A 72,089-nucleotide genomic window follows, 5' to 3' on the forward strand; every position below is an offset into this window, starting at 1 on the left:
GCTACTTTTATCCTTCCTGATTTTGGGGGACTTTTTTCCTTTTCTGAAAAGCACACCAAGAGAGTGCTTGCATTTCTCCTCCATTCTCTGGGTTTTCCCACTCCTGCCAGCACATTTCTTTTCATTGGCATGGATGAGAGTGCGTCCACTTTTCTCAGCACATTTCTTTTCACACGATTACGACAATTTCATGTTCCTCCACTTTGTCCTTCAAGCAGCTCCTACAAATGGTTTCACTTTTACACTGCTTCTCCTTTCAAGTCACTTTTCCGTGTGCTTTCCCTCCATAGTTTGGTCACTTGTTTGTCCACTTTCACCCACTTCCACGTTGCTCTTTTTCGGTTTGCTCCCTTCAAAAACTACCCATGCTGCTTCCCCCATCCCATGTTTCTGAATTGATTTCCCCATATGTCTGTATTTCTACATCTGCCCTTTGTGTTGCACCCTACTCTCTTGTTCCTTCCACTCCCTAAGTGAGTTCACCGTCTGTGTTGCTACTTCCGACCTGCGTTCTTTCTCCCACCTGCTTGCGTTTCTTTTTTCGTTAGGCAATTCAACAAAGACCCATACACATAGAGGTAAAGGTGGGCAGTTATTTGCGGAGTTTTAGAACTCCGCACTCCTTTGGGAGTGCAAATCTTTCAAAAACTCTTCACTCAGAGCAGAGTTTCCCGGTGCCAGCCACTTAGGAGGAGTGAGTAGACTTACCTCCCTAATGGCGTGGCTGTCCCAGTGTCCACAGCAGTGCAACCCGGCCAGCAGTCTCCTAGCCGCCACTGCCTTCCTGCTGCTGGGCTGGCTGGCTGCAGTTCAGAGTCGACTTGTGACTCTGCTTAGAAGTCTGAGCCTTGCCCTCCACTGCTCTGGCTCATGGAAATTCAATTAAGGCGGGAGCCTCAGCCACCTTAGTGCAGCAGCTAAGCTAACCCATCCCCAACTCAGACAGAAAGAACTGCAATGCACATGGCGCATGGCGTGAAGGCATGCCTGTCCCGATGAAATCCCATGATAGGGTCAGGAATGCCTTCACTCAATATGCCATGCGCACTGCAATTCTTGCGGTCTGAGATGGAGTGGGTTAACATAACTGCTGCACTAAGGTGGCTGAGGCTCCCACCTTAATTGAATTTCCTTGAGCCAGAGCAGTGGAGGGCAAGGCTCAGGCTTCTAAGTGGAGTCACAACTGTAGCCAGCCCAGCACTGCAGCAGGAGCAGGAGCAGGAAGGCAGTAGCGGCTAGGAGACTGCTGGTCGGGCTGCACTGCCTTGGACAGCCGGCACTGCCATACCCACCCACCAAGGAGGATGCTCAGCCTCAGGTAAGGTCAAGCCTTACTATGTGGGGCTAGGTGGGATTTGGGGGTGGTATTGGGCTGGGGGGTCAATGATGGTGCAAGGCGTTACTCCACCAGGGTATGAACTCCGTGGAATTTCACAGAGTTTTCCAATATCTCAGTGAAATTCCACAGAGTACAACTCCACAAGCGCGACCAGTTTTACATAGAGGACCATTTTTACAAGCCCCCTGTGCCACTGGTGCGTCGCTTTTTTTGAAGCACTGGTGACGCAGTGAGGTGCTCTATATTTACAAGGCCACGTAAAGCCAACCTGGGAGGCATTTTGTGGCCTTGTAAATACAGCCCACTTTTCACGCAGCACTTTGCGTGAAATGGGCATGCCATTGGTGTGACTGTTGGGGTTCCCACACAACTCCCATGGATTCTGCAGTGTCCCAAATTTACCACATTTGCCATTGAACATCTATGGGAGAGTTAATCTTGTGAAAATGACGATCCTCCCTAAAATAACTTTCCTCTTTAATACAATCCCGCTACGATTCAATCATAGGGATATTGCTAGCCTTCAAGGGAAGATGTGATCCTTTATATTGGCAGCAAAAACACCCAGGATAGCCTGGAAGAAATTGAGGAGAGGTTTGAAGATAGGTGGTTTGGCTTTACCCGATTTATTTTTATACTGTCATGCCTTCCACCTTAAGAATTTTAGGATATTGGCCAATAAATTAGATTCTTCCTCACAGGGTCGCCTCTTTCAGGCAATGTTGCAGGATCAGCCACTGGGTCTAGAATCTTTTCTTTTTAAATTCGGGAACCCCAAATTTTACAAAAAAAGTTTGTCTTAAAATCTTACTAGCGGCTGTTAAGAACTGGGGGTACATCCGTAGAGTTTTGGGGATATCATACTACAATTTGCAGGCTCCAATTTGGGATTCCCCTGGCACCCCAGAATGTCTCTTAGATCAACTGTCACAGCCACTTAAAGTGGCCGGTATTAAGACGTGGGGTGATCTTAGCCTAATCTCTCAGCTCATGAATTGGGAGTCCTTTATGAATTTAACTAATGGGACCTTAACCAAATTCAAGTTTTACCAGCTCTCTGCATGGTGGGCAAGACAGTCAAGGGGGACTGGTGAGGACAGCTTGCCCCTTGATTCCATCTGCAGAAGGGGAGTTTGGAAACGGGAGGTCTCCTTCTGGTATGGGAAATTTACTGGAGTAAAAGACAACCTGGACTCTGAATTGGCGAATCTTTGAGGTAATGTTGTAGCTGGAAGTTGTGAAGAGATACAGAAAATCTGGAGAGACTCCTTTTCCATGTGTCAGAGAGTAATGAAACAAACAAATTTGAGGAGAATCCACCTTTTTACAGCTTATAGGGTGCATTGGACCCCAGCTACACTATCTAAGGTAACAACGGATATATTCTATTGTCCCATTTGTAAATACCCTGCAGCGGACGATCGACATATGTTTATGGACTGTCCAAAGATCAACAGGTATTGGGTGGCGGTATGTAACTTTCTTGAGGACGTCCTATCAAGGCCAATCGTTTGCTGTCCTAGATTGGTCTTTTTTGGGTTGCCACCGGGCTACAACCTGAACAGCTTTGAATTGCAAATTCTCTTATATGTGATAGTCATTGCCAGGAGAGAAATCTGTAGAGGTTGGAAGTCGGAGGCTCCACCCATATTTGCTGATTGTTTAAAAAACATCATGATGACTAGCAAGTCGGACATGGCTTGTGATGAAGCGAGTGGCAATAAAATCTGGTCCGCACTAGTTGCCTGGACGAAGAACTAATTTTGGTCCAATGATTATGCCAGAGGTTTGTTGTTCTGTCCTCCCTGGTACCTATGAATGTCTATCAAGGGGAAAGGGAGTTGGACTAGGAGACAGCCTTACATCTGGGTGATCCCTGTTTGCCAGACACAGACACCGGGGGCCGACATAGATCATGTCTGTGTGGAAGGCACAGAGAGATCCCATCTAGAGTATATATTTTCTGGTGGCATGTATGAGGACTACAAAAAAAATAAAAAAATAAAATAATAATAATTTACAACATTTTGTTAATCTGGGAATGCACCAGAATCCTACACCTCCCCAGAAGACACGTGAGGAGGCGTCATAAGGAGAAATACTTATATTTCCCCAAGTATTTTCCTCTTTCAACATGTGCTGCATTCTGCAGCACATTTTCTCTTTCAAAGCCTGCTGCATTCTGCAGCACACATAGAAAGAGGAAAACACCTCATGTGATTGACTTTGCAGTAAGGTGTCCCTTCCTGCACAAAAACAATCTCCCCTAAAACATAGACACCCTTGCACCATGGCGCAAGAATGCCGGCGTTGGCACATGTCAGCCAGTTGTGCTCCAGTGCAGGGGAAAACACAGGGATGCAACATATTGTTGTAAATATGACGCATCACTGTGCTTTGAAAGTGACTGAGTGGGGCGCAGCCAAATGGCTTGCGGTGCTGCGCTGCGTCACTTTCTTGTAAACAGCAGCGGCCGCTGCAGGTAAGAGTGGTGGGGCGGGCTGGTGGAGGGATTTGGAGAGACGACCACAAGGGAAAATTAAACAAATAATTAATTTTACCTCTTGGTCGTCGCTGGAATTCCCCCCCCAGCCAGCCCCACCGCTCTTACCTGCAGTGGCTGTGGCTGCTTTTAAATAAGGCGAAAAGTTAGTGTAATTTTTTGTTAAGTGAAATAGTTACTCGAAATCTAACATTGTACCAAATAAAGAACTACAAATGTAAAACTGTGTGGAACTCAGTTCGTTGAGAAGTTATGAATTGCTGAGATTGTGTGAGGGTTTCAAAATGGTGTCTGTGCCCACTAGAACCAGACAAGGGAAACCCTTCTGTTCGTCAGTTGCTGGCATTTCGGTCAGTATTTGATGTTGTATCGGTGGAGCTGTGGAAGCTTTTTTGTCAGGGTGCAGTGTGAGAACAAAACAAGCCAGTAGCACAGAAACTGTGGTTTCTGTAGAGTTCTTCTAGTGGCTCAATGCTCCTTAGAGCTGATTGTGCCTCACTGTTGGGTTTGGGCGCATGTGCTGTAGCTCAGAAATGACAGACCATCGGAAAGGCCATCTTATATCTGGGCACCACTCTTTCATCTGCATGCTTTCTGGACTGAGATTAGGGCCACTTTGGATCTGTAAATGCTGGAGCTGTTACAAGGGATGTTGGGTGCCCGAGCTACATATAGCCTTGCAGCAACCAAAAGGGTGGATTGAATACACTCACAGCATGCTGCTAATGCTATGTGCCACCCACGGTGGAGAATGGGTGCTGTAGATGCAAGGAAGCATCTTTTCATTGAGGGACGGTGATGGGCAAATTCTCTTTCAGGCAAACTTGAATAGGACAATCCTATTCCAAATATATTTCCCCAAACAGGACTACTTCAAATCTAGGACCCAGAACTGCACAATTCTTCAGATGAGCCCAGCTTTAACCACCAAAACTGGACAATAGAAATGTCAGTGTTCCTAACACGTGACCATCTTTAACTCTACAAAATATATATTTTTAATCATTGATGAGTTCAGGAAACCTCTGGCCATTTACTCCAAATCAGCGTGTATTTGTGAAGCAATCTCAAAATATTTTATGAGATAACCATTAAGCTACCGGTATGTATTCAAAACAACCTCACATTACTCCAAAGTGCTCTTAGAATTAAAACCCTATTCTACAGCCAGGTAAAACTTCCTCTAGCAATATACATTTGGATCGCCAACCTACACAAATGAATTAGCTTCCCATAGCTTCGGATCAATTTCAGATGTTGGTGAAATCCTCATTTTCAACTGTCAGTCAAAACATTTTTAAGAGTGAATATCAAATTTCCTAGTGAACCCCTTCAGCCCTCTGATGAACGTTAGTAAGGGTAAACAGAGTACTGAAATTAGCATGTATCAAAAAATACAGATTGACCCAGCAGGCATGACCAATATATGATTTTTTTGTTTAAATTTTCCACACACTGCAAAATTACTGAAAACATCTGTAGACTCTTAACAGCGGACTTAGATTGAATCCTAATCCTGTAGATGCTGCCTTATTAATACATCAGAAGCTGAAGTCTGCCCTTCAGGTTGGCCATTTTAGAGGACTGGATGGGAACTTAATTGCAAGGGTGTCAGGGCCTGCATACTTATGGAATTTTCGCGGCCTTTTCTTTGTATTATGGGTAGTTTTAAATTAAGGTGCAGGCCTAGAATGGACCTTGTCCTTTCTGGTACCACATCCGAAGTGATCTCTCTTGGTCTTTGACCTTGAAATAGCCAGATGCACTTCGTGGAATCCTGAAGGAATCAGCAGTTTCCCCAACAAATTGATTCATTTACAAACACCTTCAAATTCTCATAAGATGGCTGGGCTCAGGCGGGGGGGGGGGGCATAGGTATGTGACATCCTTGCCTATGACACCCAGCTGGTGTCACATTATCCCTGTTATTAGTAATGTCTAACAAGGTGTCATGCAGAACTGTGGCCAATACTCCAAAGGTAGACACCCAACAGTGGATCCAGTTCACCAGACGATGCCTCAAGGGCAGAACACAATAGACCAATTCGAGACCTCCGAACTGGAGACAATAGCCCGAAGGAAAATTGAATTTCAGAGCAGGACATACAACTCAATTTTAGTCGTCAGACCACGCCACAATGCTGCAGACATGGGTTCCAGAATGAAAACCAGTGCAGATGTAGGCAGATGTATCCACCACAATGGATTCAGTACTCCAGATGTGATACCCCAAGCTGGACACAATACTCAAGGAGTAGGCACCATATCCAGGTGAGACTTTCAGAACATGATACAAAAGTCTACAGAACCGCTAGAACTGGAGACACTGCTTCAAATACAGGCTACAGAACTCTGGGGCATATTACCAACAACTAGCGATAATTTTTGTCTCTAACTTGTTTAGAGACAAAAATTATCGCCGCACATCGGCGGTTTTTATCGCAGATAAACCTTGCTATTAACAAGGTTTATCGCAAATGCGATAAAAAACGGCCGAAATGCATGAATATCGCTGAAAAGTCAGCGATATTCATGCATTATCGAGCAAATGCTCTTAGCCATGTTATCCACCTCCCATTGGATAACATGGCTAAGAACTGCTCAGGGCAGGTGTTAGCTTTTGGAGATATTCGCGCTTAGCGCGAATATCTCCAAAAGTTGGTAATAGGAGATAGCGATGTTAGGGACTGTTTCCAGTCGCTAACATCTTGGCACGCCCACTTTGCATGTCATTAGTGATAAATATCACTGACATGCAAAGCAAGGCCCAAGATGGTCGCTATCTCCTATTAGCTGTCACTAACTGGTGTTAGCGACAGCTTGGTAATAGGGAGATAATTTTATCTCCGCTTTCTTGGCTTTTAAAGCCAAAAAAGCGGAGATAAACCCCCTTGATAATATGCCCCTCTATGCTGTAAAACTGGACATAATAGTCCAGAACCCGTATTTGCACTGATAATCATATTCGAAATAGAGCATACAAAACAGGACACAATAATCGTGGCAGTATCATGAACTCATTCTGTGCCTGTGCACACGTGAATAACGGAGTCGAAAAATGTCACTGTCTTCAGTGCATGTATTAACTCTGTAGCTCTGTGTATTAGTGCATGGACCCTAGTCACACAGATCACTGTTCTATGTTTTTGAATAATGCGGCCTACATTGCAACTCAACTCACAGATTTTCCTGCTTACAGCATGTGCTAAAGTCGGCACAATCTCTTGAGAAATGGACTTTCTGCTCTGTTTGGCGTCTGTGCAGATGGAACACTTTCACATACCCTCAAAATTATCCCAATGTGGGGTATGAACTGATCTTAAAGAAGTTGCCAGAACGCCACACAATATTCTGTACCAGATTGCCACAGCAGGGTACAGTGCTCTAGAAAGGGCATATTGTGATGTGTAGAGGGGTAATTTAGCCTCCAGTATATTTTAATGATATACCTTTCCTTGTGCACCCAAACATGTATCCTGCACTTCCCATTTTAGTTACCTTTGATGCCTGACATGAATAACATAAGACTTCTTCCTATCAGAAGGCCTTTCTGGACTGTCCCCTATTGCTTCAGCACTTTATATCCCTGCTAAATGCTGCATTTGCTTTCTCTTAGACAAGTTCCACACCATTTTAATATGCACTCAGGGTTCCTTAAAAATGTATTGAGTTGATTGGAATGTGCCCATGCATGAAAAAGGACATGTGCCCTTACACTGAGTAACTTAACTGCAAGTGAATATGGTATCCTTGCTATATTTTGGCTACTTATCTACACACACAACATCCTTTGCCTGAAACGGACATTGAGTCCCAGAGCCAGGCGGGCCAGGTCAAGAGGGGCTTATGAAGCAAAGTCTTGGGTGACCATGAGACTAACGTTTGTGTCCCTGACCATATGCAGTTAGTAGTGCTGGTAGAATACCATGTTTTCAGTGGTCAGTAGCTGAGCAGGTCTTTGAACCTCTGGTGTGTAAAATGTACATAATTTACTTTTCGTAATTATCCACCATTTCAGCAAAATGTTGTGAAACTTAAATCTGTCATTTAGCTCTATATTTTAACGTCAAATGCATCCTCATGCCAATTTGGGAGGGGGCCGCACAGCGCCCTCCCCAAGCCATCACAGGCCACGGAGAGCTGACATTTCTCAAAAAGGGGAGAGGAGTCACCCAGCCCCCTTTCCTAAGCCTTTAAAAGCCCCTAGGGACCCCATCCCCCAGGCCCATCACTTTTTAAAAAGGAAGGGGGCAACACGGCCCCCCTTCTCGAGTCCATAATGGCCCCGGGGTCACATACTCTGGGTCAGCACATTCACTGTGTCTCGGTAAGTCTGACCATATCACAGAGTGGTTCCGTTGCAGCATTGGCAGGGAAACGGAAGTTTGTGTTTGCCCCTGCCTGACGGGAGCATTTTTAAGACGTTCGCAAAATGGGAGCAAACACAAAGCCTGCTTCCAGTGGGCGGAAGCTTTAAAAATGCTCCTGCCAGGTGGTAGCGGACTTGAGGTTTGTTTCCGTGCTCCGAAAACTAGGCAGTGAGGCAGTGAGGGATTTAGATGTTGCACAACCAACATATACACTAGTGTACACAGTCATGAACAATAAGAGTTGCCCACCTCCCTAGTCCACTGCCACAGGACTACAATTTTATGAACACAAAAACAGCAAATGGAGAGGCAACAAAAAAAATTAAATATGAGAAATCAATTTTGATAAATTGAGACACATATCGTTCGGGAATACAAAAAAATGTCCAAATTTTAATCAAATGAGTCTTGACACAGTGCCCCTCCCACACCCTGCCTTTCTGCCCCACCGGAACTCCCGCCGCGGCTGTTATTCCGTGGAGGGTTTGCTGCAGGCCCTGCATGGAGGGGGTTTCGCTTTACATTTGGTATTAAAATACTACTTTATGTTAAAAAAAAAGAAATTCACAGAAAAAACAAAGGTTAAAGTAACATTATAGTTACGTGTGATAAAAAGATCTTTTTTTTAATCTTTAAAATTCATTGAAAAAACAAATTTTAATGTAATGTTGCAGTTAGGTGAATATGTCAGTGACAACATCAACGTTTTGAACTAAAAAAACACAGAAATTCACCAGTTATAGTTACCAGTGCTGACAATAACTTGTGCCCTGCCATGCACTGCTTATTACCATATTACTGTGCAGTAGGTGTTGCAAGCCACCATGAGTAGCAGATTAGTGCAGCCTTACAATGACCTTGATGTAGGTGCCAAGGCTCACGGCTATATTTTTTGTGGCCCTTCTGTTTCACTGACACACACCCTGCCACTCACCTTTCCTTACAGCTCACACCACTAGCAACTACATCTTATTCAGGTCTCCAGGGTGCTATGCCCAGCAGCTAGCCTGACTGCTGCTAACAACACTCCAGTTCAGGCCATTAATTCCTTTCCTTGGCTCTGCTTACAGGTCGAGGCAGTGTTTGGAGTTGGCCGCGGCAGCAGTGGGAGGTTGAGGCGGAGGAGACCCAGTCCCAGGGGGAAATTAAGCAGTTGCTCCCCTTCTTTCAGCCTCTGTGCAAGCTAGCCTTGAACATAACAACTTTATGCAATGTGCCTAATTTAGAGACAAACTAGCCATAGTGGGCCACGGGCATTTGCCCAAAAGCTAGAAGGATGGATGGGCTGTTTTGGAGCGGTGGGTGCCCGTTTGGGAACAGTTGTATTTTAATACTATTCTATATATAACCCTTGAATGGATGAAAGGGTAAATTGCATCTGCGGGGTTAGAACTTCCGTACTGCACCTCACACCAAATATCAGAAACGACACTTGAGAATTCTTGCTGGTTGGTCCAAGAGTGGACATGTTCATTTCCAAATGCAGTGGTTTTTCTAAAATGTGTTAAGTCTCTGCCGAGCCACACAGTGGGTAGAGAGCCAGAGTCATTTCCTATAAATAAACCTCTTTGCATGTTGCCCAGAACAGTTCTAGTGAGTAATAATGCCCAGTTATTATCAGCCTGACACACTGAACAGGCACTTTCGTGATCTGCTGCAATCATACCTGTTCACAACGTACCGACAGTTCCCGCCTCTTCTGCAAAAAACCTCCAGAAGTGGAACCGGAAACGGCGGCTGCAAAGTCATTTTCATATAATGCTACATAGTACACCAAAGAAGGTACAGAGAAAAAACTTTAGGACGCTCTTTGTTACATTCTTGTATTTGAATAATAAATAGATAATAGTTAATGGACCTGTAAACAAAGGCAAGCAGAGGAAATGGGTTATCTCACTTGTGAAATGGAGCGTGGCAAATACATCATCAACCTTCTAAAATGAATATATGAATGCTAATGGAACTGAACAATTCACTCCGCAGTCACCAATTCCTATTGACTCACGATTCGTTCTGCAGTCACAATCAACATTCTCTCGAAGGATATGCGTCACTATTCTTTGTGCAGACACCATTCACTCTTCGGGCACCACTGATTCTTGAGCCACCAGTCAGCATGCGTTGAGCGGAGCCGACTCACTCTGCAGTCCCTATTCGAACCGCAATCACACAAGTTACCATTCACTCTTCAGTCACTATTCGAACCGCAGTCACCATTTACCATGTAGGCACCATTACCTTTTCTGGAGCCACCAGTCAGCATGCGTGGTGCCCAGTCACTCTGCAGTCACTATTCGAACCGCAGTCACACAAGTTACCATTCACTCTTCAGTCACTATTCGAACCGCAGTCACCATTTACCATGTAGGCACAATTCACTCTTCTGGAGCCACCAGTCAGCATCCGTTGAGCGGTGCCCAGTCACTCTGCAGTCACTACTCGAACTGCAGTCACACAAGTTACCATTCACTCGTCAGTCACTATTTGAACCGCAGTCACACAAGTTACCATTCACTCGTCAGTCACTATTCGAACAGCAGTCACCATTTACAATGTAGGCACCACTCACTCTTCTGGAGTCACCAGTCAGCATGCGTTGAGTGGTGCCCAATCACTCTGCAGTCACTATTCGAACAACAGTCACACAGTTACCATTCGCTCTACAGTCACACAAGTTACCATTCACTCTTCAGTCACTATTCGAACCGCAGTCATCATTCACCATGTAGGTACCATTCACTCTTCTGGAGCCACCAGTCAGCATCCGTTGAGCGGTGCCCAGTCACTCTGCAGTCACTACTCGAACTGCAGTCACACAAGTTACCATTCACTCGTCAGTCACTATTTGAACCGCAGTCACACAAGTTACCATTCACTCGTCAGTCACTATTCGAACAGCAGTCACCATTTACAATGTAGGCACCACTCACTCTTCTGGAGTCACCAGTCAGCATGCGTTGAGTGGTGCCCAATCACTCTGCAGTCACTATTCGAACAACAGTCACACAGTTACCATTCGCTCTACAGTCACACAAGTTACCATTCACTCTTCAGTCACTATTCGAACCGCAGTCATCATTCACCATGTAGGTACCATTCACTCTTCGGGCACCACTAATTCAGGCGGCACCAGTCAGCATGCGTTGAGCGTTGCCTAGTCACTCTGCAAGTCACCACTCTCTATGAACGTATCATTCACTCTTTGGGTACCATTAACTCTGGAGCCACCTGTCACCGTGCATTGAGTGGTGCATATCAAACCTGCAGTTACCATTCACTATGCAAGTACCTTTCACTCTTCGTGCACCATTAATTCTGGCGCCACCATTCAGCATGCGTTGTGGGGTGCCAACTCACTCTACAGCCACCACTGGCACTGCAATCCCCCCTCAATATGAATTTATAATTCCCTCTTTGGGCACCATTAACTCTGGAGCCACCGTGCATTGAGCGGTGCCTTCTCACTTTGCAGCCACCATTTTCTTTTTAATCACAAGTACCATTCACTCTGCAGACACCAGTCACTCAGCAGTCACCAGTTGCCCTTTAATCGCCAGCCAATATGGCTGAGATACCCGCCACCCCCTCTCAACACAATCCCCAAAAGGAGGGAAACCGGAAACAGTTCTTAAAGTTTTTGGATGTGGGAGGGAGTGACCCTCCCGGCCGTATTTATTAAAACAAAATTAAAACATTAAACGTTTCATGTTATGTACAATTTCATTATCACATTGCGATGTTTGGCTAACCTTAACATATTCTCTAATACAGAGGTTCTCCTAGCCGAACTAGCATCCTACAAAAACATTCTCTAGAAACACTGAAATTGTACATCCTAACGTTTAAGGGCCAACAGCAAGGTCATAACCGGTGTCAAGATCCCTAACCAGACTTACCCCTCCCACTTGGGAGGGGCGACAGCACAGAGGCTTACCTCAAGTGCAACTACTAACAATTTCCCTTGACTTGACGGGGGCACTTAAGACTCGACGCCATTTAAAGGTCGTTCGAAGACTTGTGTGTGGTATCTAGAAGGTATCGTGGACCTCCCCCCACCCCACACAACTTACCGCATCTGCCGTCGCAGATGACACTGGCCCCGGGAAATTCCCCCAGGAGGGGGCTGTAACCCCTCCTACAAAGGAAGGGGCCTTGACCGCCTTTCCTTTACTTCCGGCGACCCGCCCTTAGACGGGACCGCCTCCCCACTGAGGGGCCAATGGCCACCTCTCCCGAGCGCTCCCATCCGTGTTGGGTGACGCCCACTCATAGGGATCTACCAATTAGTGCTCACCGATCATGACCTTACCGCCTACCAAAAAATAAATACGACAATTCTTACTCAAACCTAAGAAAACATTGGTCGCTACGACCGAAAGAATATGTTTAAAATGCAACACTACATCAAATCATTTTACTCGTAACAACTTACACGATATTCACCATACTTTATTATGATCAACAACAAACTGATACTTTCACAGCCTGTAAACGAAACGGAAAACATACTTATAAAAATTCACTTTATTGCACAACGACTTGCTGTCCTCAGGGGCTGGTGGGTGGGTCAAAATTGGCTCTTCGTTCTGTCCCGAGCTCACGGGTAGCGAGGAGGTGCAGCTTCGGAGCACAAGAACAAGAGGACGTCTTCTGGTCTTGCGTCTCTTTTTATCCGTCTTCAGGGCGGGCGAGAACCCGCCCCTGCCTGCCCCTAGGGCGGGGCTGGCTACGTCGGTGTCTAGGCCAGCCCACTCTAGGGCGGGAAAAGGCGCGCCCCGGCTACGCCGCTTCGGGCATACCAGCCGAGACGCGCCTCCCGCCCAAAAATGGCTTCCCGGGGGGATCGAGGCACTCCGCCATACGTTCGGGGGGACCGAGTGGTCGCCCCTTTCCATATGGCTGAGATACCCGCCACCCCCTCTCAACACAATCCCCAAAAGGAGGGAAACCGGAAACAGTTCTTAAAGTTTTTGGATGTGGGAGGGAGTGACCCTCCCGGCCGTATTTATTAAAACAAAATTAAAACATTAAACGTTTCATGTTATGTACAATTTCATTATCACATTGCGATGTTTGGCTAACCTTAACATATTCTCTAATACAGAGGTTCTCCTAGCCGAACTAGCATCCTACAAAAACATTCTCTAGAAACACTGAAATTGTACATCCTAACGTTTAAGGGCCAACAGCAAGGTCATAACCGGTGTCAAGATCCCTAACCAGACTTACCCCTCCCACTTGGGAGGGGCGACAGCACAGAGGCTTACCTCAAGTGCAACTACTAACAATTTCCCTTGACTTGACGGGGGCACTTAAGACTCGACGCCATTTAAAGGTCGTTCGAAGACTTGTGTGTGGTATCTAGAAGGTATCGTGGACCTCCCCCCACCCCACACAACTTACCGCATCTGCCGTCGCAGATGACACTGGCCCCGGGAAATTCCCCCAGGAGGGGGCTGTAACCCCTCCTACAAAGGAAGGGGCCTTGACCGCCTTTCCTTTACTTCCGGCGACCCGCCCTTAGACGGGACCGCCTCCCCACTGAGGGGCCAATGGCCACCTCTCCCGAGCGCTCCCATCCGTGTTGGGTGACGCCCACTCATAGGGATCTACCAATTAGTGCTCACCGATCATGACCTTACCGCCACAGGTCCGGATAGTTGACCGGCTATCCGGACCCCCCACAAAACTCCTACCTAAAGGTCATGTTTTAACGATTTTAACCAAGCTAAGAAGTCACCTATGAGTAACTCATTCCCCACCCTCGACAAATGCACACCATCCCCCAGATACATACTGTCATCATTAATACAACTATGCGAGATCGAATGCAATGTCTTGGAACGGAACAACCTACTCACTTTGTTATTCAATTTTCTAACAGAATGATTCAAAGCAGGGATCGAGATAGCCCCCCGCCACACTTTTCGTGGGATCATATGAGACCACGCAATTATGCACCCCGGAACTCTCCTCGCTAACCAACTTACTGTGGAAAGCATAGCCTCCAGGAGAAGTCGTCTACCGGTGGTGACCAAATCATTGCCCCCCAAATGCACTATGACTATGGACGGCGGTGACCTCATCCGCTCTAACAAACCCTCAAAAAATTCCTGAAACTGGTCAATACAGAGACCGCCCCTTCCGTAGAAGGACACTCTGTACCCGTATTCCCCAGGTACGTGAATCATGTCACCTGCTTTGAATACGTCTGCGGCCCGTCTCACGTATGAGTGGCCCACGACCCACACCTCCTTCCTCACAGCCGGTGACGTGCGACCGCTGGCCGGGTGTTGGGTCGACTGCACAGTCCGCCCTGCCGCGTAGGCTTGCGCAACTGAAAACAAACAAAAGACAAGAAGCGTGAGTACATGATTACAGCTTCACAACATGTGCAATCGCACATACCTCTTATAACAATTGGAGGACCAGCGCCCCACACGTTTCACTTGTTCTACATTAAGACCCCTGGCTGTAGCTTCAGTGGCAGCCCCTATTCGAAAGGAATGGGTCCCAAATTCGCCCGGGTCCAAGCCCGCTGCGGCAATGGCCATTGCAAGCACCCGCTGAAACTGAAACCTCGTCAGCGGGGTGGCGTCTGCATGCCTCAACAATGTCCCCCCCCATGATGCCACCCTTCGTGCTAGGTAATCTTCTAAGCACTGTACCGGACACATGGATGACTCGGGGTTCCTGCGAATGATCGTGCAGTCCCCTCTCCCATCTTGGTCAGTCTTGGACCTGAGAAAGGAGACAATCATCGCATCACCCCTGATCTGAACATGTTCCCTGCACAAGCCCCCCGTCACATCCTGTTTGTTCCTTGCAACTAGCTCACTAACTCTCATAGCCCCGTGAAATGCCAGCGTAAATGCAGTCCGGAACAAACAGGTCTCGAAAGGGGACGAGCATGTGTTAGGGAGTGTGGCCAGTAACTGGGACAACCTGTCTAAACCTATCGGTCGTCTTACGTCTACTCTGCGACCCTCTAGGCGTTGCCACCCACGCAGCGCTTTCTGTACTGTAAAAGACGCTGTTGGGTCCAGGATGCCATGGGCCCTGGCAACAAAAGAAATGGCGGCACGATGCCTTTGGGCCGTAGCCACCGATTTCCCAGCCCTACGTAAGGACATCAGAAAAAGTACAACCCACTCTTCCTGACCCCAAAGTCCCCCTCTCTCTGCCCCCAAAAAGGCTAAATAGGCCTGGAACGCCCCTTCATATGCCTTCCTTGTCCTGGGTGCTAGACTCTCTCCCACGAGGTGACGAAGTTCGGGGCACCGAGAGACCAGAGAGCTTCGGGGAAGGGTGCCGGCTCCGGGTCCGCTGAAGGAAGGAAACCCGAGAAAGCCTGCATGTGAAAACGAGACAGTGCATCAGCAGCCTGATTCTTCACCCCTGGGACATGTTTTGCTCTGAATAACACGTTCAGTTGCATACACAGTAGGACAATTTCTTTGAGCAGCCTCAAAATCAATTTACAATGGGCTGCCTGACTATTGATGCATTCTACCACGGTCATATTGTCGGACCAGAACACGACAGAATGATCTCCGAACCCTTCTGGCCAGGTTCTCAGGGCCACCAGAATGGGAAATAGTTCAAGGAAAGCAATATTACTCGTTAGCCCCTTCTCGTGCCACCATAGGGGCCACCTTTGAGCAGACCACTTTGTGCCGAAGATGGCGCCAAAGCCTATGCTTCCTGCTGAATCTGTCCATAGCCCAAGCTCTTCTGAGGACACGGCTGGCTTGTTCCAGACGACTCGGCCATTGAAGTCCGCCAAAAATGCTAACCAAATCCGCATGTCCTGGCGGACCTCAGCCGATAACCTCGTACGATGATGACCCTCCTTTAGGCCAACCATCGCTTGGGCAATTGAGCGGGAAAAAGGGCGAGCCATTGGGATCACCCTCAAGGCAAAGTTCAACTTTCCCACTAATTGTTGCAACTGATGCAGTGTAACCTTAGATGCATTCAAACATACTTGGAGGGCTGCCCTGAATTTTAACACTTTGTTAGCTGGTAAACGGAAACACCCCTCCCTTGAGTCCAACTCGATCCCCAAAAACTCGAGGCAAGTCGTGGGACCCATAGTTTTACCCGGTGCCAATGGCACGCCAAAATGACCCATCAGCACACAGAATTCAGCTAAGGCCTGAGCACATTCGGGATTTCCGGCTGGACCAAGGAACAAAAAATCGTCAAGGTAGTGCATTACATTTCGGAAACCCGTTTTCTTCGTGAACACCCATTGCAGGAAAGTACTGAATTGCTCAAAATAAGCACATGATATAGAGCATCCCATTGGCATACACCTATCCATGTAAAATGACCCCTGGAACCCGAATCCCAAAAGACGCTGATCGTCTGGGTGTACCGGGAGCAACCGGAACGCTGACTCGATATCTGATTTCGCCATCAACGTCCCGGGCCCCAGGCGATTCAAGATGGCTACTGCCTCATCAAACGATGCGTATCGCACCGAACAAACTTCTGGATCAATTGCGTCGTTCACCGAAAGGCCGTGTGGAGCAGACAAATTATGGATCAAACGAAACTCACCTGGGTCCTTCTTGGGGACCACCCCTAACGGAGAACAAACAAAATCCGGTACCGGGAGTACACTAAACGGGCCAGCGACCCGTCCCCGGCTAACCTCTTTCTGAATTTTTTCTTGCACCACAGATGTATGTTGTAAAACCGAAAGTTGATTTTTGCAAATCCCTACACCCTGAAAGTCCCCTACCGGGATGCGGAAACCATGTGAAAAACCGTTCCGCAGCACCCCAGCAGAAGTACGATCCGGGTATTCACTGAGCCAGGGAATCATTGCCAAGGTATCAATCGGGGTTGGTAAAGGCGCCCCTCGGACTAGTTTAGACCTGTTTGGCGCCTCCCTTACCCCCATTCTCACCCGTTCTGGCTCTACACGATGACTCAGGATGGGACGACCCACACGTACTACACTCATGTTTGAATTTACACGATCCCGGAGGTCTGGTACATTTCCCTTTGTTGAAATTAAAGCAGAAACCCTTCCTCCCTGTATTGCCTGCGGGCCTCGACTGATCGTCGGTGCTCGTACTTGGTCGAAAGGGCGTCCCCACATTTTGGCGGGAGTAATCTACAACATTGCTCCCAACCAATGGCATCTTTAACATTCCTGATTCTTTCATTTTATCCCATGTTATAGAATCGTAACAATCCCAAGTCAAACCCTTGTTATGTTCCTTTTCTTTCCTGAACAGATTGTCATAACAAAACCAATGGTTACCTTGATACGCTGTCGAGTAACCCATAATTCGTGATTGATAAATGGGAAATTCAGAAAGCAACTCGGGCCTACGTTCACCCAAAATCGATGTAAAAATACCCCACGCATTGCCCCAGTTGCCAATATTCTCATTTACCTTAAAGGCGGCCATTTTTGCGCGCCAAACACTCGGATGCATTAGGTCCTTCTGACCTTTAACATGCTCCACCTCATAATGATCAACAAGCAAGGAGAAAATATTCACGTACTCCCCAGCCCAGATCTTTTCTTTTATAGCTAAAGGCACATGTTGTCCCAATCTCTCTCTACGAGAGGGTGCTGACTCGTCCCTTGCAATCGGCAATGGCCGCTTACCTGCACCGGACGCAGCTTCGGCCGCTTGCGGCTTGTCTATTCCCGCCAACGGCGCAGTCACTTTAGCTGCATCTCTCTTCTCACGAAGCCCTTTTATCAGCGCCTGTGCCTCGGCAGCCGTGGCGCCATCACTACTATCCCCCAACCAAGCTGCTAGCAGTGCTGCCAGCTCGGGGGGCATGTCTTCTTTGGATGTCGGGGTGACGACAACGGGGATTGGATTCCCCTCCATTGGTACTGGGGTCGGCGCCTCGAGCGGTACAGAGGGGACCGGGACGTCTCCACCGGCTGGAACCCTTCTCGGCCTCTTAGGTCTCCCTCCAGCCGGCGCAGGGCCCGAACCCTCCTCCCCGTCCCGTTTCGCCAACCGTTTCTTTATGTCGGACACCTCTTTGCAAAGGGCCCGCACCATCTGGTCGGTCGTCATTCTCTTTGCGACCTTCTTTGGCATTTCTCCGACGAAGTATCTAGAAGACAAAGAAAAAGATCAAAACGCTCAAAATTGGCTCTTCGTTCTGTCCCGAGCTCACGGGTAGCGAGGAGGTGCAGCTTCGGAGCACAAGAACAAGAGGACGTCTTCTGGTCTTGCGTCTCTTTTTATCCGTCTTCAGGGCGGGCGAGAACCCGCCCCTGCCTGCCCCTAGGGCGGGGCTGGCTACGTCGGTGTCTAGGCCAGCCCACTCTAGGGCGGGAAAAGGCGCGCCCCGGCTACGCCGCTTCGGGCATACCAGCCGAGACGCGCCTCCCGCCCAAAAATGGCTTCCCGGGGGGATCGAGGCACTCCGCCATACGTTCTGGGGGACCGAGTGGTCGCCCCTTTCCATATTCATTCTTTCAATAACCTACAATGTTGTCAGCAGTCACCAGCCATCATTTACTGTCCAGACATTATTCATTCCCCAGCAGTCATTCATCATTCATTACATACCGGAATACTATACTCTAGATAAGGGCAATATAATTTTTCAGTTGGTCTCATCACTGCCTCTGCACATAGAAACGCCTGTTGGTCTCAATGCAGCTTTGCCATATTTGACATCATCTGATATGAAGGTCTTGGAGAAAAAAACTGTGTCTGTGCTGCCCATGCTATGCCTGGCCGGGGTGTGCGAGGCTTGCACTGCTGGTGCCTGCTGTGTAACAGATTTGTGCATGCATAGAAGCTTGCAATGCTGCTGACCCGTCTGTTTCTGTTAGTTGAATGTGGGGAAGCTTGCACTGCTGCTGACGTGCTACCTTGTACTGCTGCTGACGTGCTAGCTTGCACTGCTGCTGTTGTGCTACCTTGCACTGCTGCTGTTGAGCTACCTTGCACTGATGCTGACGTGCTAGCTTGCACTGATGCTGACGTGCTAGCTTGCACTGCTGCTGTTGTGCTACCTTGCAGTGCTGCTGACGCGCTAGCTTGCACTGATGCTGACGTGCTACCTTGCACTGATGCTGACGTGCTAGCTTGCACTGGTGCTGGTGTGCTAGCTTGCATTGCTGCTGGAGTGCTAGCTTGCACTGCTGCTGGCGTGCTAGCTTGCACTGCTGCTGTTGTGCTACCTTGCACTGATGCTGACATGCTAGCTTGCACTGCTGCTGTTGTGCTACCTTGCACTGCTGCTGACGTGCTACCTTGCACTGCTGCTGACGTGCTAGCTTGCACTGCTGCTGACGTGCTAACTTGCACTGCTGCTGTTGTGCTACCTTGCACTGCTGCTGACGTGCTAGCTTGCACTGCTGCTGACGTGCTGTTCAAGGTGTGCTTCCCCTGCAGTAGTCGGTAATGTACCTGTGTGCATGTTCTATATTGCACTCTAACGGGATGCCTCCCCTCCTCACCTTCTGACCCGTTCTCCAATAGTTTTATGCCATCGCCCAGGGCCACCCTTTTTTTCTCCAACATGTCTGATCCATGATCCCAACCTCTGTGACATGGACCAGCCCACACAGGCTCCTGTCATCGCCCCCACCCACCACTCTGTCTGCATCCCTAAAGGGGTCGTGAAAAACTGTGCCCCGAAAGTGAGCCCCTTTGAAGAGATGCTTCTCCCATGGTCAGCTCCGATGGGACCCTCTCGGCTTTTTGGACAGACCGGGCCCCTTCAGCAAGAGGAGGCCTTCCTTTTGTTTTCAACCAATCACCAATTGTCATCCAGTCTTTTGCTACATGCTTGGGCTGACTCAAACTAAATAAATAATATATATATATATATATATATATATATATATATATATATATATATATATATATATATATATATATATATATATATATGTATGTATGTATGTATGTATGTATGTATGTATGTATGTATGTATGTATGTATGTATGTATGTATGTATGTATGTATATATATATATATATATATATATATATATATATACATAAACACACACTAGAGGCCAAAACAATTAGCATTGCCAATGCTTTTTTCTGGATTGCTGCTCGTGCCTGGCCATTACTTTAAGCTGCAGTGGGGTGCTGCTGCCCCACTGCCTTTAAGAAATAAGGGCCCTTCAATGTAAATAGGTGGGGCTCTGGGTGGGGTCTTTGGTGCCATTAACAGTGATGTCTGGCCTGCTGCCAGGAACTGGGTCCTCACTTTTATTGATCTAGTAATGCTGTAAATAGATGGAGCCATCCTATTTAAATGAGGTTGATTCTAGCCTTGTTAAAGTGCTCGAGCAGTGGGGTGGGGCTGTCGAGTGAGCCCCCTAAGAAGCAGGCATGGCCCGTGCCGGGCGTTATACTGGGGTGGTGATGTCAGGCAGGGGAGGGTCAGGGTGGAGGGATGTAAAATACGGGATAAGGACCATTAGAGGTAAGTATAAAAAAAAAAAAAACGAATTTCGTTGCCCACTCTGCATCGCCAAATGTGATGCAGCGTGGGCAACGAAATTCGTTTTTTTCCCAATACTTATCTCTAATGGTCCTTATCCCGTATTTTACATCCCCCCACCCTGACAATTCCCCGGCCTGACGTCACGGCCCCAGTATAACGCCCGGCACGGGCCGTGCCTGCTATGAAGTAACTACGCCCCCCATAGCAGCATGGCAGCAGTGTGCCACACACGTGGTTCTTGGGCTGCAGATGTCAAGGCAAGGAAGGAGCAGCCCTCCCCGGAAGGCACAGCCTATCTGGAAGCAAAAAATGATTCTTGTTTTCTAGAATATTCGCACGCCCCTTAAAAACAATAAAAGAAACTAATTTCAGTGGAGAGGGCGCACCTTAGAATTGGTACAGTCCGCTCGCGTGTCTCTATGTAACTATCAGCACGGAGAGTGCGTTTCTTTGAAGGGGTACTTAAAGAATCTAGTGGTGATGAAGCAAAGGTGTGGGAAATCAGGGCTGAACCATCAGTGAGAGGGGCTCATCCCACTAGTGTCTTCCCCAAAAAGATATGAGCCGCTCCTGGGGTCTCATTTATGAGGCCGTGCGCCACTTTTGCGCCGCCGGTGCGTTACTTTTTGTGACGCACCTGTGGCGTAAAAAATGCACCTTGTTGCTCCATATTTACAAAGTGACGCATCTAGGTAGATGTGTCACTTTGTAAACCCCTGCGCCACATTATACCTGCGCCAGGTATAATGTATGCAAGGGGGGCGTATTGACGCAAGGAAGGGTCGTAAAAGTGACGCAGTGAACTTTTGCGCGTCACTTTTGCGCTTACAGATACGTCGGAAATACCGACGTATCTGTAACTCCTTGCGACATGATGCGTCATTCATTAAATATGACGCATTAGGAATGTCGCAAGTAGTGTGCACTGAGAAGGGACGCATCGCTGCTTTCACACAGCGAAGCGTCATTTCGCTTAAATTAGGCCCTTGGTTCGAGCGTGAAATGTCAGGGTATCTCTTTTATTTCTGTAATTTTTTTTATTGAAAAATAAAGCATATTTACATGGTACAGGGTGAATCACATGGGGGATTTTATGTCACGACAGAGGTGAGATGCAAATGCTAGGGCAGTATGTGCCCAGGCAAGGTGAGGAGGTCCGCGGCTCAATATAGCTGTGACTTCAGTGCTGCATTTGAATTTATAAGCACTCCCATATTATTGTCTATTTTACCGCATTTTTTCATTTTCTAAATGATTAAATATAAGAAATGTCGCGCTGTTCAGAGTCAAATCTGCATTGGTGCCCCTGGCCAACTTTGTTCTCTGGAGGAAACGGCCTTGGTGCCTTATGTTGTGTGTGGGAAGCTGCTATGGGAACACGAGAAGCTCAAAATGTGAGGAGTATCAGGGGAAGGAGGCAGCTGCTCCCACCGCTTGTCTCCTTCTCTAACAACTTCAGCAGCACAGCCAAAACCGCAGAGCACCTTCAGGCAAAGCGCTGCTCCCCCCGCAGCTCACCGAACTCCTCATCCTTAGTGACACAGGCACGCGCACGCACCTTGCCCTCAACTACGTCATACACGCGCAATCAGAAGTGCCACAAGAGATTCGCTTCGCTAAAACACCCACACCACGCACTCTAAAATATAGTAGGCATGCACCGAATCCAACCAATAACAGAAAACACGAACAACACCCATACACAAAAATACAAAGAACACCCCACATTGGAATATTTCTAGGTCTTTTAAACCTTAGTCTACCCGAGGAAGCCCCAGACACGTCAAACTTTCTCCCACTCTGCCGCGCGTTTTCCGGGTTCTTTCAGAAGCGCGGGCATGTCCGGTCCCCCAGTAGACCGTGGTCCAGGCAGACCTTGGTATGCAAACGATACCAAGAAGCTCTCAATAATGCTTTATTTGCAGTCAGTTTATTCAGTACACATAGGACTACAAGTACCAAGTTGCACCGGGGTTGAAAGGCAAAGACCAATGGCCTGATCTAGAGTTCAGCGGACGGACACCCCATCACGAACGTGAGGGATATCTCGCCCCCATATGACAAGTGTATGTATCCTCTGGCACTTGTCATACTGTGGACGAGACATCTGTCACATTTGTAAGGAAGTAACCCGGCGCCAAACTAAACCAGGCCCCAGGTCTACATGCACTGCCTCCCAGAAGTGGGCAGCTCAGTCATGCCTTATTCCCAGCAAAGGTTTCAGTCAGTTTAAGACTCCCCTCTCTTCCTGCCTGGCAAGCTCCACAGTCTTTTTTTTCGGCGCATAGTTCATTAATTTTAGAGCATATTAAAAGGATAAAATAATGTGAGTCCCATAGGTTTTACTGCACGACGCTGAACGTCTTATAAAAGCTAATGGACTTTCCAGTTGGAAAGGACATGAGCCGGGTGTAGAACGACAGGCACAGGTTTAAGGAGCAATTGAAACACAAAATCCTTGAAAGTCACATTGCAAGGGGGTGGCTCTATTTTGTACGCAAAGCCTTCAATGGGGACGCAGTGTAGGGCAGACAGAGCTTTCCTCTCGCGCCCCTCGCTGAAAGCGGGCCCCCTCTCCGTTTTCAGTTAAACTTGGCCATCGGGCACTGCCGACTAGAAAATGTCCCTCTTCCATCCCTCCTCAAGTCCAGCCACCTACTATTCCTTTTTGCGGTATCAAGCAGAGGTGATTGTAAGATGTGGACCCTAATGTTCAGTTATGAGAGCCTTATAAACTCCTGTGCTAAGGGTCAGTATCTCTGCAGCGGCGGCCGCCCCATTAGAGCAGAGGAGCGCCAACCCCTCTGCCACCACCAGGAAATAAAACGTGAATAAATTGGGTTTCAAACCCGTTTTATTATCGTTTTATTTTAATGCCCTGGACCCATCCCGAGGGCTCTGATGAGTCTTGGGGGCAGGTGCAGGGGATGACATTGCTGGTGAGGGAGTGGTGCGCATGAGGGTGTGGCCGGCTCTTTAAGGCTGGCCAAACTCTCACGTGCAGTGAAGCCCTCTCCAGCCCCAGCTGGTTGCGGGGGCTGTAGAGAGCAGGCACAGCCTCCCAGTCTGCCTGGGAGCACAAGTTGCTGGGGCTCAGGCCAATGCTGAAGCTGCTCTCATGCGAGAATGTGTGGTTGAAATGATAATTTAACTCCTTCGGTGCTCATGACGAGCCCAGCTCGTCATGAGTCACAATGGAGCTGTGCTCATGACGAGGTGGGCTCGTCATAACGGCTGCGCGCCGCCCATGCGCAATTGATTTCCTGCCTGTGAGGGCGAATTAATCAGTGGGCGAGGTCTTGACAAGCCCAGCTTGTCATGAGCACAGCTCCACTGTGACTCAAGACGAACTGGTCTCGTCACGAGCACCGCAGTGCCGCGCTTACCACACCCCGCCCCCCCCCCCGCACCGTGGGGGAATTACCCCCACAGCGAAGGGGTTAAAAGAGTGTTCCTCTTCCCCATCCCTTCTTCTGGCTTCTTGGCATTTCATTTTGCAACGTCGGATGGAGGTGGCCCCAAGAGGTCAACCATGTTGCTGACCAGTATTGTTCTGATAGAGGGATAGAGAAGGATGATATTTTCATTACACAAACTTGCTGCAAATTCAGTTTTAACTCAGGGATTCTGATGTTCCTGAGTGTGTCTTCAGTCATGAATATTTAAATCATTTTCCCTAGAGGTGTACTTTTGGAAAGGTCAATCCCACATTCTGTGGCTATCTCCTTAAGAGTCTCATATGTCACACACGCAAACCTAGCAGCTTCTTTACATGGAGACAACAGTTCCTTTTCATTGTACCCATTGATGAGTCAATCAATCAATCAATAATAGTGGATTTTTGAGTAGAAGAGATGTCAATTGTCGAGGTGGAATAGTACCAATCTCTTACTCCCTTCTTGGAGGCCCGGACCAACAGGCACACTAGTTTCTGTATCCGCAGGTAGTGGTAGTCCCATAAATGTCTGATTTCCCCCAGCTGGTTGAACTATGTTGTATGGAGAGTTCAAGAAGCCAATAAATCATCTAAAAAGTAATCAGTGGAATTGCTGTTGCTCTCCTCATCATCCTTTACTTCAGCTTCACCTTATCCTACGCTTTGTTTACCCAATTTTTTTCACTAGTTAACACAGGGAACACTCTAACTCCCTCAATCATCTCTTTCCTCAATGCTTGCTGTCCTGCATCCCACTTCACTTTCATCCAACTCTTAACTGTCTTGTTGGCCTTATTCTGATATTTTGCTATCTCTCTAGCATAAGCCACACACTCTGATGCATTGAAGGCTTCATACTGAACTGGTCCAGCTGGGGACTTTATTTCTTATAACACTCGCCTCAAATTCTAATTTATTCTCAGGCTAAAAGTACCATGGGGAAGATACTGCAAGGGCTCTTCGTTTGCAGTGATCTTATTCCAATGTTTAGGCCAAATACACATGTGTAACCCAATACTGGTTGCAATGATCAGGCTTACCCTCGGGAGGGGCCTCCTCACCTTCACGGACAGGTATTCTCACATCATCACTACATAAAGTCCTTAAATTCTTAACAAATGTAACCATTGTCTTATCAATAACAGTATAAATTCAATAAATGAGAATCAAAATAACCAGTAGTTCTCAGTAAATCACAAATTTACGTGCAACAAAACTGACTTTAAATCTCAGTGCGACATCAGAAAACTGTCCACTCACATGCATGCTGTAACGGCCAATCCAGCATAGCACACACACCGACACACACCAACTGACCAATACTGACACAGCACCTTAAGATGCAACTCGCAGCACCTCACTGAAGCTCACCCTCAACAGCGATCAGCTTCACAATAGCAAGTTATTGAAAACAAAAACAAATCTTGTCTGTTTCACTGAAAGAAGTTTAAAGTACACAATCACACAAGGGGATCAGGGAATAACACTCTTCCTGTGTTATCACATGGTAGAATTGAAATCCTGAGCAATGGGAAATCACCCTGACTAGAGTAGTGCATTCCTCTGAGCAGAAGGACTAATCAAAAATCAATCTAGATTAGTATACTCTCACAAAAGAAGATTAAAAAGTCTCTGTCTTAATTGTGCAGCCAATAGTGCATCACAGTAGGACTCCAAAATCCTTAACAGACAGGTTACAACATATATTATGCTCAATACCTATCCCAGGATCTTAGACTTTGATGAGTCTGATAGCCCAAACTTTAGCTCTTGCAGCAAGCGTGCTTCTCTTCACAAGCATAAGCAAGATACATAAGTGAACATCACAAATCTCACAACACAGAGCACTCCTGGACTCAAAATGGATACCACACCGTGCAACACACTAATCCATCAAAACTCGCAAACACTGCAATGCTTGACAACACAATCAAAGGTGCTTAACCCTACTATACTAACAGTCTTATGACACTGCAACTGCTCAGGAACACCGAAACACTGACAATTCTCCAAACTGGATCATGGGAACCTCGTTGACAGAGATGAGTCTGGTGCAGAATCTGACAGATTGTGGGGCAAACTCTAACACCTATACCTCGGTGAGAACCATCCTCTGCTGCCATCTTGCTAGCGGGATAGATAAGGATGATATCTGCACCAAACCCCCCTATGTCCCCTACAATGGACTTTTATCCCAAATTCATGCTGAAATCACAAATTCAATAATATAATATCTCAATAACAGTAAAGTGAATTTTGCCCCACAGTAAAGACAGAGAGGTGTAATTTTGCAAACCATGATGGTTTATAAGCAACTTAGTAAAGTTAAAATATCAAATCAAATCAATTAAGCATAAATACATAGTCACCTGAATGCAGCATATTTCAATATAATCCGGGCAGTTCAAATTAGCAAATTCAAGTACATATTATTAAAGACAGCATATGCAAAATAAAGTAAAATTCAGTTCCTATATAGGGAAACTCTCTAATGCTAAATTAAGTTGTGGGGAAGTCGGAAAATTTCAGAAGCAGCAGGTGTCAGCTAATATAGCATTGAAAGAAAGGTTCTGATTAGATTGAGAACTAAAGTGCTTACTCTCGAGAGTAACTATTTGATATTGATATGGAAAGCATACCGTGCTTAAGGCAGGTTTCTATCCAGATATGGCAGAGAATATGAGAGATAATTGGCATTGCCTTCACTGGGTATAATTAAAGCATAGTTGCTGGAAGAAGATGCCCACCCAGAAGGGAGTGGTATTGGTAGAAGATAATGGCCGGGTGTTAAGGATTGAAACTGGATTATTATAAGTGATAATTATTCTTAATAGGGGCCAACAATATTACAAAGATTGCTCTTACATTTAGGTTATTGGGATTCAGAAGGTTAAATGGTTAGGATAAGCACTCTTAAGGCACAGATCTGTGGTCATAGGGAAGTACAGTGCTATTCAGAGAACACAAATATAGAAGCAGCCACACCTCCTGAGCAGTTAGGGAATGGCAACAGAAGAGGTGTAGGGAAGCCTGCTGCCATAACCCCGTCTCCTCAGGAGACAGTAACTATGTGGAGATAAGTGGGATAGCTTTCTATAGGGACACCTACAGGCCAGAATGTTGTTGACAACACTACCAAGCCAGCAATCAGCATTATTAAAAAAATATCTTTTCTAATATTAAGATAGGTTATTAAGGTGCTACTGTAGTGACTTCTAGGTTAAGAGTACAGCATTAGGTCAGATGCACAATTTGAAACAGGTGGACTGTATGGATGTGGGTTCTTCCTGTTTTTTTCTCTTTTTCAATCATTCCTCTTTTTGTTTCAATTTTTGTTGCGGCCTGATGCACCCAAATGGCATCTCACTCACATTAATGCTCCTGAAAAATTGGTCTTAAGATGCAGCCCTAGTTTCCTCCTTTTAGGTATTTAAAAGTTTGGTTGGGGGTGCACGTGATAAGAAGGAGTCCGGAAAGAATAATGTTTGTATGCAAAAAATTTCTTATTTATTCAAATTTTCTCTTTTCAAAAAGTTCCACATCTGTCAACAAACATCAGCCAACGCGTTTCTCTCCCTCAAGGGGAGCTTCCTCAGGGCGAATACATTTATAACGTTCCTTCAAAATTGAGAATGCTTGAAATATATTGGAAGTATAACCATACGATTTGTTCTGTGCCCGAAAATGAGTTGATGTCAGTCAGCCGCAGTCTTGGCTTAGTAATTTAATTATTTACAAAAAGGTGTGGTGAGGGACAGAGTCTCTGAATTAAACAGAATACTCTCACCCAGTCAAGAGATCAGGGCTAGATCCAACACCGTTTTTTAGCTCACTGTACCATCCCAGTTTCAGAACCTGGCTGTATGCAAATTAGTCTGTTCCTGTCCCAGTGCATGATGGGAACAGGGCAAACCAAACTACAAAAGCCAATTCTTACACTGGGAAGGAAACAAGCTACCGGGGACCGGTTTCTGGCATTTCAGCCTCTTCGGCCCGGCTTGCTTGAATCCTGATGGTGCAATGAGCAAGGGACTCACATCTGAGTATACCCTTCCACGCTTAGGGTGGACAAAAATATTTACAAAAAGGTGTGGTGAGGGACAGAGTCTCTGAATTAAACAGAATACTCTCACCCAGTCAAGAGATCAGGGCTAGATCCAACACCGTTTTTTAGCTCACTGCACCATCCCAGTTTCAGAACCTGGCTGTATGCAAATTAGTCTGTTCCTGTCCCAGTGCATGATGGGAACAGGGCAAACCAAACTACAAAAGCCAATTCTTACACTGGGAAGGAAACAAGCTACCGGGGACCGGTTTCTGGCATTTCAGCCTCTTCGGCCCGGCTTGCTTGAATCCTGATGGTGCAATGAGCAAGGGACTCACATCTGAGTATACCCTTCCACGCTTAGGGTGGACAAAAATATTTACAAAAAGGTGTGGTGAGGGACAGAGTCTCTGAATTAAACAGAATACTCTCACCCAGTCAAGAGATCAGGGCTAGATCCAACACCGTTTTTTAGCTCACTGCACCATCCCAGTTTCAGAACCTGGCTGTATGCAAATTAGTCTGTTCCTGTCCCAGTGCATGATGGGAACAGGGCAAACCAAACTACAAAAGCCAATTCTTACACTGGGAAGGAAACAAGCTACCGGGGACCGGTTTCTGGCATTTCAGCCTCTTCGGCCCGGCTTGCTTGAATCCTGATGGTGCAATGAGCAAGGGACTCACATCTGAGTATACCCTTCCACGCTTAGGGTGGACAAAAATATTTACAAAAAGGTGTGGTGAGGGACAGAGTCTCTGAATTAAACAGAATACTCTCACCCAGTCAAGAGATCAGGGCTAGATCCAACACCGTTTTTTAGCTCACTGCACCATCCCAGTTTCAGAACCTGGCTGTATGCAAATTAGTCTGTTCCTGTCCCAGTGCATGATGGGAACAGGGCAAACCAAACTACAAAAGCCAATTCTTACACTGGGAAGGAAACAAGCTACCGGGGACCGGTTTCTGGCATTTCAGCCTCTTCGGCCCGGCTTGCTTGAATCCTGATGGTGCAATGAGCAAGGGACTCACATCTGAGTATACCCTTCCACGCTTAGGGTGGACAAAAATATTTACAAAAAGGTGTGGTGAGGGACAGAGTCTCTGAATTAAACAGAATACTCTCACCCAGTCAAGAGATCAGGGCTAGATCCAACACCGTTTTTTAGCTCACTGCACCATCCCAGTTTCAGAACCTGGCTGTATGCAAATTAGTCTGTTCCTGTCCCAGTGCATGATGGGAACAGGGCAAACCAAACTACAAAAGCCAATTCTTACACTGGGAAGGAAACAAGCTACCGGGGACCGGTTTCTGGCATTTCAGCCTCTTCGGCCCGGCTTGCTTGAATCCTGATGGTGCAATGAGCAAGGGACTCACATCTGAGTATACCCTTCCACGCTTAGGGTGGACAAAAATATTTACAAAAAGGTGTGGTGAGGGACAGAGTCTCTGAATTAAACAGAATACTCTCACCCAGTCAAGAGATCAGGGCTAGATCCAACACCGTTTTTTAGCTCACTGCACCATCCCAGTTTCAGAACCTGGCTGTATGCAAATTAGTCTGTTCCTGTCCCAGTGCATGATGGGAACAGGGCAAACCAAACTACAAAAGCCAATTCTTACACTGGGAAGGAAACAAGCTACCGGGGACCGGTTTCTGGCATTTCAGCCTCTTCGGCCCGGCTTGCTTGAATCCTGATGGTGCAATGAGCAAGGGACTCACATCTGAGTATACCCTTCCACGCTTAGGGTGGACAAAAATATTTACAAAAAGGTGTGGTGAGGGACAGAGTCTCTGAATTAAACAGAATACTCTCACCCAGTCAAGAGATCAGGGCTAGATCCAACACCGTTTTTTAGCTCACTGCACCATCCCAGTTTCAGAACCTGGCTGTATGCAAATTAGTCTGTTCCTGTCCCAGTGCATGATGGGAACAGGGCAAACCAAACTACAAAAGCCAATTCTTACACTGGGAAGGAAACAAGCTACCGGGGACCGGTTTCTGGCATTTCAGCCTCTTCGGCCCGGCTTGCTTGAATCCTGATGGTGCAATGAGCAAGGGACTCACATCTGAGTATACCCTTCCACGCTTAGGGTGGACAAAAATATTTACAAAAAGGTGTGGTGAGGGACAGAGTCTCTGAATTAAACAGAATACTCTCACCCCAGTCAAGAGATCAGGGCTAGATCCAACACCGTTTTTTAGCTCACAATAACGGTGATGGATCAAGCCCTGATCTTTGGACTGGGTAAGAGTGGTCTGTTTAACTCAGACACTCTGTTCATCACCACCCCCTTTTTGTAAATCGTTTTTGGCCACTATAGGTGTGGCAGGGTATCCTCAGACATGAGTCCCTTTCTCACTGCTCCATCAGGATTCAAGCAAGCCGGGCCGAAGAAGGCTGAAATGCCAGAAACCGGTCCCCGGTAGCTTGTCTCCTTTCTGGTGAAGAATTGGCTTGGTAGTTTAGTCTCCCCTGTTCCCATGATGCACTGGGCCAGGGACAGACTGATTTGCATATAGCCAGGTTCTGAGCTGGGATGGGGCAGTGAGATAAATAACGGTGATGGATCAAGCCCTGATCTTTGGACTGGGTAAGAGTGGTCTGTTTAACTCAGACACTCTGTTCATCACCACCCCCTTTTTGTAAATCGTTTTTGGCCACTATAGGTGTGGCAGGGTATCCTCAGACATGAGTCCCTTTCTCACTGCTCCATCAGGATTCAAGCAAGCCGGGCCGAAGAAGGCTGAAATGCCAGAAACCGGTCCCCGGTAGCTTGTCTCCTTTCTGGTGAAGAATTGGCTTGGTAGTTTAGTCTCCCCTGTTCCCATGATGCACTGGGCCAGGGACAGACTGATTTGCATATAGCCAGGTTCTGAGCTGGGATGGGGCAGTGAGATAAATAACGGTGATGGATCAAGCCCTGATCTTTGGACTGGGTAAGAGTGGTCTGTTTAACTCAGACACTCTGTTCATCACCACCCCCTTTTTGTAAATCGTTTTTGGCCACTATAGGTGTGGCAGGGTATCCTCAGACATGAGTCCCTTTCTCACTGCTCCATCAGGATTCAAGCAAGCCGGGCCGAAGAAGGCTGAAATGCCAGAAACCGGTCCCCGGTAGCTTGTCTCCTTTCTGGTGAAGAATTGGCTTGGTAGTTTAGTCTCCCCTGTTCCCATGATGCACTGGGCCAGGGACAGACTGATTTGCATATAGCCAGGTTCTGAGCTGGGATGGGGCAGTGAGATAAATAACGGTGATGGATCAAGCCCTGATCTTTGGACTGGGTAAGAGTGGTCTGTTTAACTCAGACACTCTGTTCATCACCACCCCCTTTTTGTAAATCGTTTTTGGCCACTATAGGTGTGGCAGGGTATCCTCAGACATGAGTCCCTTTCTCACTGCTCCATCAGGATTCAAGCAAGCCGGGCCGAAGAAGGCTGAAATGCCAGAAACCGGTCCCCGGTAGCTTGTCTCCTTTCTGGTGAAGAATTGGCTTGGTAGTTTAGTCTCCCCTGTTCCCATGATGCACTGGGCCAGGGACAGACTGATTTGCATATAGCCAGGTTCTGAGCTGGGATGGGGCAGTGAGATAAATAACGGTGATGGATCAAGCCCTGATCTTTGGACTGGGTAAGAGTGGTCTGTTTAACTCAGACACTCTGTTCATCACCACCCCCTTTTTGTAAATCGTTTTTGGCCACTATAGGTGTGGCAGGGTATCCTCAGACATGAGTCCCTTTCTCACTGCTCCATCAGGATTCAAGCAAGCCGGGCCGAAGAAGGCTGAAATGCCAGAAACCGGTCCCCGGTAGCTTGTCTCCTTTCTGGTGAAGAATTGGCTTGGTAGTTTAGTCTCCCCTGTTCCCATGATGCACTGGGCCAGGGACAGACTGATTTGCATATAGCCAGGTTCTGAGCTGGGATGGGGCAGTGAGATAAATAACGGTGATGGATCAAGCCCTGATCTTTGGACTGGGTAAGAGTGGTCTGTTTAACTCAGACACTCTGTTCATCACCACCCCCTTTTTGTAAATCGTTTTTGGCCACTATAGGTGTGGCAGGGTATCCTCAGACATGAGTCCCTTTCTCACTGCTCCATCAGGATTCAAGCAAGCCGGGCCGAAGAAGGCTGAAATGCCAGAAACTGGTCCCCGGTAGCTTGTCTCCTTTCTGGTGAAGAATTGGCTTGGTAGTTTAGTCTCCCCTGTTCCCATGATGCACTGGGCCAGGGACAGACTGATTTGCATATAGCCAGGTTCTGAGCTGGGATGGGGCAGTGAGATAAATAACGGTGATGGATCAAGCCCTGATCTTTGGACTGGGTAAGAGTGGTCTGTTTAACTCAGACACTCTGTTCATCACCACCCCCTTTTTGTAAATCGTTAGTAATTTAATTAGGCATCAGGCCATGCAGAGATGCATATTCAATCTCAGGCAACGGTTTGTAGATTCCTTTAATTGAGGGTCACTCTTCTGCGAATTACCGGCAGCGTAAAGGATTTCAGGAAGGCCAGTCCTTGGTTTCAAGGGATCCAGCCAAATGCCGCCTCGTAATTCTTCCTATGCGTATGTGTGTTGTCTTGGCCCGGTCCCATATATACGAACCGAGTTTCTGGATCACAAGTCTTCCGAGCGGCAAACAACATGTGATAGCGTATGGGTGCCGCATAAGAAGAATTATGAGGCGGCATTTTGCTGGGTCCCTTGAAACTAAGGACTGACCTTCCTGAAATCCTTTACGCTGCCGGTAATTCACAGAAGAGTGACCCTCAATTAAAGGAATCCACAAACCGTTGCCTGAGATTGAATATGCATCTCTGCACGGCCTGATGCCTAATTAAATTACTAAGCCAAGACTGCGGCTCACTGACATCAACTCATTTCCGGGCACAGAACAAATCGTCTGGTTATACTTCCAATATATTTCAAGCATTCTCAATTTTGAAGGAACGTTATAAATTTATTTGCCCTGAGGAAGCTCCCCTTGAGGGAGAGAAACGCGTTGGCTGATGTTTGTTGACAGATGTGGAACTTTTTGAAAAGAGAAAATTTGAATAAATAAGATATTTTTTGCATACACACATTATTCTTTCTGGACTCCTTCTTATCACGTGCACCCCCAACCAAACTTTTAAATATCTCAGTGATCTGGAGCTCTGTTGCATCACTCAGCAGCTGACGCAGGGGTTGTTTGCACGAAATTCCTAATTATTTGTTGAACTGGGACTAAGGTGTGGCATCTGAAGACCCGCTGCTGCTTTTTTGCTCTTTCCTCCTTTTAGGATCAAACTAGCTGCCTACAAAGATCTTGGGTAAGGTAATCTCAGTAGTTGAATGTTACGTGTGAACACAAATATATGCCTGAAGGCTACATGAGGAAGACTGTTATTTGACTCATCCTATGATCTGCATGCAGGTATCCTTTTGGGCAGTGGGGACCCAGTCTATAGTGTAGGTGGCTTGAAACATAGTCCTGCTAAGGCCCGCTACTTCATTTTGGTATTAAAATTTAATGCATTTTTGGTCTCGATTACAGTGTGTATATATAATCTTTGGTTTTTCACATTGTACAAATTATGTCTAATATCACATCAATTGAGCTGTGCTTGTTCTCCCTATGCGGATCCTGCGCTGCCGTCTCAAATTTCACTGAGGCCTTCTGATAAACACTGGAGGCATAAGTCTCTTCTTCTTCATTGTTCCGGGCAGGAGCTTCCCTTCACCTTATAAATAGACAATTGTTCCAGATTCAGGCCTGCATAAATGGAATGGCTTAATTTTCGAAGTGGCCTTTCATCAGCCAGCTAGGACGTACCCAGCAACCTATCTAGGGAATAGAAAAACACATGTGATTATTACAGACCCTGAAAAGCATGCTTCGTACACAAGTGTATGAACCAAATCAGCTAGGGTTTTTGACATAAAGTCTACATTTTAAACCTAGGAAACTAGATACAAAGAACTGACGATGGTGCTTGAACCATTTAGCAATCAAAATTTACAAGTTAACACAGTTTGGACAAGGGCATATCTAGTGTCTGTTGTGGAGATATGGTGATGTGGTGAAATTGTCAACTGAGGAATCAGGAAACGTTTGTTCTATTCTTGACTTTCCTGCATCACCCCAGTTGTGTGATTCTGGACGAATCCCGTTCATCAGTCTGATCAGATCCCATATTCAAAATTGTATCTTCTTGGAAACCGGCCAATCCTGAGTATTAATAGTTATATAAAGATGCGAAGTTTCCAGATGGAGTGAAACAGCTTGCTCCCCAGTCTCAATATGTTGAACTACAGAAAATGTTCTAATGGTTTACTGTCGCAATCGCTCTCGCCGCCACGGCCAGGAGAAATAGACGTCCAATAGAGAGTCCTCTCCAGACGGACTACATGTCCCAGAAGGCTAAGCGGCTTTGGAAGGCCGGTAAAAGGGCTGAGCCTATATAAGCTCCTCCCCTGCATCAGGAAGTTGCTTGACAATTGTTTTTGCAGTTTTGGTGATGGCGGAAGGTGTTGTCCCCGCCGGATGTATGACCTAGTATTCCTGCGCCGACGAAGAGCCTGCGAGGTCAGAGGATTCAAGCCAGCGCCGACGAAGAGCCTGCGAGGTCAGAGGATTCAAGCCAGCGTCGACGAAGAGCCTGCGAGGTCAGAGGAGAAGCAGTTTTCCTGCGGCAAGTCGCAAGTATACTCTAGAAGAACGGGCTCGTTCTTCTTTCTCAACCTTTTTACTTTCTCGATACTGTACCGCGTGGTGCACGTCTATGTTTCTTTATCGCACCACAGTTTCCCGACTTGAATAGAACTGGTTCTTACTTTGTATACTTTTCTTTGATACATTAGACATCTTGTTTGCCGCAACCAAAAGCACTTTTCTGTAGTGATCTCGCGGATCTCTACTGGTCATTTGCGTAAGGTTAGTGGCGCGCGTTAGTTCTTGCCCTGCTTGCAATCACGACAGATTGTCAAGCCCAAGAATACTATCCAGCCCGGACGATGGATACCGATGCTACCCTTGCTACATTGTTGGAAAGCTTCTCGGAACTACGACAGGAGGTTCTTACATCTCGTGCAGAGAACCAAGCATTATACCACGAGGTTTCCCAGATGCGCAAGGAGTTGTCAGACTTGGCAATTAAAGAACCAGGGGTGAGACCCATACTCAAACCGGCCACGTTGCCCCCACCTGTTTCATCTCGGCCAGGATTTTTTTTTTGCCTATGTCGACCTCCCCTACAACCACGGATGCCGTACCTACAGTCCAGATAATCCAGAACACTGGGATACCACTTGCTCCTCCTGAGAGGTTTTACGGGGACCCTCGAAAATGTGAGACTTTTCTTAATCAGTGCCGTCTTCATTTCTTGTGCAAACCAGCGGTCTTTCAGGATGAAGCAGCAAAAACGGCGTTTATGATGTCGTACATGGGAGGGAATGCGTCAAGTTGGACCATCCCCTTATTGGAATGTAACGACCCAGTGTTACATAGGTTTTCCGATTTTTGTCTCGAGTTGAGAAAATTATTCGACAGAAAGTCTCACATGTTAACTCTTGACCGTGAAATAATGACATTGAGACAGGGTTCACAAGATCTTTTGTCTTATATTACCACTTTTTATCGCCTATTAGTGGAAACAGAATGGCCTGTGGAGAAGCGGATTTCCCTCTTTTATCAGGGTTTAAGAGGAAAATTGAAGGACGTGTTAGCCCAAGTGGTACAGTTACCGACAACCGTAACAGAGCTCATTGATCTGACCGTTCAGCTAGATCACCGCTTACTAGAAAGAAAAGGGGAAAGACCTAGGGGAGAAAATCGAGTCTACTATCCTCTGGCACGACAAAGAACAGGAGGAGATGAAAAAACTAAGGCACCAGAGGATCCGGAGCCTATGCAGATTGGAGGGATTAGCAGCCCCCTTACCACAGAAGAAAAGGATAAACGGAGACGACTTAAGCTTTGTCTTTATTGTGGTAAAGGAGGGCATTTCATCAAGGAATGCCGAGCTCGGAACTACGTTCCAGGACGTGTTACCCTTCCTCGAGTCCAAGTCACGATGAAGGCCGAAGATCAGTCGGAAAACTGAAGATCTCAAATCAGACGGAGGTCTCTGACTTGAGATGCCAGCATTCCATGATCTCCCCTATTCTTGCTAACACCCTGCATCCCGCAGTGGCCCACATGAACGTTAGTGTATCTCTCTGGATTACCTCTCGAGACAAACTACAGATCGATGCCCTCCTGGACTCTGGGGCCACTGGTAATTACATCGACCAAGACTTTGCGTTACGGATGGGCATCCCTTGCGAAAAGAAGCTTCGACCCGAAACAGTAAAGGCAGTGGACGGCACAGTCCTTTCATCAGGCCCGGTGGTATATAACACCCTTTCACTGTTGATGGAGTTCGGGGTGGACCATCAAGAACATATACAATTCAACCTGATAGACGCCCCGCAATTTTGTCTCATCTTGGGTATGCCGTGGCTCACCCTGCATGATCCTTTTGTGAGCTGGTCATCCCGTACTGTCAGTATGAACTCTCTCTATTGTAAGGAACATTGTAGGAACCATGAACTCCTTCCTTCAATCACTGAACCCTCACTTGCCACCTATTTGGTGAATGCCTGCACCCTAGAGAAGTTCTGTTGTGCCACAGTGCTTCCCGCTGAATACCAGGAGTACCAAGCCTTATTTGACAAACAAAAGGCAGCCCATTTACCACCCTACAGGGTCTATGACTGCCGTGTTGACCTGGTCCGGGGGCGGATATCCCCTGCAGCAGGGTGTATGCACTGACGGAAAAGGAAACCCAATATTTGAAAACCTATATTGAGGACAACTTGGCAACCAGGTTTATCAGACACTGAACCTCCCCTGCTTCCTCGCCGATGTTTTTCATTGCCAAGAAGGACTGTGATGAGCTAAGACCCTGCATCGATTACCGAGCCATCAACAAGGTGACAATAAAAAAACGTTATCCCCTTCCCCTGATTCCGGTCCTGATGGACCAATTGAAGGGAGCACGTTATTTCACGAAGCTCGATCTCCGGGGAGCATACCACCTTGTGAGAGTACAAAAAGGAGACGAGTGGAAGACGGCGTTCAGGACCAAATTCGGTCTTTTTGAATATCGGGTGATGCCCTTTGGTCTCTGCAACGCCCCGGCCGCATTTCAATTCTTCCTGGACGAGGTGCTAAGAGGGTGTTTGTAGTCCTACTGCGTGGTCTACATCGACGATATTTCGATTTATTCGTCAACTATGTCAGATCATATCGCCCATGTTAAGACTGTGTTGAGGAAGCTCCAACAAAATCCGTTGTACGCTAAGCTGGAAAAGTGCTTTTTCCATGTTCAAGAAGTCGCCTTCTTGGGGTACATTATAGATGCCCAAGGGTTCAGGATGAACATGAGCAGGGTTGAGGCGATTCTTAACTGGAAGACTCCGCAGAACGTTAAGGCTGTGCAAAGTTTTCTTGGCTTTGCCAACTATTATCTACGCTTTATTCAGGACTTTTCCAAGACCATACACCCCATCACAGCCCTCTTACAAAAGAACGTACCCTTCGTATGGGAAACAGAAGCAGACATATCCTTTCGACTCCTGAAGGACAGGTTTACTCAAGCCCCCATTCTCAGACATCCAGATCCTCAACTGCCATTTATCCTAGAGACCGACGCCCTCGGAGGGATCTTATCCCAATGGCATCCCACTACAAGGCAGCTCCACCCGGTGGCCTACTATTCGAGGAAACTTACACCCTGTGAGATAAACGACACCATCACAGATAAAGAACTCCTTGCCATTAAAAGAGCGTGTGAAGAGTGGCGACACTATCTCCTGGGGGCTCTGCATACTGTTGAAATTATCAAGGATCATCGGAACTTGTTGTTCCTGAAAACGGCTAAAGCCTTGACTCCACGGCAGCTTAGATGGACATTGTTCTTCTCCGACTTCGACTTCGTGATTAAATACAGACCTGGATCACGTAATGGAAAAGAGGACGCCTTATCCTGTCTGGGAGAAGAAGAGACGGTTGAACCTGAGGACCCCCCTTTTATCCTTCAGAAAGCTGAATGTTCAACAACATCAATTGCCCTGGTCACTTCTGAGGACTTTCTGGAAGATGTTAGAGTGGCACTATCTGATATTGATATCCCCTCTTGGATACAAGAGGCGCCAGAATACCGACATATGGAAGACGACCTAGCATACCATTATCATGCGTTGTATATACCCCAGATTGCGTTGCAACAACAGGTGTTGAAGTGGGCACATGATTCTGTATTAGGAGGACACATGGGCATATACAAGACCACAGCGAACGTGGAACGTTCCTTTTGGTGGAAGAGTGTACGAGCTGATGTAAAGGAATATGTAAAGAACTGCGCGATTTGTGCTCAGGGCAAATCGGTCCACACTAAACCATCGGGCTTACTCCATCCATTGCCCATTCCTCCTAAACCTTGTCATACACTATCTATGGATTTTATTGTGGAGATGCCTCCCTGTGTTAATCAGACGGTCATTTTGGTAGTAGTAGACCACCTCACAAAGATGGGACATTTTATCTCATTACCAGGTCTACCCACGTCTATGGAGTTATCTAAGGTATTCCTCCAACACATTGTGCGGGCGCATGGATTGCCGAGTGAGGTTCTGTAGCGATCCGAACCCGTGTTTTCGGTATCGTAGTACTGACACGATTTTGGTACCAGTGAACCATAAATGATCCATTATATATGTGGCAGTGTTTTCGCTGTACTACAAGCATGGATTCACTGAGAAACAGGGCATTCTGTTGAAAACACACGGCATCCATTTTAGATACGGCGTCCATCATGTTTCTTGCCCTCACATAGTCAATGGACGAACGTTGACCCCGGCTAAATCACCTTGTTAGGGACACGTAGGCTTTAGTTCAAGAAAGCTGATGCTGCGTGACTTGGCAGAAGCTGCCTCCCTTGCCTGAGGCCAGTCCTGCTATACTGGTTCTCGTGTTCATTGGTCTGATCACGATTAGGAGGCCGAAGACAGTAGCCGTGCCCGTTTTATGACCCACAAGCATTTCTTATCCTGCTTTTCTATCTTCTACACCTGGCTCTGCTCCTTTCCTTCTGGGCTTTTACTATGGGGAGGAAACATTTTTTACGATGAGGCGGATCGATCTATGAATAGAAAACTGACATGAAGACTTGATCGAATACTGGAAACTTGCAAATAATTATCGTTTCGTATATGTTTATTGTTTGTTTGGGATACCGGGCTAGGCATGAAAGATATTTTAACAATGTTGCCTAAAGTCATTTTCCATGTATATAAGGAGCGACCCACTTTGTACAATTTGAACAGTCTCCTAGAATCTGCCTTTGTGTGGTTCCTGTGACTTCTGTATCCCTGCAGGAAATAAACCTTGGTCTCTGACGCCACCATCGAGAAGCCCGTGTCTCTGTTTATTTGTGCACCAAGACAGGAAGGAACTCAGGGGTCTTTGGGTGTTGTTTCCCTGACACCTCTGGACATTAGACAAATAGTCCAGAACCTCACGAGTGTGCTGATAACTGATCGCGGTACGCAATTCACATCCCATTTTTGGAAGGTCTATGTGCCATCCTGCAAATTGACGCAAGACTATCTTCTAGCTACCATCCCCAGACCGATGGTAAAACCGAACGTCTGAATCAGACATTGGAACAATACCTCCGCTGTTTTACCATGCAGAATGCCACGGATTGGACCACCCTTTTGTGGTTAGCGGAATTCGCCTATAACAATGCTGTTCACACCAGTTTGGGGTGTTCTCCCTTCTTTTGCCTCTACGGTTTCCATCCGAACATGCTTCCATTCGACTGGCCTGCGGAATCCTTGGTTCCTACCATACATGAGCATCATGCTCATTTGAGAGCCATCCTGATCGATGTTCGGAACTGTTTGGAGACTGCCCAAGCTGCTCATAAACTCTTTGCTGACAGGAAGAGATCAGAGGAGCCAGCTTATAAAGTAGGGGACAAGGTGTGGCTTTCCACACGTAACTTACATCTGAAAGGGGTTAACAAACTGAAGCCTAAGTTTATCGGTCCTTATGGGATCTGTGAAGTAGTGAATCCTGTAGCAATGAAGCTATCCCTGCCTGTTTCATGGTCTATCCATCCGGTGTTCCATGTGTCCCTCCTCCGACCCTGTCCATTAAGTATGCAGTTGCAGGAGCGTCCTCAAGCTCTGGAGGTTGAAGGTCAGGAAGAGTATGAGGTTCAGAGAGTTCTGGATTCACGTATGGTGCGTGGCAGAGTCCACTATCTGGTCGATTGGAAAGGGTATGGACCCGAGGATAGGACATGGGAACCTGTGGATCATTTGCATTGCCCGGAACTGGTCGCTGAATTCCACGAGCGGTTCCCTGGTAAGCCGGGTCGACCGCTGGGACGGCTGTCCTTGAGAGGGGGTACTGTCGCAATCGCTCTCGCCGCCACGGCCAGGAGAAAGAGACGTCGAATAGAGTGTCCTCTCCAGACGGACTACATGTCCCAGAAGGCTAAGCGGCTTTGGAAGGCCGGTAAAAGGGCTGAGCCTATATAAGCTCCTCCCCTGCATCAGGAAGTTGCTTGACAATTGTTTTTGCAGTTTTGGTGATGGCGGAAGGTGTTGTCCCCGCCGGATATATGACCTAGTATTCCTGCGCCGACGAAGAGCCTGCGAGGTCAGAGGATTCAATCCAGCGCCGACGAAGAGCCTGCGAGTTCAGAGGATTCAAGCCAGCGTCGACGAAGAGCGCCTGCGAGGTCAGAGGAGAAGCAGTTTTCCTGCAGCAAGTCGCAAGTATACTCTAGAAGAACGGGCTCGTTCTTCTTTCTCAACCTTTTTACTTTCTCGATACTGTACCGCGTGGTGCACGTCTATGTTTCTTTATCGCACCAAAGTTTCCCGACTTGAATAGAACTGGTTCTTGCTTTGTATACTTTTCTTTGATACATTAGACATCTTGTTTGTTTCCAAGAATTATTGAGAGCAAAACGAGACGGGCAAGAAACGCCCGCAACCAAAAGCACTTTTCAGTACCGGAGGGTAGAAGAGTCTCTCTGGAATCTATATACTCTATTGAGGGAAGTGACTATAACTTTCCTTTCAAAAGTATCTGGTTATCTTGGATTCAGGAACTGCACGATTACGCTGTACGACGTTACAGTGTTACCTTTGGTAAGTGTAGTAACCCAGGGCCAGGGGGGATTGACATTAGTCGGGCAAGGTACTCACTCCTACTCTTTGTCTCTCCACGCTGCAGTACGTTCCTCGACCGAGATCTCGCGGATAACTCAGACCAGACCCAGAAGAGAGTGCCGCAAACCCTGACTCTTCTACACCTTACCACCTCCCGGCTTCTCACAATACACGCTCAGAAAGTGGCTAGTACATCACTACTGGGTGTTGTGTTGAGACAAGTCGAGGGGACTTGCGTCCAATCGACTCTGCTGGTCATTTGCATGAGGTTAGTGGCGCGCGTTAGTTCTTGCGCTGCTTGCAATCACAACATTTACCTTGCGGTAAGAACTGGGTGGCGTTGGTGAACGTCAACAAATATTTTCGCGAACCAACTCCACCTTAAAAAATATATTTTTCGGTTGTGAAAAAGGTCCCCCAAATCCTTGAATCAGTTGAAATTTTTCCCTTTGCACCAAAGAGGTTGATCGAATTATTTATCTGAGATATTTTATTCACTAAATGTCACAAGTCAATGTCCTCGGATTACCACAGGAAAAGATAAAAGAGAATATCAGGGGGCTCTTGGACGAGGGGCAAACGGTTGCACTTGTTTTGCTTGATCTAAGTGCAGCCTTCGACACCATCTCACACGACAGACTGCTTATCAGGCTGAGTGAGGATGGTGTCGGAGGGGCAGCGCTGGAATGGATTAAATCCTATCTGTGCAATCGGACGTTTCAGATCTCGTCTTCACAGGCTCAATCAGATACCTTTATTTCGCCCCATGGTGTGCCGCAGGGCTCAATTTTGAGTCCGTTATTTTTTAATCTGTATCTCCGCCCTCTCGCGGATTTAGCAGAGCGAGTTGGTTTAGAACTTATGACCTATGCGGACGATTCACAGATTATTTTTTCTCTCACCAATTCGGATCCATCATCCCCTTCTGTGCTGAAATTGGGTCTTCATGAAGTCTTCAGCTGGATGTCAACGAACCAGCTGAAGCTCAACGGAGAGAAGACGGAGATCCTTCTCTTAGGTAAAAACAGAAACCTTTGGCAGGACACTCACTGGCCGCCATCCCTGGGGGCTTTTCCTACCCCAGCTACCCATGTCAGGAACTTAGGGGTGCAAATCGATGATACACTATCAATGAAACAGCAGGTCAATAAAGTGGCTGGTACCTGCTTTACTATCCTGAAATGGCTGCGGAAGATTTTCTGGATGTTGCCTGCTGATACCCAGAAGACCGTAGTCAATGCCCTCATTACATCTCGGCTTGACTACGGTAACATCCTTTACCTGGGCTCCAACTCAGCCGTGCTTAGGCGGCTTCAGCTAGTCCAGAACTCCGCAGCCAGGTTGCTGTGTAAAATCCCTAGAACAGCAAGGATTTCTAAGTACCTTAAAGACCTGCATTGGCTCAGGGTGGAGAACCGGGTTCGGTTCAAAGCCCTGAGCTACATGTTCAAAATAAAGGCAGGAATCGCACCAAGGTACTTGCAAAAATTAGTCAAGCCCTACTCACCTGCACGTAACCTTCGTTCCTCTAATGCAGCAAACTTTGTGGTACCCAGATTTAAACTGGCCAGAATGGGAGGGAGATCCTTTTCCTATCTGGGACCAGTCCTCTGGAACTCCCTTCCTCCAGTTTTACGTAAGGAGGAAAACTTCGCCAGCTTTAAGAAAAGCGTTAAAACGTGGCTATTTAACAAATAAATAATTGTGGCCTCTGGCTGTTTTTTGCTTTCTGTGCTGCTGGTCTCTCAGTCCTGGCGCCAGGAAACCCTTTGTGGGTATCTGTGCGCATTACAAATGCAAAAAATAAATAAATAAATAAATAGAGCCGGAAGAGATTTGTAAAGACGAACCAAAACTTACACTGCTTCCTTAGTTGCATTTCAGTTTTAGTTGAGGAGGGTCATCACCCTTCCCTCTAGACAGCAAGAAGATGAAGCTGTTGGTTGTATGCTGGTGCCACGCATCATGAAGGCTAGTTTTGTTTGCTGTGTGGTTAATGTCTGTTGGAAATGGGTGGTCTTCCCATCTTTTCATAACTGGTACCGATCCTTTTGCTGTCCCATTGTGGGCTCAGTTTGTTCCATACATGTTGCATTGTACCTACCCTCCTCGATTTTCATCCAAAGTCTTTTTTGTTGAAAAGACCTTTTGTGTTCCAGTTGTAAGTGCACACGTGAATGTAAGACAGCTATCTCAGGTGTTTAAGCCATTAAATCAGCATACATTGAAGGATGTAAACATAATCTTTAAGCCTACTGTTTTTTCCACTGACTGCCAGTGAAGGCTAGAAGAGTACGTGTGATGTACTTTCAATGTTGTCACCCCAGGGTACAGTTGCTACACCATTTTGAATCAGTTGCAGATGTATGCATTTTCTTCTGGTCGGTCTGTGTACATTCCGTTGCAGTAATCCAACCAGAAAGGAGATCAACTTAATTTTTTTTAAACATTTTTTTATTGACAACACGAAGAGAAATGCAAATAAACATACCAACAGATACCATAGAGGGAGGGAGAGAGAGAGAAAAAAAAACCAAAAAACGATTTAGCAGAATGAAAATAGAAATAACATCTTTTCAAATTGATATTAATAAACCCATCAAGACATATTAACATAGGATTCGAGCGTTGCGAGGCAAAATTTCATAAACATGTCTGAGTCACATAACGACTTGCAGCTTGCAGGGTGGTTACCAGGTTTATGTAAAGGTACCCCAGATTCTTTCACATTTCAATAAAGATCGGACACCTCTTATTCTAGCCAGAGCAAACTCCATGGAGTGTATTTCTTTAACTATTGACCACCAATCCATTATATGAGGAGGCTTCGAAGAGATCCAAACTCGGGCGACAGCTAATTTGGCACATGATAATACAATAGTGACTAGGTCTTTCTGCGAGATAGTGACAGTATATATCTATACTACTATTATAAAGGAAGAACTTTGAACCTTTGAGGCGGGTAAACTCGGGAACCACAGTGCCAATCCACACACCCGATACATCGTTGTAATCGTCAGGTTGTGCAGATGGACATAGGCTATATAAACGTAATAAATATACGTTATTTAAAAAATTTACCGAAAAAAAAGTAGTCCCTTGGAAGAAGCGCCGGCGGCGACGTGAGTGCCCGTAGTGAGGAGCGCTTGGAGGAGCGGCGTCCAGGAGCGCGAGGAGGACCAGCGGACATGGCGCGGGGAGGAGCAGTGAGGAGCGGCAGACAGGCGGTGAGGAGCGGCGGACAGGCGGGGAGGAGCGGTGAGCGGCGGATGATTTTTATTTTATTTATTTTAGCGATTTGTAAAGCGCCTGGTGACCCAAGGGCATCCCCGCGCTGTAAGGAGTTGTTATCCAGATGAGGGAGAGGAAGGGGGGAGGGACATTTATTTAGGGAATAGATGTGTCTTCAGTTTTTTACGAAATACCAAGTAACTGGGTTCCAGTCTGAGGGTACGTGGGAGGGAGTTCCATCCAGTGGCCGCTTGAACAGAGAATCGTCGTCCTCCTGTGCGTGTCCTTTTGAATTTGGGAATGTTGGCTAAGTGCTCATTCTCTGATCGTAGGGATCTGGGTGCTTTGTAGGGGGTGACCATGCTGCTGAGGATCGCAGGGCCAGATCCTTTGATCCGTTTGTGTGTCGTGCACATGGCTTTGAATTCCACCCTTTGGCGCACAGGGAGCCAGTGCAAGGCCTTGAGGGCAGGTTTGGCTGACACTCTGGAAGGAAGGTTCGTGAGCAGACGTGCTGCAGCATTCTGTGTCCGTTGCAGTCTCGTCATAGTGGCCTCAGGGGCTCCCAGGTAGACCATGTTGCTATAATCCAGACGTGATAATACTAGTCCCTGGATAAGGAGTTTCCTGGAAGCGGGTGGTAGTAAGGGGAGAATCTTGCGGATAGTGCGCATGAGCCCAAAACAGGTGCCCGCGGTTTTGGCCGCTTGCGTCTTCATGGAGAGCTCGGGTTCGAGCCACACTCCGAGGGTCTTGATTTCACGCTTCGGGGAGGGGATTTCCCCGAACACGTCAGGCCAGACTGCTGGGGGGATGGTCGCCCATTGTTTTCCCAGGAGCATCACTTCGGTCTTTGACCCATTTAATTTTAATGATGAATCACTCATCCAGCTGTGGATTTCCGTGAGGCAGTTAGCCAGGTTGTCTGGGTGGTCGACTAGTTGGGATAAGGAGACGACCAGTTGAGTGTCATCAGCGTAGCTTACCATTTTTATGTCAAATGGTGTCACCACGTCTTCAAGAGGGGCCATATATGCATTAAAAAGCGTCGGGCTCAGGGAAGATCCCTGAGGGACCCCGCATGTGAGGGGGAGGGTGGACGAGTGGTAATTGACGTCCCATACCTGGAACGTGCGTCCGGTGAGGAAGGATTCTATCCAACTGAGTGCCGTCCCGGTGAGCCCTGCTGCCGCGAGTCGATGGAGAAGGACACAATGGTTGACTGTGTCGAAGGCTGCGCTGAGATCCAGGAGGATCACTGCCACTGACCCTCCTGAATCCAGTATGCGCCTCGCCTCCTCGATGACGGCAAGAAGGGCGGTATCTGTGCCATGACCCGGGCGAAATCCAGTTTGGGATTGCCGTAGGACGTTGTTTGTCTCGAAGAACTGGGACAGTTGTCCGTTGACCAATTTCTCGGCTACCTTGCTGATTCCAGGGAGGAGTGATATTGGCCGGTAGTTTGCCATGTCTGCCGGATCGAGCTGGAGTTTTTTAAGGAGTGCTTTTACCACCGCGCTCTTCCAGCTGGCAGGAACAGATCCCTGGGCAAGTGAGCTGTTGATAAGCTCCATGAGCATGGGGACGATGACGGGGGCCACGGTTTTGAGGAATCTGATGGGTGCCGGATCCAAAGGTGATCCGCTTCTCATTTTGGCCATGGTTCGTTCTACCTCTACGCAGGTTACTGGCCTGAATGTCGCAAGTTGGGGGCGTAAACTGCTTTCGGACTGGCTGGGAGGTGAAAGGTTGTCCATGTGGCTAGCGGGACCGGGGGGGGGAGGAAAGCTAGGATGCGGGCAATTTTGTCGTTGAAATAGGTGGCTAGTTCATTACTTCGGTCCACCGGGGGGGGAAATGGAGGAAGGAGAGTTAGGTACTTTTAGCAGCTCCTTTACAATTAGGAAGGATTCCCTGGCCGAGTTGGAGGATTCTTTTATCCGAGTGTCGTATTGGGAAGCTTTGGCGTGCCTGATGGCATCTTTGTAGAGTCTAACTGTGTTATGGTATGCTTCCTTGCTGGCGTGCTGCCAGTCTTTCCTCCAAAGCCGTTCGGCTCTTTTACAGTTTTTACGAAGTAGTCGGAGGTCTGGGGTGTACCACGGGGCGGAACCGGGTTTCCCGTTTTTGTCCTCCCTAGTTCTGAGTGGGAGTACAGAGTCCAGGGAGGTGGTAATCCACTCTCTAAATTTACTGTTGGCGACAGCCGGGTCTTCTGCGTATGCAGGGGTGGTGGTTTTTAGGTTCCTAGCCCATTCTTCGGTGGAAAGTCTGGACCAGGTCCTGTCCCTGAAGTAAGTGGGCGGTTTTTGAGGTTTCCTGAAGGTTCCTGGTAGTAGGAAGGAGACTAAGAAGTGGTCTGTCCAGGGTAGGGGAAGGGCCTCCTTCGCTTGCATCGAGGGGGTGCTAGTGAACACCGGGTCCAGCAGGTGACCCTTGGTGTGAGTGGCTCCAGAGTTAAGGAGGCGGATGTCAAGTGCCGCCAGATCGGAGATCAGGTCAGCAGCTACCGGGTCGGCAGGGTCATCAAGATGGATGTTCAGATCACCTACTATCATGAAATTTGATATGGAATGGGCTTGAGTCGCTACAGTGTCCAGGAGAGAACTAGCGAAAGGGCCTGGATGCCCGGGGGGGCGGTATACAAGGACTCCTGTCAGTGAGTTGGTCGGGTCTAGCTTGATTGTAAACTGAAGGCTTTCAGAGTCGGGGATCTGCGCATCACTAGATTTGCAGCGAAGGTAGTCCCGGTGAATAATGGCAACACCACCACCTCTGCCTAAGGGGCGGGGTAGGGACTGAATAAGGAAGCCCGGTGGGGTAGCTAGCACCATATCTGACTCCGAATGTGGGGCGAGCCAAGTTTCCGTGAGGAAGAGGATGTCTATCTCCTGGTCTTCTATGAGATGGTTGATCTGCATCGCGTGTTTAGGGAGCGAGCGGCAGTTTAGCGATGCAAGTTTGAGGGCAGCGGGCTTGTGAGGTTTTATAGGAAGTTTGAGCTGGACTGGCTGTCAGAGGGAACAGTGGATGAAAGGTCCATTTAGGTCATGAACATATTCACAGGAGGAGGCGGGGGTAAGCATGGGCGGAAAATCCGTTTCGCTCGCGGATTTTGCGGATTTTCGGGAAATTCGCAATCCGCGAGATTCGCGAATCTCCCGCAAAATCCGCAAATCCGCGAGCAGCGGATTTTGCTCGCACTGCTCGCACTGTTCGCGTGAGTTCGCGGCTTCCCAGTACAACTTCGCGCCCCGCGAATAAGTGCTAAATTGCAGAAATACGATCTTAGCAAAACTGAAACTACTTACCAGGTTCAAAAGTTCAGGCTCATCATTAGTAGCCATTTCCTGTAGTGCTTCCTGAGGGGCCCCTCCAGAGTTCAGTTGCCAGTTGCAACTATTATGTGACCCTGCTCTGAACCTCAGAATAGTTACACATATGCCACAAAGGTCCTGAATTACAGCTAAGGGAGACAAGCAGGAGCCAGGCTGGAAGTTAAAATCCATTAATCAGCCCCTAATTCATTATTGTCAGTTGGGGCAGGGCAGGTGTTGTAATTAATTTTGCAACAATGAAAGCACTTAGCAAGTGCAAAAGATCACTAATCAGGGCGCACTAAGGAAGCAGGTGCCAGCTAAAAAAATATTCTGTGACACATTAATCAGCCCCAAATTAATTCAGGTCACTTGAGGCAGGGAAGGTGTGCTTTGCTTTGCCGAAAATAATGTACACTGGACAACCAGAGGGTGTGATGATGAAACAGAGGGTGGCATGGGTGGGCCAGAGGGTGGCATGAGTAGTCAGAGAGTGGCAGTGGTGATAGAGAGTGGCAGTGATGAAGAAGAGTGTCCCAAACAGGCTGGACACGTAGAAACAACAAGTTCGCAAAACTTGCGACCCGACAGGTAAGTTCGCAAATTGCGAAATTGTAAAAACCCTTGCGAACTGGCAGAAACACGGGCGAACACACAAAAAAAAAAAAATCCGCAAATTCGCGGGAATTCGCGGATTTTGCGGATTGCGAGTTCGCAAATCCGCAAAATTCGCGAACGCGAGATTCGCAAAATTCGCCCATGCTTAGGCGGGGGGTCTGAGACTTAGTAGCTCCCGACGTGAGTAGCTTACCTTTGGGGCAGCTGTGTCCGGCAGGGGTTCTGGCCCTGGGCCCGGTCGTGCGCGGACGGGCGCAGACGGGCTTGCCTTAGGCGCGCCTTCGGCGCGCAAACGGCGCTCCCGCTGCGCTCGTCCGCTGCGCTGGTATGGCCGGCACATTTGTAGTGGGTGTTATGGGCGTGGCCTCGCAGTGGGCGTGGCTTCCGCCTTGGGTGTTTCCCTGTATCAGCGCTGGGGTCGCTGTGTCAGGGGTGGTCTAGGAGGGCTGTGTCAGCGCGTGCGGGTCAGCGCTTCCGTGCAGGTGAGCTCAAAAGGTTTTTAAAATCAACACAAAGAGAAAATGACAATTTTTAAAATCAATTGTGGGCACAGTCCTCCGGCTTCCGCCTCAGAGGATTACAAACAAACAATAATGCGATGCGCTTGCTCTCAGCGTTTTGTAGTGGTTTGAAGTGGGCGTGGCTTCCGCCTTGGGTGTTTCCCTGTATCAGCGCTGGGGTCGCTGTGTCAGGGGTGGTCTAGGAGGGCTGTGTCAGCGCGTGCGGGTCAGCGCTTCCGTGCAGGTGAGCTCAAAAGGTTTTTAAAATCAACACAAAGAGAAAATGACAATTTTTAAAATCAATTGTGGGCACAGTCCTTCGGCTTCCACCTCAGAAGATTACAAACAAACAATAATGCGATGCGCTTGCTCTCAGCGTTTTGTAGTGGTTTGAAGTGGACGTGGCCTCGCAGTGGGCGTGGCTTCCGCCTTGGGCGTTTCCCTGTATCAGCGCTGGGGTCGCTGTGTCAGGGGTGGTCTAGGAGGGCTGTGTCAGCGCGTGCGGGTCAGCGCTTCCGTGCAGGTGAGCTCAAAAGGTTTTTAAAATCAACACAAAGAGAAAATGACAATTTTTAAAATCAATTGTGGGCACAGTCCTCCGGCTTCCGCCTCAGAGGATTACAAACAAACAATATTGCGATGCGCTTGCTCTCAGCTTTTTGTAGTGGTTTGAAGTGGGCGTGGCCTCGCAGTGGGCGTGGCTTCCGCCTTGGGCATTTCCCTGTATCAGCGCTGGGGTCGCTGTGTCAGGGGTGGTCTAGGAGGGCTGTGTCAGCGCGTGCGGGTCAGCGCTTCCGTGCAGGTGAGCTCAAAAGGTTTTTAAAATCAACACAAAGAGAAAATTACAATTTTTAAAATCAATTGTGGGCACAGTCCTCCGGCTTCCGCCTCAGAGGATTACAAACAAACAATAATGCGATGCGCTTGCTCTCAGCGTTTTGTAGTGGTTTGAAGTGGGCGTGGCCTCGCAGTGGGCATGGCTTCCGCCTTGGGCGTTTCCCTGTATCAGCGCTGGGGTCGCTGTGTCAGGGGTGGTCTAGGAGGGCTGTGTCAGCGCGTGCGGGTCAGCGCTTCCGTGCAGGTGAGCTCAAAAGGTTTTTAAAATCAACACAAAGAGAAAATGACAATTTTTAAAATCAATTGTGGGCACAGTCCTCCGGCTTCCGCCTCAGAGGATTACAAACAAACAATAATGCGATGCGCTTGCTCTCAGCGTTTTGTAGTGGTTTGAAGTGGGCGTGGCTTCCGCCTTGGGCGTTTCCCTGTATCAGCGCTGGGGTCGCTGTGTCAGGGGTGGTCTAGGAGGGCTGTGTCAGCGCGTGCGGGTCAGCGCTTCCGTGCAGGTGAGCTCAAAAGGTTTTTAAAATCAACACAAAGAGAAAATGACAATTTTTAAAATCAATTGTGGGCACAGTCCTCCGGCTTCCGCCTCAAAAGGTTTTTAAAATCAACACAAAGAGAAAATGACAATTTTTAAAATTAATTGTGGGCACAGTCCTCCGGCTTCCGCCTCAGAGGATTACAAACAAACAAAGTAGGTTATTTATTTATTTATTTATTTGGGTGAGGTGAGCGGCGGAAAAATGAAGCAAAAATGAAAATCGTGAGCAAGAGGAAGCAAACGGAGCATTTCAAAAGTGAGCCAAACGGTGCATTACAGGAGGAAAAAGTTACGTGTGAAGGTTACAAAAGCTTACATCGTGAGCAAGAGGAAGCAAACGGAGCATTACAAAAGTGAGCCAAACGGTGCATTACAGGAGGAAAAAGTTACGTGTGCAGGTTACAAAAGCGTAGAAAGTAAACATGAGGTATAGAAGGAAAAAGTGACGTGTGCAGGTAGCAAGAGGAAGCAAAGGGAGCATTAAAAAAGTGAGCCAAACGGTGCATTACAGGAGGAAAAAGTTAGGTGTGCAGGTTACAAAAGCGTACAAAGTAAACATCGAGGTATAATACTGCAATATATATAGGAAGGCTCCGGGGGACCCACGGACAACGTCTGGGCGGGCGGGGGCCCTGAAGCCTAATTGCTCCCGGACAACGTCGGGACGGGCTGCTAGTATCTAATAAAACAGTAGGTGCTGTAAGTGATGAGGTTCTGACAAGTTTTTGTTTCAAAATCTTATCCAAAGCAGACCAAAATTTGTTCTAAACCGGACAGGAAAACAGCATATGCTCCAGATCAGCCGCAATTAGAGCACATTTGGGGCACTTGGTGCGGCCAATGAAGAGATTATTCGTAGACCACTTAGAGATCCTTTCTGGTGTATGATATAGAATACATGTGGTCTTAAATTGTTGTAACCTTAAACTGGAGAAATGAACAGCGTTATTGATGTTGCATAGAGAGGCAGTGATCTTGTTGGGGGTAATATTCAAACCCAGCTTGGAACTCCATTTCTCTGCTAATTTAGAGCAGTCATCGGTTTTATAGGCATTGAGATATTTATAGCCAAAGCTAATTAAAGATCTGTTCTTAGGCAAATAGAAACAGTTCCATATGTCAGAATCCTCTATTTCCATCACTTTCATTTTCCTAATTAAATAATCATGGATTTGGATATACTTGAATCTCATAGCTTCTGTAAGATTGTACAAATTTTTAAGTATCTCGAAATCAAGGAAGCCATGGGGACCATATAAATCTCCTAGAGTATTAATTCCATGAGTAGACCATATTTTGGCCAAACCATCATTGAAAATCCCGGGAGGTACCGGGTTTCCCCAAGGAGATCAACTTCAAAACAAGTCAATTATGACAAACCACCAAACGTTCTTCCCAAGAGCTAGTGAAAAGACCACATAAACCCTCAGCGGAGGACTGCTGCGACGAAACGGTATAGAAATCGGGAATACATAAAACTCGAGTAATCAAATTGCATTTTATTCATTAGAACATAGGGTCTTATTTGCAAGAGATCTGCGCCGCCGGAGCCTCACTTTCTTTGGTCTCCGGTGGTGCAGGCCTCTCAATCATATCTGGGAGGCGACGCAGAGGCGCCCTGCATGGCTTTGCATGGCCTCATAGATATGGAGTAAGGCAAGGCAGCGTAAAGCGCTGCATTACCTTACTCTGTGTCAAGGCGTTCCAGGCGCGTGCCGGTGGGTGTTCCCACACAATACCTATGGATTTTGACGCTACCCCAGATAGACCAAATCACGTAAACCTGGGGAAGCGCCAAAACCTTACGCCTCCCAAGAGTGGGCGTAACAAGGAGAAATACTTTCATTTAGCCTCATTTTTGCCTCTTTCCATATGTGCTGCATTCTGCAGCACACATAGAGGGAGTAAAATGTCTCTCGGAATGGTTTTTGTGCAGGAAGGTGTACCTTCATGCAGAAAAATAATCCTGCCCAAAACGCAGTCACCCTTGCACAATGCTGCAAGGGTGTTTGCATTGGTGCTAGATACCAAATTTTGCAACAGCGCTGGCTGAAAAAACAGGAATGCACCGTATCTCATAAATATGTTACATTCCTGCCCTTGAAAAATGGCGCCGCAAAAAGGCTTGCTGCGCTGCCCTATGCCAATTGTTTTTTAAATGAGTCTCGAAGGGAAAAGTGGGAGTTGAGGTTCAGTAGAAAATGGACTACTGTATTCTGTCTACAAGTGCTAAAAAAGATTTTGTTTGTAATGTTGCGTTATACAAGTCTTCTCACTCATTTACACAGTGGTCACAGTGAGGCAGAGAAAAACAATTTCTGGCTGCTGGGACTGTGGTGTATGGTCGCTGCGCCTGTCATTCACAAGGAGAGCCAGGCCCGTGAAGTCCATGCTATGCCTGGGCAAGCAAGCTCTGAGGTGCGCAGGCACACATAAGACCAATTAGGGCCTTGCCTGTTGCAGAAGGAAGGGAACGGCGCAGGCGAGGTGCCGGTGGACCTCGCAGGCTTTGGATGCTGCCAATTTTTCTGCATCTAAGACGCTATTAAGAAAAGATTTGTCTGACAGGTAACATGGACCTGAGCTAAATGCAGTCAAGGGACCCATGAACAACGACCAGCAGCTTGAAAGCATTACGGTTCCCAGAGAATAGGCAGATTTCAAGAATCCGGTTTGTTTGTTTTCTGCAGTAAATACATTACACATAGAATTACATGGAAAGAAAAATGGCAACAAGTCAACGAAATCCTCAGAATGAACAATCTTCAGACGAAAAAATAAAAACCCCATCAACCCAGCCAGTGGTATCTGTGTGCGAGAATGAATTGTAGCAGTGTCACACACTGTTTAATGCAAACGGATTTGTTAGGGCACTCAATTTTGGACTTAAACTACTGGCTTAAGCACCTTTGAGAGCTTTAACAATATATCTGAAATAAACCAATCTCGCCCTGGAGATTTGTGTGTAGTGTGCTTTCTGGGTAAAGCTTTACAGTCACAGGTTTGGGTACACATCTTCTAAAAATGCAATCATTAATTCCATGCAAAAAGCCTAAACTTGTGCTAAGGGATACATTAAAACAAGAGGTTAGGTCTCCTTGCCCTGTCTTCAAGACTGCAAGTCTGTCGTTTCAATAAATCCAAAGATTGTTTGTAATTGCTGACTCCCGAGGTGGCACCATGAGGCAGATCTTTAGGCCTCCTCTGTTTATCATTCAATTCTCTGAGGGGTGTTTCACTGTTAACTAAGTTGATGGCATCCAGTGCTTGAAATGGAAAAATAGAAGTGCAGGTACTCTGTAGCAGAGGTCGTGCATGTTTCTGATAAGTGCTGGTACTCTCCAATTAAAAGTATTTCGCTTCTCTTGAGAAGTGCCAGTACTCTTCCTCTCAAAATAAAAAAGTGTGGTATCCCGTACTGGACAGTATTTGCCCATTTAAAGCACTGATGACATCACCTATTTCTACATTTTCCTTAATTGATTTCCATTATTTTCTTTTCTTATAGCATTACCGATGGTAGCTTAACCAGTCATCTTAACATATAGGTGGGGCTGGAGTGTTTTTTTCATTTTTTTTTTATATAGAACAAACTAGACCCAAAGGTATCACAGACTTTACATGAGCACCAGTTGCGTTACAGAAATATTCAGTTTTTGTTAGGCAGGAGATATTAAGGGATTTGCCCAGAATCACAGGATGTTGAGTGTCACAGCCTCCAACGCCCTTCCCCAGCTTGGAGGTCGACCGCTCTAGCCCTAAGGACACTTCCTCTACCCGGTTAGCCACAAAGTGTGGTTTAGGTTTCAAACCAGATTGATGTAATTGTGCCTTTCCTATTTCGCATTTAGGGGTCGTTTAGGATGGCGGTGAATCCGCATCTTCCGGGCCGGCGGAAGCCACCGTTGGCCCGGAGGATACGGATTCACCGCTGCGGACCTCCAAAACACCACCAGCCAAATTAGGATGGCGGCGGGATCAGCGGCAGACGGCAAGTCCGTCCGCCGCTGATCCGGGGGATGTTGTCCGCATTTTATTTATTTTAATTATTTAATTATTAGGATTGTTGCTGTCATCTTGCAATCCCACATATTCTTGTAGAAAGTTCTTTATATATATGTATGTATGTATGTATGTATGTATATATATATATATATATAAATATATATATCCACACCAGAGGCTTAACAGGTACACTAACCATGTAAATGTAGGTATATTGATGCAATGTATGTAAATGTAGTTGTATGTCAGTGTAGTAGGCATGAATTCCTGTTATTGGGAAATTTAGTTTCAATATACTGTGTTAAATACTGTGCTAAAGAATATATACAGATAAATATATATCGACGAGTACTCCACAAAACCTCCGGCAAGCAGCTCAGCAATGCCGGCGAGAACGGAGACAGACCACAGGTTCAGGTGCGATGATTTATTTGGCACAAACAGAAACAGCTACGCTTTTCAGGCTACACGAGCCCTTGTTCACACTGCAAATCAGAAAAGTTTTTGTTGATTTTTTTATATGCATAGAAGTGCTCGCCCTCAACAGTGACATCATAGATCACATGATCATAAAAAGAGACAACATACTATATACTGTGATCTCACTTATTAAAAAACATATTAAAACAATTTGATATTTTCCTGCAAAAATGCAAAGAGTATATAGGTTGTTCAATCAGGTGCGCTACAACGTTATATTGATTTTCAAACCTTGCTAGCATTGTATTTCGCTCTCATTATTTCTGTATAAATACGTACAATAGAACCTGATAAAGTAGAAAAATATACATATATATGTTTATCTTTATATACTCATTTATATATATCTCTCCTAGCATCCCTGATTATTTTGTACAAAGATAATAGATATGATATATATACATTATTTTGTATGATCAAGAAAAGTGCAAAACGTAGCAAAGCAGCAACCAATTTAAAGTGCAGAAAGCTGTGCAAATTTAGTGCAAAGAAGAAGTATATATAAAGTGCAAGAAACTGTTTGATTCAAGAAGTGTATCAATATTCATAACAATAGTCCATATCAGAGGCCTGTAATGGATTTGCTAAAATCATATAAATAACCTTCTAAAATTAATCAAAACAGTAATATTAGTGCTTAAAAAAAGGGGAGATCATAATATAAATAGGAATAATAAATATGTACAAAAAGTATTTTATGTAAAAAAGTGAAAAAAGTTAAATTTAATTTCATGCTATATACAGGTTGGTATCAAAAAGACATTATGATTACACGAGCACAGTATATATATATGTTCAACGCTAGGAAAGTTGTAAAAATCAGACTGATGAATTATATTACATTGTCCTACTATTTTATTTTAGTCTCTACATATTACTAAGCCTCAATATTAGGGAACATATTTATTGGGATTTTATATAGGTATCAAATGTAGGAGAAGAAGGGCAAGTATATAGATAAATATCTATACATACATATGTATATATATATATATATAATCAATCAATGACATTTATATATATATTTATATATATATTTATATATATATATATATATATATATATATATATATATATATATATATATATATATATAAAACAAACTCCCAACTGCTCTGGACGCAGTTAACACGGGCGCAGACCTCCAAAGCAATCACTCCAGTTGAAAGATGAGCCAGCACCAAAAAATATGTTTTCAGCAGTGAATTTATTAAGCAGTAAGTGCAGAGCAAGTGCCCTCCATGACGCGTTTCGCCCCGCGAACGGGGCTTGGTCACTGATATATATATATTCCGAGCAATTTCAAAAAGAAACCGCACTCTTCTTGGATGTTTTCAAGCTTGTTTAATCCATCTCAAGTAAAACTTCCTCACCTACGCGTTTCAAACAAATGACTGTTCTTGATCACGGTAGTAACAAGTCCATTTTTACTTTCCAGTATTTATACCCTACTACCCAGTTTGCAATTAGGATGCATTATGGGAGGGGTAGTTTTTGGTTGAATTCCAACCAATGTCAGTTCCCTATTCCAAATCAATAAGCCACATGTTAAGGATATTATGTAGATTGATTATTATTCTAGGACTTAGTGCCTCCTGGATTAGAAGAATTAATTCTTCTAATTTACATAATGTAAGTATGGTATTTATACCTGCTTACGTTAATATGTATGATTCTATACATATGCTGGGGTGATAGCTGAGTGCTATATACCAGAGTCAATGGCTTATGTTTTGGTCCAGGAGCTTGACATTAATTAAAACAACAACAAGTGCAAACAACAAACATAAAATTCAAATTAGCCTTCAGGAGCATAAAAAAGGGAAAAATAACTTTCTAAAAGTTACTTTTTCTAAATACTTATTAAAAATCCCAAAATCCCTTTGAATTGGATTTTAATAAAAACTAAAAATCGCTGTTGAGCCTTTTTTCTAGATGGTGACAAACCTGCGATAGCAAATTTAATATTTTAATCTGCACTACAGTTTTCCTCATAGGACAGCCAAAGCCTTTCAGAAGGAAAATAGCTTTTGACTGATTGTCACTGTGAGAACATGACAGCATTCTCTACATGTCCCACTGTTAAATGCTAGGCACCCTACATTGCGGGCTAAAAGCCCTAAATGGATGTGGCTTATTTTTTTTTTATTTTTTTTAATGAGAGTTCAAATATAGCAATACAATACAATTGAAATCCAATTAATACAGTACGAGAAAGAAAAATACTGAAAACGATTCATACAAATTGTCATTTTAACATTTAAGTTATACAGTGCAAGGTTGTGTAAGAACAGACAATTAGTAAACTGGTTCGGATAACCAAAAGGATTTTGTTAGAATTGAAAGAGTACATAGCATACAAATATAATAAAGGTCTTCACATTTAATATTCCAAAGCTGAGTTCTAAAGTGCAGCGTGCGGAGATAGAACCATCATAATAGACTAATAAATATTTTCAATAAAGCATAAATCAGGTTAAGTAATAACAAGACATATCTAAACATCAAACACACTCCAATATTTATCATATTTTTTGAGAGCCCCTGATCTAAAGGCATATTTTTTCTCCCTACCCTGGATTCGCTGTAGTTTTGCCTTCCATACCTGGAAGGATGGGACAGAATCTGTTCTCCAGGACTGTAATATAAGGGATTTAGCTATTAGAGAAGCTATAAAAAGGGGCTCATCATATTGGGTGTGGAAAGGAGAGCAGCCTAGGAGGGGAATTAGGTCGTTGAATATAATATTTGTTTTAGGTTTAAAGTATTTTATTAAGTTACAAAAAACATGGGGAAGGGAATAGGAGGTCAAGCGAATATACAATACAAGGCGCGAAGCGTTGCAGTGATTCAGAGGAAAAGTGGGGAAGCAGGAAGCCCCGGAGGGCAACAAAGCGTAAGTCATAAGGCAATAAGGCAGTGCAAATGACCCTCCAGTAGACCCCCATTCCCCGAGCAGGGCCGAGCTAGAGTAGCGTCCCGCAACACAGGAAAAAAACACACCATCCCTCCAACCCCACGTCCCCAGAAAAATAGAAGAAAGAAAAGCGAAAGAGAAAAAGAAAGAAAACAATACCCCAACACCCTCGTCCGAAAGTCAGCGTTAGAAGCATGTAACCCTGCCCCCCACCCCCAGCCCCAAACCCCTGATCCCGCCACATTCACTCCGCTGGAGCCGCCGGCGGCGTCAGCCTAAGGAGTCGCAGGTACCGTGGACACGTGAGCTCGCGAAATTCCGTGGACAGCAGTGCCAAAAAGGGGTGCCAGAGCTCTTCAAATTGGTCCACATTCCCAGCCACTGTCAGCGACATCTTCTCCATACCCAGTACCTGCCAGAGCCTGTGTAGCCAGCCAGTGATAGAGGGGGCAGACAGGGTACGCCAGAGTATAAGGATGTTTTGAACCGCTGAGCCTAGCGCAATCGCAATCTGTCTACCCCTGCGGGACTTCAGCGGGTACATCAGGTCATTGGGGAGGCCTAGCAAGACATACGCAGGGAAGCGCGGGAGTTCTATCTCAAAATGCCTGTCTACCTCATCCAAGACCTCCTTCCAATAGGCCGACAGCACCGGGCACTCCCAAAGAATGTGCGTGAGGGTACCTTCCTGTCCGCAGCCGCGCCAGCAACCTTTATCGCCGATTCTGTGCATCTCGTAGAGCCTTTCCGGGGTGTAGTACCAATAGGTGGACACCTTAGTAAAGGTCTCCGTCAGCCCAGTGTGGTACGCAGAGTGCCTCGCCCAGTACGCGATCCTGTCCCACTCCTTGTGGCTCAAGGTCCTGCCCAATTCCCTGTGCCAGCGCTCTCTCCCTGGGTTATGGTAATGAAACGGCGGGGGTTGGAGAAACTTATACAAGTCGGTGATAAGCTTGGCGTCCGAGGTCCGGGTCACCAGCCATCGCTCATAGGGCGTAATCGAGCGGGCAGCGACGTCGCGCACTGGGGGTTGAAGAGCCCAGTGGCGAACTTGCATGTAACGCAGTCTGTCCCCCTCCGTCAGGCCAAACTCCTGTCGGAGCTGCTGGAAGGGGAGCACACCCTCCGGCCCGTAGATCTGGAAAAGTGCCCTACAACCCGCGCTCACCCAGTGGGAAAAGGCTCCCGGTTCCAGACCCGGAGTGAAGTCTGGATTGCCAGTGATGGGAGTGAACGGTGATGGAAAAGTGGTGAGCTCACGAAGCTCACACACCACGTCCCACACTCGCAGCGGAACTCGGGTGATAAAGGAGGCGTAGAGATTAGGCGGGCGGTGAGTGCGCCGTAGGAACGGGACTTCCTGGAGAGTACGGCCCGCAACTGCCTGGTCCTGAAAGAGCCAGTGCTTGTCCGATTCCCACCGGCTCCACTCCACCAAATATCGGAGTTGCGCCGCCTGAAAGTACTTCCGGAGGTCCGGGACACCGAGACCCCCCGCCTCCGGGGCAAGCATGGAGAGGACCCGTTTCATTCGAGGCTTACGGCCCTGCCACACAAAGCGGGAGATGTCAGCCTGCGCCTGCCGTATCCAACCTACAGGGGGCTGGAGAGGTAGAGCGCGAAAAAGATACAGGATCTGAGGCAGTATCGTCATCTTCACCGCTGCGATACGGCCCAGCCACGAGAGCAGGCCTTTGTTCCATCGGCCGAGTTCCCCCTTAATCTTTTTGCCCAGGGAGGAATAGTTAGCTGCGACCATTGCAGGTAGGGAGGGTGCGAGCAAAATCCCCAGGTAAGGCACCGTGGAGGAGGACCATTGCAGAGGAAAAAGACGCTGGAGGTCCCGCCTGGTGTCGACAGAAAGTGACACATCCAGGGCAGCCGATTTAGACATATTCATTTTGAAGCCCGCTACGCGGGCAAAAGCGTTCAGCTCCTGGACGCAGGCAGGGAGCGACCGCTTGGGGTCATCCAGGGTCAGCAGGACATCGTCCGCATATAAGCTGACAGTATGTGTGTACTGCCCCATCTTCACCCCAATAGCGTCCGGGTTATCGCGGATCCTCTGGGCAAACGGCTCCATATAGAGGGCAAACAGGAGCGGCGAAAGGGGGCAGCCCTGTCTCGTGCCGCGCTCAATGGCAAAGCTGCCGGAGCTGTGTCCATTGACACGCACCGATGCTGATGGCCTCCTATAACAGTTAAAAACCATAGTGCGGAACTTCTCGCCGATCCCCAGTTTCCCGAGAACCAGCTCGAGGTACGGCCAATGAACCCTGTCAAAGGCCTTTTCCGCGTCGACCGACAGCAGCATCCGCTCCCCCGGGACGCGTGAGGCCTTTTCTAGCACGTGCGTCACCCTCTTAGTGTTGTCGACCGTCTGCCTACCGGGTACAAAACCGGCCTGGTCCGCCTCCACCAGACCTGGCAGGTGCAGACCAAGTCTGGCCGCCAAGATCCCCGTGTAAAGCTTGAGGTCCACATTTAGAAGCGAGATGGGCCGATACGAGCCGCACAGAGTCCGGTCCTTCCCCGGTTTCGGAATAACCGACACAGTCGCCGAGAGAAGGTCCGGCGGTATGGCTCCCGGTTCAGAAAAGGAATTGAATAAGCGAGCCAGGAGAGGCGCGACAGTGGGACAGAAGGTCTTGTAAAACAAGGCCGTATAGCCATCCGGGCCCGGGGCCTTGCCGTGCTTTAACCGTGCAATAGCGGAGATGACTTCCTCCACATGAATGCCCCTCTCCAGGTGGTCCGCCTGGGCGGGATCTAGGGCAGGGAGGGTTACCGATTCCAAATAGGCCTCAGCCTCTCCCGGTGGGGAGGGCTCTGCAGCGTACAGCGCCTCATAGAAGGCACGGAAGGAATCCGCCACCTCCGTGTCACCGGAAACCGGGACCCCATCCGCTCCCACCAGCTCCTTTACTACGTTGCGTTGCTGCGCAGCCCTGAGCCGGTGGGCCAGGAGCTTACTGCATCTGTCTCCGCCGGTGTAGAAGGCATGCTTCAAGCGCAACGCCGCATACTCCGCCCGGTCCAGGTCCAACGCAGAAAGGAGTTTCCGCGCCGCCTTCAGCTGCCTCCAAACTCGAGGAGCCCCCGTCCGGCGGTGAACCTGTTCGAGTTCCCTGACCTGCGCCGTTAGTTCCTCCCTCTTACGTTGCCGCTCCCTGTTCTCCACCGAGGAGATGGAGATAAACTCCCCTCTGACGACCGCTTTCAAAGCTGCCCACTGCGTTGCTAGGGACGTGTCGGAGTTGTCATTGTGGGTCAAGTACTCCTGAATGACCTCCTCCACACGCTTCACCACCGATTTCTTATGGAGAAGCGTGTCCCGAAGCCGCCACATCCCTCTGGAGGGGGGGGCTGCCGGCCAAGCGAATACTCCGGAAACCGGCGCATGGTCGGATAGGGACAAGACCCCTATGTCTGCCGCCGTGGCGGCCGAGCGAAGCGGCCCGCTCACTAAGAGGTAGTCCAACCGCGAGTAAGTGCGGTGTGCGTGGGAGAAATATGAGTAGTCCCTATCGGCGGGGTGCAAGGTGCGCCAGAGGTCATGCAGATCCATCTCCGCAATCTGGTCCTGTACCGCTCTGGAAAGCTCCCCCGTCTGCGGAAAGCGCTGGGCAGACCTATCCAAGGTGGAGTCGAAGACCATGTTCAGGTCTCCCCCCAAAATGACGTGGCGATCGGGCGAGGCAGTAACGTCTACCAACACAGATTCCAGGAAGCGATCCTGGTGGTCATTTGGGCTGTACACGGAGCCAACCGTGAAGGCAACTCCCCCCAGACGCATGCGATACACCAGAAGCCTCCCCTTCTGCTCGGCATGTTTATACAACACCTCACCCCTGAAGGAGCTGGCTAGAAGAATGGCTACCCCCGCAGTCTTAGTCGCAGCTGAGGAAAAGAGTTGCGTGGGGAACTTGGCAGAGCGCAACCTATGGCAGTCTTTAGAGAGTAAATGGGTTTCCTGCAGGAGGCAGATATCCGCCTGTGACCCTTCCAACAGGGAAAGGATCGCCCTACGCTTCACAGGATTATTCAGACCCTTAAGGTTAAGGGTCACTACTTTCAGGGACGGCATCGCTCCCAGGGACGCAAAGCGCTATGCAGCAAGCGGGGGATCAGCGGAAGGGGCGCGCGGGGCAGGGGCGCAGGGAAGGCCAGAATCGGCTTCGCATGTGTTCGGACAGTATCGGACGGGACCCCCCCAACACCAAACCAGCTCTTGAACCCCCCCAGAACCAACCCATGGCAACCAGCCAACACCAAAAACAAGAAAAAACACCCCATTGTCTCAGTCTAGCCCAAGTGGGCGAGTCTGTAGAAACCAGTCAAGTGGACGTCCAGCCACACACCTCCAACTTCTCCCCCCCAACCCCCAGCCCCAACCCAGCATCGCAGACGCTAAGAGTCTCTCCCCCCGGAGAAAAGTTAGGCCGTCTGGGCCACGCCATTAGATTCAGGCAAGTTCCTGGCCGCAGTCCTCAGGGCCTCCGCCATATCCGCTCTGATGGTAGGGGAGTCAGGGCGACTCGCTGTCGCTGACGATTGGCGCCTCCTCGATCTCCGTCGGCCCCGTCGCTCGGGGCGCCTCCATGCGGGTGTCGCCCCCTCCTCCTCTGTAGCTGTGAGTCCCAGCACCCCACAGACATCTTGTAAGGAGCGCAGCTGATGTAGCACCCCATTCCATCGGAAAATAAGACGGAAGGGGTGACCCCAGGAGTAGGCCGTCTCATGCTCTCGCAGAAAGTCCGTAGCGATGCGGAAAGACCTGCGCTTCTGCAGTGTGATGGCGGACAGGTCTTGATAGAGCGCCACGGGTCGTTCTTGGAAGGAGAGCGGCTGCTTCCTGCGGGCCTCTGTCATAATGCGCTCCTTTAGGGGGAAATCCGGCAGGAATGCCAGGATATCAGGTGGGGGTGCCGATGACTGGCGCTGGCGGCCCACCCTGTGTGCTCTGTCGATGCGGATCGGGAAGTCCGCTTCTTCTCCCAATATGTCGCGGAACAGGTCCTGCAGATAGGCCACCAGGTCCGCACCCTCATCCGCGGACGGAATGCCTCGCACCCGGATGTTATTCCACCTGGACCTGTTCTCGAGGTCCTCAGAGTGGGCCTGGAGCTCGACACATTGCTCCCGAAGGCGGAGAACGTCCTGCTGGAGATGAACTATCTCTTCATCACGACGCTGGGCCGCTGTTTCAACAGTGTCGACCCGCTCGCCCAGGCCCTCGATTTCTCTGCGCACTTCACGGACCTCTCCGGCCACCTCGGTCTTGAGAGTCTGGAATTCCTCCTTGAGGGAGCTGAATAAGTCCTCCATGAAGGACCTCGTGACTGGCGGTTCGCCTCCGGTGGCGTCCGTTGAGGCCCGGGAGGACCCCGGGGACTGCTGCGTCCTGTCTCGCAGTTGCTGGGCCCTGCTGAGCATGTCCGGCAGAGTGCGATCACCCCGTGCCGCACCTCGTCTTCCAGCCATCTTGGCCTCCGCGGCGGGTGAAGCCGAGAGTTGGCCGCTGTAGATGCGCCCAGCCGCTCGTGGGCACCAGATGTGAAGACCTCGCCGAGGACAAGGGTAGTGCGTCACAGGCGACAAAATGGCGGCACGGGCCAGGGCGAGACAACCATCGAGCCAGTCAGGGCGATAATCCAGGTTTAAGTCGGAGGCTTGCAGCCGCGTGCTTCCAGGGAGGACGGCAGGTGCGTAGGCACCAGGATGAACCGAGGCGCCCGTATGGCAAGGGCGCGGGCGAGGGTCACCAGTACCTGCTCCTCAACGACAAGATGGCGGGAGGGCGGAACCTAGGAGGGCAGCCCGGGCCAGCAAGTCTATGGGCGACCCTCAACAGCAATGGGTCGGGAAGGTGCGAAACCAGTGTCCCCCAGTTGCACCGGCTAGTACTCCCGGTTCGGTCACCGCTCAAACTCCGCCGTCCCCCGCTTCCAGGCTCGTAGTCCGCAAGGCGTCACACACCAACACCCATAGCAGGGGGATAAATCGCCGACGCAGGTTTGGGGTCTGTCGTCCAGCGATGACTCTGGCCACAGGGGCGACGGCCAGGAAGCCGCCGCACTCCGCGGAGTCCGTCGAGTCCGCTCCCTCGGGATCCGCAGCTTTCAGCACTCGGCCCAGCCGAGGCGCGCGGACAGCGCCGCAATACGCTCCGCCTCCAGGCCCTTCTCCACGGGGCGATCCAGGCTCCACTCCTCGCCTCAGTCCTTGAACAAACTTTTCGGGGACTTCCCCCGGGGCAACAGAAGTCAAAGTGGCATCAAAATGTGCCCCACGAGTTCCGGCACAGTTCTCTCGCCCGCAGTGCAGCCGCGGGGGGAGAGAAGCGCAGAAATCGGGGCTCGAGCTGAGCTGGGCCGGAGGAGCTACGGGAGGAAGCGTCCGCTCACCCCGCCATCTTGGCCACGCCCCCTCTATAATATTTGTTTTAAGGACGATTGAAAGATATTTTTCTATTTCCTTCCATAAAACCTGGATTTTTGGACACTCCCAGATAATGTGTTTCCAAGTGCCTTTTTCTTCACATCGAAAGCATTTGTCGGCTACAAGGGGGAAGATATTGTGTAAAAAGGACGGGGTTCTATATATTAACCATTTATTGTAGAATTGCATACGTTTAAAGTTTGCTCCTCGAAAGATGGTTTTATTGAATTTATTTATTTTGTCCCATACCTGTTGATTAATTATAATATCTTCCCTTTTTTTCCATCGTTCAATTATCTTGCTGTAGAAGGCCTGGTCCTTACTTTCTATTAATATTTTTATCCGGATACTCATTTTCTTTTGTGTTTTGTTGTTAGTGGAAATATTTTCTTTTTGGGATACATTTTCTATATTGAGTTCCCTGAGTTTTGGACTTATCCTAATAAAGGACCAGTTCAGAGTTGTGTGCGAGTGAATTAAATGAATGTAAATTTCATCCCAGGATTTCCACCTATTTCCCAGTAGGAAGTCTTCAATTTTCTCAAAACCATTTTGCTTCCAAAGAGTTATTATACTTTTGTCCATGCAACCTGCTTCTCCCAGGCTAAAATTCATTAAATTCGTCTTCTTACTTACATTGGGTAACTCATAAAATTTACAAAACTGAGTTTTCACCTTAAAAATCCACTGCAAAGTTTTATATCGTACTTTTTTGGGGTCTTTCGTGGTTCTAACTGGATCATAGATTTTCAATTCCAACAACATCCTTTTCATAAAAAAATTGTCTGTCTCATGACTATCTAAAAAATAAAACCTATGGCTGTAATGTGCAAAAGACGCAAAATAATATTCTTTGATATTTGGGAGGGACAGCCCTCCTTGTGTGTAAGATAAATATAAAGTGCTCAGTGCAAGTCTAGGGGATTTTTTTGCCCATAAGAAAGAGGAAATCATAGCTTCCATTTTTTTAAAATAAGAGGCCTGGATTGCGCAGGGAATCGCACTAAAAAGGAAATTAAAAAGGGGTAATACCGACATTCGAATTAGCGATGCCCGCCCTGTGAGAGACAGGAGTAGTAGATTCCAACGATCTAAAAGTGAACCCACCTTTTTAATAAAGGTAGAAAATGTAATAAATAAAGGTCGTCTAGGCTATCCGATATAAATATACCAAGATATCTCTTTGGATCCGTGTTGTATATCTGCCTGAATTCAGGAGCTAAAGTGTCTGGAGTGCAGTTGAGTAGAATAATTTCTGTTTTGTTTACATTAATTTTATAGCCCCCTAGCTTTTGAAAGTCAGAGAAGATTTTTAGAATCTTCAATTGACTTGAGGATTTAGAGTCTAAAAAAAGGGCAATATCATCCGCATATAGTTTTATATTTGTCATTCCTGAAATTGGGGCGGTGTCAGATTTGATATTCCTAATGGCGATCGCTAGAGGTTCAATGAAAAGTGTGAATAAAATTGGGGACAACGGGCAACCTTGTTGTGTGCCTCTAGTGACCTCACAGGACCCAATATTGGTATTATTGGCGATAATTTGTGCCCTAGAATTCGTGTACAAATGTCGTAAAAGAGAGATAAAACCATTCGGGAAATTAAAACTATGTAAAACTGCAAACAGACAATCCCAGGGGACTAGATCGAAGGCTTTCTCCGCATCTAAAAACCAAATTTGAGCCTTCACCTTGTTAGTTTTAAAATAGTATAGCGCCTCCAGTAAAAATGTAGTATTGGAATGGAGATGCCTGCCTGCAATAAAACTGCACTGATCATAAGCTATTAGTGATCCTACTAGTTTATTTAATCGGTTTGCTAAAAGTTTAGTAAAAATTTTGTAATCTGTATTCAAAAGGCTTATCGGTCGGTAAGAATTTATATTTTCCTTGTCCTTTCCCTTTTTTAAAATACTGACCACCACCGCTGTGTGAAAAGAGTCCGGTGGGGGACCACCTTGAAGTAAATTATTAATTAATTCCAAGAATTCTTTACGCAATATTCCCCCAAATTTTTTAAAGAATTCAATGGGAAGGCCATCCTCACCATTGGCTTTGCCATTGGGGAGAGACTCTATCACTTCATCTAGTTCTGATAATGTGAAATCCTGTGTGAGGTAGTTCTTGCCCTCAGCATCCATTTTAGGTATTTCCAATGGCTGGAGAAAATCTGTGATAGATTCAGGTGTGGTCCCCGCAGATGCTTGATATATCCCCTCATAGTGTTTTAAAAACAGCTCGCCAATGGCAGTGGTGGTCTTAACTTGATTTTTAGTGATGGGGTCAGTTAACTGATCTATTCTATTACGAGCCTGCTTTTCTTTAGATTGCCAGGCCAGAAGCTTCCCTGTGTACTCACTCTCCTCATAGATTTTTTTGTGCCTGAAAATTACTATTTGTCTCACCTAGTTCATAATAAAATTCCTTCATCTTATGCTTCGCTTCATGGAGTTTATGGCTGGAAATCTGGGATCTAACCCTATAATGCTCTTGGGTAGCCTGTGACAGTTCAGTTTGAAGTTTGATTTTCTCCTCGCGTTTTGCCTTAAGCTTGGGGATCTCTTTGGATGTGGCTTATGAATATTTAAAAAGGAGTTGTTTCCACTGCCAAAAGGGTTATTTTGCCAGGTCAGACTACTTGTTTAAATTTCACTCGTCATTTGTAGGTCTAAAGCCATTTTTTCCTTGGCGCATTAGTGGATGGCACAAGAAGGGCTAGAGTCTAAAGGTAACATTTAACTTTCCCTGACATGGATGTAGTTTCTAATAGGAGAATTAGATGTGCCATTCACGGTTTATCCAATTTTTATATGTTTTGAGGGTCAGAACACATACATTGAGACCTAAACTGCAGTGCTCCTGTGTGCAGAGTCTAATAACTAGCAATAAAACTCGGCAAAAAATGGGTGTGCCCATGCAAAATGGAGCATTTTCTCACACACCTGATTCCAACTATTTGCCTGTGAGCCTTATAATGTCTACTAAATTACCTTAAAGAAATTGGTTCTGCTTGTTTCCTATGTTCAAGCCTTTGTAAAATGGATTGTAAGGAAACACTAAAGTGCTTCCTTATCTGTAACTGTCCTTAGGTGAAGCACACTGACACTCACTGAGTCTAGTGAGTGTTAGGAAGATGAGGGGAGTTTAATTAATAGTCATTTCTTTGAGACGTAAATAATCACACCTTCTCATCTTGGTTCAATTGAAAGGCTGTCTTTAAGATTTGTTTGTTTCGAAATTCCTAATATAGTACTTTGAATAATGAAATGGAGGATGGAACAATATTTGGCTTGATTCAGTGGCAAAATGAATATCAAGTACGTTTATATTCAAACGTAATACAACTCCGAGCTGAACAATTTAATGAATTACTGGACCATAGGGAGGATTGTTTCTGTAACTATAGTTTTATAAGTAAGTAGAGCTTGCTTGATTTTTCAGCCATTTATAGTATTAATGTTAGACATTAATGCAATTTTTGATAGATGATGTGCTCATATATTTATAAGATTTCATTACAATATGTTCATGTTTAGTTTAGTAGGAATGTACAAAAAAATTGTTGTAATTCCCACTTTTACAAGAAGTATGTTTGAAATGAGAAGATCGAGAGTTCATTTAAAAAAAAGTTATTTGCTTTTCCAAAGCCAGATTAGTTTATTAACTGGTTAAACCAAACATTCTTACAGGCAGCAGTTAATACACTACAAGAAAAGCTCGCCAAGTGAGATAAAACAGGTCAGAGTTCACGTAATTTACAGGAACATACAATATGTGACACAGAACAGGATTGCTGAATCTTAAAGGTTTGCCTAACAGGCCCAACCTAGTTTCACCTGTTCTGAACCATGGTGTAGTGCTTCAAGAATTCAAACCTTATAACTGAAGGACGCTTCCTGTCTCAGAAGTTCCTAGGGCCATGTATATCTCATGTCCCTTTTGATATTTGTATGGAAGGGGCCCACATTTTGTCAAATCAGGAACCGGTGCCGTAAGACGTTCCATGGCATCGATTGTCCACACCTTCGTCTACCATTGTCCCATCGTTGGTCGTACAGGGCCCGCCATCTTTGGGCTATCACCAGGTGGGATGACAGCGGCAGAGGTGTTAGCAATTTAGCAGTGTAGGACAACAGAGGACAGTTCTCTTCCTCATCTATAGGTCTCAATTAAGCTATTTGGAGTGCGAATGGAAGTGCCACATTCGTTAGCTCCTTGATAGTGCCAAATTTCTATTTCCAGAAGCATAGGCTAGAGTCAGTTGCAGCCAGTACATAGCATTCAATTTCAGGAGCCCCATCCCACTCTCAGTGGGGGTTCTAAGCAGGAGCGATTTCACTATCCATGGAGACTTGTTGTTCAATATGAAGGCCCATACTCTTGCCTAGACCATTTTCAACACTGCTGGAAGGACCCTCAATGGCAGGGATCAGAAATGGTAGAGGAGGTGGTTCAGAAAGTAGATTTTGACATAAATGATCCTTCCGACCCTTGACATTTCTAATCTCTCCTTCAGTATAGGTCCTTGAACAGAGTGTCAAGAAAGGGGGGAGCTATTATATACTATGCTTGCCGAAGGGGAAATGGTTACTCCTAGATACTCAATGCTTGTCTGCGCTACTTGCAGCCTGAACTGGCTAGCCATCACCACGCTTTCTCCATGTTTGTCACCCACACCCATGCTTAAGATTTGTAGTGACTGACTTTGCAACCCGCCACTTGATGGAAGTGTTGTAGTTCTTCCAGTAGAACTGGAAGCTAAGAGGATGGGTAAGTGAGGAAGGAGAGAATATTATCTGCAAAAAAGGACATTTTCACCTGTCCCCTTGTTTTTCTATACCCATTATTGTGGGGTTGGATATCACAAGCTAAAACAGCTGCTACAACACTGGTACATTGTTGAAGCAAAAACCATAGGTCCCCGGGCTGTGGGATCTTCAAATCTTGTACACATCTTGAGTCTTGTGGAGAGTTTCACATCATTTGCCAGCATGTAGGCCTTCATTCTTGGCCCAATAGTCATCCTGTCCGATGTTTTCTCTAGAAAACCCGAGTCCACTCTGTCAAAAGCCTTCTCTGCATCCAGTGAGAGGAGGACTTGGGAATTTGTGGTAGTTGCTCTGTCCACCACATTCATAGCTAAACGTATGTTATGGTCTGTGTTCCTATTACAGTCGAAGTCTGTTTCAGAGGGCTGTATAAGTGTCGGCCAAACCTCATTCAGTCTAGTAGATAATATCTAGTGGCCTGGTTCACAAAGGGCCTCTGCACTTGTGACGGTGGCCCCCCAGTCATGGGCGAGTCTCTGCACTCAGATGAGATTGCGGAGATTTTGCCTGAGTGTGGAGACTCCATCACAACTGTGGGGCTTATGGCACAAGTGTGAAGGCGCTTTTTGAATCGGGCCCCATGTGTAGAACGATGGGATAATAGGAGTAATGGGAGCCACAGAATTGGTGATCCTTCCATGGTTTAACCAAAAGCATAAAAGAGATTCCCTCGAGCTACTTTACTCTCCTTTGGAGGGCTCTATGCCATTATTTGGGGAAAAGGTAAACAGTCTCTTCTCCAATGGGGTCGGCCCCTCGGCCAGAAGAGGGTCAAAGCCACCCATTGCACTGCTCAAATACCAATGTTAGATTAATGAGAAACTATTAGTCATCCAAAAGATCATACTATGAGAGAACGTGGCTCCAGCACTGAAGCCACAAAGGCAGCGCAGAGCCTTGCTCCCAGGCCCTGATGGTCACCACACGTTCATACCAAGGTGATGAGGTGTGTCATCTAGAAAGTCTCTGGACTGATTGTGGTGCATATGTGTGGTATCAGGGCTGGCTGCTGGAGGGCGTCTCATTCCCCTGCAATTACAGCAGCGCCCCTCCGCTCCCCAAGGTGGCTATCCATCAATAATCATCTGAGAGGGGCAGTGTCCAATGTCTGTTGCTTTTCTTGTTGTGCTGCCCACCGTTTAGCCTTTCTTTTTTTCAGTTGTCTCCATGCGGGTCTATGGCGATCCAGTTGCTCCTCACTGGATGTCTGGTCCTCCTCCACCTTTAAGTGGTATACCTCCTCCTGATGCATTGCAACAAAGCTTGTTTGTCCTTGAATTGAAATAATAAACACACGGGAAACACAGGTTGAATGGTCTTGTGTGCCTGCAGATAGTATGTTGGAATTTTCAGGGATTTCAGGTTGGCAAATGTCTGGGCTGAGACATCCTGGATTAGCACTGGTGTGAACCTCCTTAATACTATGGAGTCAGTATGCCTCATTGCTTTCATAATGTCGACCTTTTGTCTGAAGTGGTTGCCCCGAGTCAAGACATTGGGGTGAGCTTGTGTTAGGTTTGATATGAACTGAACACTCTGTGTATGGTCCAGTTCTATTTTAATTTCCTTTGGACCCCCCTCGAGAGATCTAAATAAGTCTGTGATGTACCAGGAAGATATTGAGGAGAGTTTGACTCTGGAATCCCTCTGATGAGAATATTGCTACGGCATGAGCGTTTTTTGCCATCTTCAATCTTATCCATTAGCCACTGGCACCTCTTCTCCAGTTTATCCCCTAGCGCCCCCAGCTCATTGTGCTCATGAGCCCCTTCAGCCGCTGAGACCTCAAGGTGGTCCACCGTCATAGTCAGCTGTTGGACCACATGGTCCAGTTCCTCAACAATTTCACAAAATCCTGCCTTACCTGGCTCATCTCTGTTTTGAACATGGTTAGAAGGTCTTTTAAATCCCCCCTGTTAGTTGGAGCTAGATTGTCCCTCACGCACCCATCAAGGGAGCGGGTTGACTCCCATCTGCTGTGGTGGACACTTGAATGTCCGTATTGCTTTTACGCTTCTGGGGTGTTGAGGAGGTCTTGCATTCACTGCCCCCTTTGTTCCCAGAACGGGGCCGTCTCTATGTACGGGTCTACATGCCCTCTAGAATAAGGGGGCTCTACTTGTTTTAGCTCGGAGCATTGGGGGTGAACTCTAGAATTGTATTAGCCTCCCTGTCTTCCCAGGCTGTGATTCTCGACGGTCCTCCCGTGCACTGATAGCTGCCCTGATAGCTCCTCTTCACTGCTGGAGGGAGAGCCCTTGGAAAGAATCCCTTTCTCCACCCTTATAGTATGTGGTTCTTGGGAGTCCACCCACTGATCTGCCGCTCACCTCCCAGCTCATCGGACCTTTCCTCTCTGTTGTATGTATAGAACCATGGCCTGCTTGAATGCCGCCCATCTCCACCATGATCTGGGCACTCATGGCGCTACCAGCACCCTGGGGAACTGTCCCAGCACCACCGCAACACTCTCAAGTCTGGCACAAGTGGGTCCAGAGGGCCCTTGAAGCCTTGCGCTTCCACTCGGAAAAAAGCATCAGTCCCTCCAGCAAAGCAGCAGGGGTGGCTGATCCTATCCCCGAGAGCGGCCCTCGGGGGAAACATCCTTTACAACGCAACTTTTACCACGCAGTGCCTTTACGACGCAACTATTACAACGCAAACCCTTACAACGCATTGCGCTGGGGGGCGCTCTAGGATAGGGAATAGATTTAATTTACTATCCAACACCTTCCCTAGTGTCCACGGGGACTGGAGTTGGAATAGTAAATGAAACTATTCACTATCCAGCACCCCAAAGCGCTATGCATTGTAAAGGTTTGCGTTGTAATACTTACGTTGTAAAAGCATGCGTGGTAAAAGCATGCAATGTAATGTCATACATCCAGCACTCAGTTATTGGAGGCAATGATCTTGGCTGAATCCATGTGGCCAGTGGAGGCAGGTTCAAGGGCCAGTGTCTCTGATCATTCAGCAATATATTTTTGCTTTTGGCCACAG

This window comes from Lissotriton vulgaris, chromosome 7, assembly GCF_964263255.1.
Source record: "Lissotriton vulgaris chromosome 7, aLisVul1.2, whole genome shotgun sequence".
Lineage (NCBI taxonomy): Eukaryota > Metazoa > Chordata > Amphibia > Caudata > Salamandridae > Lissotriton > Lissotriton vulgaris.